At 46.2% G+C, this 60,886-nt stretch overlaps 1 protein-coding gene across 1 annotated transcript; it reads right to left on the bottom strand.

Annotated features, from left to right (window-relative positions):
* Positions 1-23,102: 23,102 nt before the first annotated feature.
* Positions 23,103-58,057, bottom strand: LOC146045058 (solute carrier family 22 member 6-B-like). Its single transcript, XM_083163751.1, has 10 exons — positions 57,683-58,057; positions 43,008-43,111; positions 36,160-36,314; positions 34,946-35,114; positions 33,368-33,491; positions 32,226-32,344; positions 31,036-31,250; positions 29,263-29,371; positions 28,989-29,189; positions 23,103-23,166 (listed from the first exon to the last, which is right to left on the bottom strand). Exons 1-10 carry the CDS (start codon positions 58,055-58,057, stop codon positions 23,103-23,105), a joined length of 1,635 nt encoding a protein of 544 aa, XP_083019877.1.
* Positions 58,058-60,886: the final 2,829 nt, after the last annotated feature.

The following is a 60,886-nucleotide window of genomic DNA, read 5'->3' as shown; positions in this document are numbered from 1 at the left end:
TCGTGTGACCATCTAACCTGCACAATAAAGTTTCACACTATATATGTGTCTAAGAATAAATACTTGAAGTGACTTTACAGTGCACACGTGGGTACAGTGGCAAATGTGAGCGAACGGCCCTTATAAAATACATCAACATCACGTAACTAAACTGATGTTCTATGATGTACACATGAGCAACCAGTGATCCTAATATACATATGCACACATGTGTAAAAATCCCTGTTTATTGACTCTCAGACATTCCTAACAAGGGAACACTGGGCTGAACGGCAGGCATTCCCCCTTTATTTATATCATGTTCTGAGATCAGTCACACCTCGGGAAAGTAGGCACATCTGAGCATTCAGAATAAGTGATCCACGACATATTGGTGAGAATACGTGACATACATCATAAGACAGAATAATCCCACCAAATAATTGTGTCAAAACCATATTGATACAAAATATACCGGGTGGTTACACAATAATAACAACTGTAACAATAAACACTAAACACAGCAGACCAAGAAATAAGTATCTTTATTATAATTGCAATGAACACAGATTCTATATAACAGCAATAAGCAAATTCTGCATAAGCTGCAAATAGGTCACAGAGATACGTTTTAAACTTCTATTTCTTTGTTTTTCTATATCTTTATTTGTTTTTAATATTTTCGCTATGTTTCATCCCTTGTAAAGGGAACTAATTATATAAAGGTTTCATACAACTAATACAGTTGAAAACCCGCAATATAAGTGATGGCCAGTTAGGCAAACGTGTTAAATACACATTAATAAAGTATACACCTAATATTAGGTACGTTTTTATGAAAAAGTCTAATAAAAGACATTGTGGGTAAGGAGTGCGCCCCATTTGAAACTGATTTCTTTTCTTTCCTCTTGTTTACATTGCTTAATTGATAAATCAGGGGGCTGCACCCTAGCAGACCAGGAACTGTATTGTGAAAAAAATTCCTGGTAGGCGAGCATCTCTCTACCCAGAAAGAAAACTATACATAAAAATACGAATATCTAACCTATGGTGCGGATCACCCAAACCCCTTCTACCTAAACACTACAATCCATAGGTCTTAAAGACACAGCCCTCTCTTGGTTCTCATCCTACCTCTCTAACCGCTCCTTTAGTGTTTGTTTCTCTGATTCTACCTCCTCTTCGCTACCTCTTTCAGTTTGACTACCTCAGGGTTCAGTTTTAGGTCCTCTGCTTTTCTCAATCTATACCTCATCTCTTGGATGTCATCTCGCCACCTCAAACTTAATATCTCAAAAACAGAATTAATTATATTTCTGCCAATAAATAGTAGTTACCAACCTGATATCTCTATCGCTGTTGAAAAGATGACAATCACTCCTACCTCTCAAGCTCGCTGCCTAGGTGTTATCCTTGACTCAGAACTTTCCTTTGTACCCCACATTCAATCTGTCTCAAAATCATGCCACGTGCACCTAAAAAACATATTTAAAATTCACCCTTGCCTTACACAAGACACTGCAAAAAACTCTAATCCATGCTCTCATCTTCTCACGCATTGATTATTGCAATAGTCTCCTTATTGGCCTTCCCCAATACAGACTCTCACCACTACAGTCCATTATGAATGCAGCTGCAAGGCTAATCTTCCTAGCCAGATGTTCATCGTCTGCAAAGCTACTCTGTCAGTCACTTCATTGGTTACCTGTATTCTACCGTATTCAATACAAAATTCTTTTACTTACACACAAAGCCATAAACCAAACTACACCAACATACATATCTTCTCTTATCTCAAAATATCATCCAACACGACCTCTACGCTCCTCCCAAGATCTGCGTCTCTCATCCACACTCATTACTCGCTCCCATTCCCGACTGCAGGACTTTCTTCGGGCTGCACCCACTCTGTGGAATGCCCTCCCAAGCACAATAAGACACTCCTCCAGTCTCCAAACCTATAAGCATTCCCTAAAAACTCATCTCTTCAGGCAAGCTTATCAAATTCCAGAACCAGTCATAGAACCTTGCGTTCTGGTGGAATCGATGCAATAAAGAATACAGTATCTATCCTTATGTATCAATGCCTATTTCCCTATAGATTGTAAGCTTGCGAGCAGGGCCCTCCTACATTTTGACTGTCTGTAAATACCCTGTTTTGTTGTATCACTGTCCCCTATGTAAAGTGCAATGGAATATGCTGCGCTATATAAGAAACTGTTAATAAATAAATAAAATACCTACTGCTTTGAGAACTGTGCAGTGGAAAGTTTGTTTTTTGATTGTACAGAAAAAATACAATGTAAAGGAGGGTACTTGTTTCCTAGCACGGCGCCTGCGATTTTGATTGTATCCATCAGGTCAAAAATTGTGTCGATTGCATTGCATGCAACCAAATCGCATGCAACCAAATCGATGCGATTTTTACATCGGAACCAATGTAAAATGGTCCCTGAGACCCGATTTTACATTGGGCCCAATGTTAAATGCCCCCCAGACCCCAATTTTCATTGTATACCCACCCTGATGGGTTAAATGCCCCCCCATTGTTAACGACACCCCACGATGAACGCCAACCCGAAGCGTGGCGAGCGCAGCGAGCCTGCGAGGGACGGCGGTACGCGTCCTCCGACCTTTTCATACCTTTTCATACCCCCACTATCCACGTCGGTGTGGAGTTGATTTTATATAGTGTGGCGAGCGCAGTGAGCCACCGATCCCCGTGATGGGATGCCCATTACTTCACAGGTATTACGCGTCCCCTCGCGGGGCTCGCTGCGCTCGCCACGCTTCCAGCTCGGTGGCTCGGTGCGCTCGCCACACTATTTAAATTCAACTCCATGCCGACGTGGATAGTGGGGGTATGAAAAGGTCGGAGGACGCGTACCGCCGCCCCACGCGGGCTATCTGCGCTCGCCACGCTTCGGGTTGGCGTTCATCGTGGGGTGGCGTTAACAATGGGAGGGGGGGGGAGCATTTCACATGTAAAATACCCATAAGGGTGGGTATACAATGAAAAATCTGGTCCATTGGCCCATTTAACATTGTTCCCTATGTAAAATCGCGTCCATCGCATCGGTCGCATCGCATGCCTTAACTTAAGGCATGCGATGGACGCGATAGACGTGATTTTGTAATTGTCGGGGAAAAGGCAAAAAATAGCCCTGAAATCGCGTCGGTTGCATCCTTAGCATACCTTAAGTTAAGGTATGCGATCACCTGTGACGTGCGCCATGCTAGGAAACAAGTACCTAAAGGAGAAACTGTACAGTACCCAAGCAACAAAATGCAACAGCAGAAAAAGATAAATAAACCAATAGGACTCAAATATGTATAAACAAACAATAATCTGCAGGATTAGGCACCATATCTTCTAATGTGTACCCAGAGGAATCACTGGGTGTACTGACACCGAAAAAGGGTATGTGACCTATTTAAAAGGGAATTTGTCCTCCCAGGGATACCTGTTTAGTGTCCAATATCCCTGGAGATGCTGGCTGCCCCTGGAGATGGAGCTTTCTGTAGTGATGGCTCTTCATCTGTGACAGGAGTCGAATGCTGCAGTCCCTGATTCCTGTCACTATTTTGGTGTCACCCCCTTTGAAGATGTGGATGTCGGTAGAGCACATTATATGATGTAGAAGGGAATTCCAGAGTAGTGGTACAGTACAAATGAAATCTTGGATGTGGGAGCGAGAAGAGATGACAAAAGTGAAGGTTGGACACCTGCAGTGGTGGAGATGAAGGAGTGTGGACAGAAATGAGGCTGAAAATGTAGGATGCATTGGAGTGTTTGAAGGTGAGAAGTTTCAACTGATTTCTTAATGTGGATGAGGATCCATGAATCTGTTGACAATGGGGTGAGGCATAACAGAGCAGTGGGAGAGGTAGATAAGTGGCTTTATTAGGGTAAAATTGGGGATAAGTGAGTAAGAATATATCAGGAGATGACAGTAGTTCAGACAGCTAATGAGTTTTAAGAGTGTCCATGATGAAAAAGGGTCTAATTCTAGAGATATTGTGATTGTCAGACTGGAGGTGGAGGAGCCAAAGAAGGTGGAGTTCAGGATGACTCCAAAGTAGCAGACTAATAAAGATTTATCTGTCCAATCTTTCTGGTGGGAACAAAAACCTGATAATGGCCCTTATTCAGATCGGTGCGGATATTCCCGCATTCTTACGGAGCGGTCCGCACGCCACGGTGATTTGCCGCATGCGGCCATCGTCCGTAGAAACGCCCACGTGTCCTCCGCATTCGGACGGACTCACTCTTTAAGAACAGGGCGTGTTTACGGACGACATACAAACCATGCGTGTGCGGGAGAAACACCCCCCGATTCTGCACGGTATTACAGAGTATTACAGAGTATGCTCAGGAATACCGCATCCGAACGGGAGCCAAGCGGTGCTACCGCACGTAAGCGGAGTATTTACGCCAAACAACCCACTATTATGTATCTTCTGCAATACATCACAAGACCCACTTATTCAATTACCTATCCTCATAAAAAACTTCTTATTTGGAATTGGAATCAATTAGATGCCAATATATCCTTACAAGCATGCCTAACACATGCATTGCACACATTAACCCTTACAGCAATTGAAGTGCAATGGTTTCAATTAAAGCACTGACAAGCGTCCTATTAGTGAGTAATGAGTAAAGGAGTCGATTCTATTGGGTTCAGGTGTTAATGGTTGTAGTCATTAGGCGTACGTTCGCCTACCGCATGAACGAGTGGTGTCCGCAAAGCAATAGTACACTTGTGGACACCGCACATTTCTTCCCTTTTTGATCGCGTGCATTCGGAGTGGTATCCGAATGTACGCCCCCCAACATAAGTGTACTCCCCCGTGTCCGCCCATGTTTCCGCCCCGTTTTGCCCACTTTGAAACTACGCCCATGTGTCATTCCGCATGACGCCCATAATACGCCCATATTTCCCGACTGATTGCGGGGAACAGTTTTGTACGGGATTTGGCCGAACTGGTACGGAGTCAAGGCGTGGCACATGCGCGTTGCGTTCTCCACGCATGCGCAGACGCCGTAAAGACGCGATCCGAAAGTATGCGGTAAAGTACGCGTCAATCAGAATAAGGGCCAATGTATGGGAGCAAATGACAAGCAACCATTCACTCCCAAATGCTGGAACATGTACAAAAATGATTGTTCAGAGGGAAAGTTAGTGTGTCCAGAATAGGGGGAACCAATTAGTTCTATTTTTTTTTAAATATCTCTTTATTTCAGTTTTTCAAGTTAAGATCATACAATACAAATATTGGAGCATGTTCTAACTCCATAAACCCAACACAAAAAAAAGATTTACAGTACATACATACATACATACATACATACATACATACTGTACATACATACATACATTTACAGTGCTATGTGTTTCTAAGTACATTCGACAAAGGGAAAACAAAAAGACAAAGCATTACATTGTTTTTATAGAGAGGAATAGGCAGTTATTTATAACTATAATCTATGTTTTCTCTGCAATTTTATTTGTCGGTTCCAATCAATGCCTCTCGATTTGGGACACTTCTCCGGCTTTATTTTTTTTTTTTTTTTTTTTTACCCTCACTTCTTCACATTTATATCTCCTCTTCCCCCAACTAAATTCGCCCCTGTATGTCCTCTCCCCAGCCATCCCACTTCCTCCTGATCTTGGCTGAGTGCCCCATACCGATCGTTTCCATTTTAAAGCTATAGTTAATTTTTTTATTTTTTTTTCATCAATAGATTTTTATTGATACAAATTTTATATATGGGATACAGAAAAGAAAAAAGGGAGGGAAACTGTGGGGAGGGAGGAGGGGGGGGGACTGCAGTCGGGGGAGAATACAGACAGTATAGGACAATAATAATTTACATACAGAGTTATACATGACCATAACATACATGTAGGAACGCTACGCAGAGCGAACTGAAAAACAGGCATACAAATACAAAATCGGTATAGCGTTAAAGTTAGTCTAGGGTGAATGGACCTCAGTTAGACCTAGATGAGGGGTGAGGGGGGACTCGAATCCGAGTCAGGGGGTTCATTCAGGCTGAAGAGGGTGGTTTGTTCCGACAGAGTTGAGGCGGAAAGTCTTGTGCTCTCTCTCGCAGACATATAAGTGAGCCAGGGGGCCCATTTGGAGTGAGGCGAGGAAGGGTTAGGGGAGTGGGCCTGGAAGCCTGTTTCCATAAGGAAATGGTGGTTTGTTTTTAGTATTAACCTGGATAAAAGGGGGGGCGCGGGCTGCTTCCAGTGTTGCGCTAGGTTTGCTCTAGCTGCTATGAGGATGTGTCCGAGGACATAGGTTTTCTCGCTCGGAAGTTCCTGCGGATATACATGGAATAGAGCTAGGAGTGGGTCAGGGACGAGAGTTAGTTGTATTACTACCGAAATGAGTTCAAAAACCTCACTCCAGTATGCCTTGAGTTTATGGCAGGACCAGAAAATGTGGTAGATGGAGCCTATATTTCCGCATTGTCACCAACACATATTGGAGCACGATGGCCAGAAGGTGTGTAGGCGATCCGGGGTTAGGTAGAGGCGATTTATCAGTTTGATATGCATCTCCGTGTGGTTGAGGCAGCGAGACATTGTATAAGAAGATAGGAATATCTTCCGCCATTGAGGGCCAGATAGCTGAATGCCTAAATCAGATTCCCATTTTTTATGGGCCGGGGATTTGGTGAGCTCTGTAGGGGTTATCAGTGAGTTATACCAGAAGGAAATGTCTCCTCTGGATAGTGTCTGGGAGGGGCGGGATAGGATCATCTGGTGGCGGGGGTCTGTAGTGGGAGAGTTAGCAAAGTGTGAATTCCACCAGTGTGCCACCTGGAGATAGTGGAGGTACTCATGGGGGGGGAGGGAGTATACTTCCTGAAGGTAGGGAAACGGTCGGATTGAGTTGGCGTTGACTATATCTCCTAGGGCCGTAATCCCCTTTTGTTTCCAAAGGGTAAGGTTAAGGTTGGGGACTAGTTTCGCCACAGTTGTGATGGGGAGGGTATTGATGAGAGAGGTGGAGGCACGCAAGGTGGACAGTAGTTGATCCCATGCGAACAGAGTAGCAGATGTTGTAGGGAGAAGGGAAGATAAAGGGGGCCTGATGTGTTTTGGGATCTTGAAGAGGTCACGAAGAGGGATATCAGGGGAATGGCGTTGTTCAATATCTACCCATGCCCTATGAGTAGGGCTTTCAGAATAGTGTTTGGAAGGGGCAAGAAGGCAGGCTAGTTGGTATTGGGATAGGTCTGGGAGGCCGAGCCCCCCATACGCTCTCGGGAGTGTCATTTTGGAGCGGGCCAAAGTGGGGGGCTCGGCTGCCCAGACATATTTTGTCAAGATGGAAGTCGCTTGTTGAAGGGGCTTTTTAGGGAAAACATAGGGGATAGTGCGAAATAGATACATTAGTTTGGGCAGGAGAGACATTTTAAATGCCGCCATCCTGCCCATCCAGGAGATTTTATAAGCCGACCAGGATTTGGATAATAATGTAATGGAGGCAAGGAGGGGGGTAAGGTTAACGTCGAATACTGATGACATATTGGGTGGGATGTGGATACCTAGGTACTTTATGGAGGTGGTTTGCCAGTTATAGGTGTAGGAGGATTTCAATTGGGGGAGCTGGTCTGTAAGGTTAATTGGCAATGCATCCGTCTTGGAAGTATTGAGTTTATAGTAGGATGCGGCGCTGTATGCAGTAAGTGTCTCGTGGACGTGTGGGAGCGTGTGAATGGGGTCTGTCACAAATAATAGCACGTCGTCCGCGAAGAGGCTTAATTTATGCTTGTTGGGGCCCACCTGGAGGCCGGGGATATTGGGGTTATTGCGGATGGCCGTGGCCAAAGGTTCAATAGAAAGGACAAATATTAGGGGTGAAAGTGGGCAACCCTGCCTTGTGCCATTGGTGATATGGAAGGGGGAGGAAAGAAAGCCATTACTGAACACCCGGGCCGAGGGGGAGCTATATAATGACATAATTGATGATAATATACGATCCTTGAAACCGAAGCGAGACAAGACTTCCTGCATATACCGCCAGTTAAGGCAGTCAAATGCCTTTTCGGCATCTAGTGAGACTAGAAGAAGATCCTGATTAGCTGACAGGGAGTCTATTAGATTAAAGACTCTCCGGGTATTGTCCGGGGCCTGGCGTCCCGGGACAAACCCCGTCTGGTCCGGGTGTATCAGCAAGGGTAGGTAGAGGTTGATTCGGGATGCCATTAATTTGGCGAAGATCTTGATGTCACTGTTCAGGAGGGCTATTGGGCGATAGTTTTGGCACAGGGCAGGGTTCTTACCGGGTTTTGGGATAGTTATAATTCTGGCTTCTAAGAGTTCAGGGGGGGCGCGTCCGAGCGTGGATAGTTCATTAAACAAATCAGTAAGATAGGGGGAGAGCAAATCGCTAAAAGTTTTATAGAATTCTGTAATGAACCCGTCCGGCCCTGGGGCTTTATTGCTCGGGAGTGTCTTTATAATTGACTGGACCTCTAAACGGGACCAGGGGGCATTTAAAGCGTCTAGTTGGTCCTGAGAGAGGGTGGGTAGGTGTAGGCTCTCTAGAAAACTGTGGATAGAGGCGGGGGTGGGCTGCGGCGTGGAGGGGTCGTTGGAAAGGTTGTAAAGGTTGGAATAGTAGTCTGCGAACTGGTTGGCTATGTCTTTGGGGTTTAGTATTTTCTCTTTGTTGGGGGCTGTGATATATTTAATGCGGTTTCTGGCATGCTGGGCACGCAGCTTCCGAGCTAACATTCTTCCCGATCTGTTGCTGGCTAGGTAGAACCTATGTCTTATTCTATTTAAGGCCGCTTGAGTACGGGTGAGGAGCAGTTTCTGTAGTTGGCTCCGTACTGAAGCCAACTCTATTTTCAGGGAGTTAGAAGGGGTAGCTTTGTTTTTGGCATCTAATTCCGCTAATTTATCTTCTAGGGCCTTTTGGGTTGAGGCAGCATTTCTCTTCAGGGTTGCCCCTGCCTGAATAGCAGCCCCTCTTGTGACCGCTTTAAAAGCGCACCAGTGGTTAATTACCGAGGTATCTGATATTTTATTGTTGGACATGTATAGATCCATAGATTTTTGGATAGTGCTTTTGGCTGCAGGGTTAGAAAGTAAGTGGGGGAACAGGCGCCAAGGTCTGGGGGGGATTCTAGAGGGGTGAAAGTTCCATTGCCATACTACTGGGGCGTGGTCAGACCACGTGATTGGGAGAATGTCAACTCCTACGGAGTGCTGGAGGGACCACTTGTCGCAGAGGATATAATCGATTCTCGAGTAGGTGTTGTGTACTTGGGAGTGGAAGGTATATTCACGTCCTGTGGGATATGTTATTCTCCATGTATCATATAAATCGAACTCAGAGAGAAGATTACGGAAGGCTGTCGATTGATTGTCTGTGTGGGATTGGTGACTAGATGGGAGTTGGGATTTATCCAGGCGAGGGTCTAATGTTAAATTGAAGTCCCCCAGTATTATTAAGGCGCCCTTTGTGATTTTTTGTAACAGGGTGAAAAGTTTACGGAGGAAGGCCACTTGGTTCGTATTGGGTGCATAGATACATACTATTGTCATAGGTCTATCCTCCAGAGAGCCGGTTAGGATCAGGTATCTACCGTTCTTATCGGCGGTCTGGGAGTTACAAATAAAGGGGGTATTTCTATTAATCAAAATAGCTACACCATTACGTTTAAAGGGTCCGTTGGCATAGAAGGCAGTCGGGTAGTTGGAATCCCTAAATGTGGGAGGTCGGGGGGAGGCGAAGTGGGTCTCCTGGAGGGCTACAATATCGGCCTTCTGTTTGTGAAAATATGACAATGCCATTCTGCGCTTGTGAGGGGAGTTCAGCCCCTTGACATTCAGTGACAGCAACTTAGGCATGACAGGGAGTTAAGTAATGCGGAGAGGTAGCTTCTGTATCTATACAGGGAGGACGCAGAGAGGGAGGGGGTAGGTGGGAATAGCGCAGTCCATGGGATGGGGGGAGGGGCTTGAGAGGAGTAGTATATTGACAGAGGGGGGGGAGCAGGGATAGGAAAAAACAAAAGGGTCCAATATCTAGGACCCGCACAACTACTGCAGGGGAAAAGAAAGACATTTTCATGCAGTAGTATATGGAGAGGTTGGGGGTGGTGGCCTGGCGACTCTGATTATAGAGCTAGGGGAGAGATTGGGGAGAGATTGGCCACCCCTCCAGAAACGACATAATTAACTAAGCAAACATTTGATATACATTTTAAGTCATAGCATATAAGTATAACATTCCACCTGAAAAAGAAAACAAAATTCAGGGGGGGAAACATACTATAACAGGGGTTGAATCCCGTCCAGGCTACTTAAAATAGTGGAGTAACGGGACCCCAGCCAGTGGGGCACAATGAACTATAAAGAAAAACGAAGTCTTGAACAGGCTAACAAACTAACATTGGGCTGCTACAGACTGTAAGCAGCAAAGTCCCAGTGCACGAGAACCTGCACCCTTAGTAAATAATGAAAAATAATACTTAGCAATGTAGCCTCGACCCGCAGTGGGGAGGTGGTGGAGGTCCGTTGGCATGGGAAGTCCATCTTTAGGAAAGGAAGTGATAAACGACAGCTACATCTCAAGTATCGGTCCAATCCTTGCGAAGAGGTTGTGGGCGCTTCTGCCCCTGCTGGGTAGTGATGGAGATATCCCATTCTAGTAGGAGTTTCACCCCCGCATCTAGGGATGATATGGTGTAGGTGGTGTCTTCATGCGTGATGATTAACTTCACCGGGAACCCCCACCTGTACCGGATCTCATGGTTTCGAAGTGCCGTAGTGATAGGGGCGAACGACCGTCTGCTGGCCAGAGTTGCGGGGGAGAGGTCTTGGAACACCTGGAGGCCCCCCAACGTGTCTGAGAGCTTTGCGTCACGTGCCGCCTTGAGTATACGTTCTTTGACTGTATAGAAGTGCACCCGGAGCAGGGTGTCCTTGGGTAGGTCGGTAGAGATCGTTTTGGGTCTAGGCAGGCGGTGTATACGATCAATGAGGAGGTCCTTGGGGTCGACTGAGGGGAGGAGCCTACGGAACAGTGCTAAGGCATAACCTTCAAGTTCAGCGTTGGTCACCGATTCAGGAATGCCTCTGATTTTAATATTGTTCCTTCTGGATCTGTCTTCCAGATCTGCTAGCTTAGCTTTGTACTGGTCCATCTCAAGTTGCTGATGGTCATAGGATGATACGAGAGCATTGTGGGAAGTAACCAGTTCCTCCATCTTCTTCTCTAGATGGTCTGTCCTGTCACCTATTGCCACCAATTCGGTTTTAACCTCTCGAATGGCCAGTTTGAGATCTCTGGCCAGTTCGGCCTGGAATGCTGAGAAGACTTGGCATAGTGACTTCACCATCACCGGTTCGTCTGATTCCGCGTCTATTCCAGCTAATCCAGGAGGGGGGCTGGGCTCTGATGGGGCACTTGGGTGATTATACACTTGTTTCAGAGGGCTTGGTTGGTGTTGGGGGGTTTGTGGGGATTTTCTAGCAGACATGTTGATCTTTGTGGGTGCCACTTCTCTAGGCCTCTTTGGAGGCATGGCGGTAGCTGGCACTGTTTAAATGTATGGAGAGGAAGTAGAGATCGGGCACTGTGGGGGTCCCTATGGCAGGTGTGCTTTCACATAGGAGTTGCCGTGCCGAGGTCGTCACGGAGGGGCCGCCATGCGGTCAGAGTGGTCACATTAAGCTCTGATGGGTGGCTTTGGCAGGGGGGGGGGGAGTCCGATGAGAGGGGATGGGAGCAAGCAGAGCTTTGTGGAGTCTGGTCCCAAGAGAGATCAAGTAGCTGTGGTATAGGGCAGGTCTAAAGCCCTTGGTGATGGCAGACCTGAATAGGTGAGTCAGTGGGCCCCCTGTCTGTGGGGGAAGCAGGGTGTGTTGGGGCACAGGGTGAGGCCTGTTTGCTTAGTCCCTGAGGAGGGAGAAGGTCTAAGTGCCCCCACCTGTGGGAATCCCAGGTTAATGATAGGGACCTGGGGGGGAAGATGGCGGGCACCACGTGGGCGCCTGTGCTGGTTGGGGCTGATAAATGGTGCCTCCGATTTGTCGTCTGGAGGGGAGAGTGACCCCTGGTATGTGTGCCCTTCAGGTGTGGGGGGTACAGCACTTTCGCCTGGGACTCGCCCGGGCAGCAGGGCGGATGGCGCGCTGATGGCGTCGCGTGGACAGCTTCCGTCCCTGGCTCCGTCGCCCAGGTAAGCTGTGTGTGGGGAGGATGCGGCTATCGGGGCTGGGCACAAGCGTGCCGCAGGCAGAGGTGTCGGTAGTCGGTGAGGGGGGAGAGCTGGGCTCACCTGTGGCCGCGTCTCCGTTCGCGCCAACGCGCCGCCTCCGGCTCCAAACTTGAGGCCCCGGCTTCAGTTCCCGGACCAGGCCGCAACCTGCGGCAGTCCTTAAAAGGACTGCCCGGCTCCGCTGCCGTGGACCGGGGGTTGCGGTGGGTGCCTCCCGCACACAAGAAGACGGAGGAAGGTTCAAGGGGGCTTTAGGGAGGCAGGGCAGGCTAGAAGGCTTCGGGTGCTCCAGGAGCTCACAATGGATGCGTCCTCTCAGCTTGCGTGCCAGGCCACGCCCCTATAGTTAATTTTTTTAATAGTTTGGGATATGTCTGGTGGTTTCTCTTGTTTCCATAATTGTGCAATAGTTGTTCTGGCTGCTATGAGTATCTGTGCTAATAGATATTTAAATGAACTAGGGATCTCTGGGGGGAAGACATGCAACAAGGCCCCCTGTGGGGTCAACGGGATTCTCTTTCCCAGGGTATGGAAGATAAGGTCTTCTATCTTCCTCCAGAACATCAATAGTTTTTTTCATGACCAAAATATACAGATGGAGCCAGCCTCCCTCTTGCTGGTGAATCGCCAGATTGTCGCGCGTCTCAGTCAAATGGAGCGCTTCACCGCTGGAGGATCGCCAGCGGCGAGGCGCTCCATCTGACTGAGACGCGGGTGCATCTCACACGCACGCGCATCTCAGTTTCCGGGTGGCGGGGCGACGGGAACCCTGTTTTGTCTCCGCTTCAGGGAGACGGACAGGGTTAGGTGGGAGAGCGGGGAGGTGGTGGGGACCCCAGGTGACTGCAAGCGGGGACCCAGGGGGAAGCGTCCCCTTTCGCAGATCAGATGGCGGCTGGCGGGGGATGGCGGCTGGTGATTCTTCTGCCATCCCCTGCAAAGCTGGGACCAGCTCCATCTGTATGTACTGTATCTCCAGCCTCCTCTCTACACCTCCAGCATAGGTCCGGCTGGGCTGGATTAAATTTATGTATCTTGGCAGGGGTCACATAGATATTATAAAATAGCTTCATGTATCTCTTGATATGGAGGTTCGACCTTGACATCCCCCAAACGTCTATAAATAATCTGGACCATTGTTCTTCCTCTAATGAGAATCCCAGTTCCCACTCCCATTTTTCTTGTTGTATGGTTTTATTTTTATGGTTTGCTTTTTTGGATTATTTTATACTATCTCGCGATTCCTCCCCTTTTCCTAGATAGACTTATTTGGGCTATTATTTCTTTATTTATTTCATCCGCTATTAGTAGATCATGAGAAAAGGCTTTTAACCAATATCTAATTTGCAAATATTTATAAAAGTCTGCTGTTTGCAGGCTAAACTTTTCTTTTATTTGGGTAAAAGACAGTAAGTCTCCATCTATGTATAGATCCTTTATAGTTTGAATCCCCCTGTCTTTCCAGTTATTTTAATTTATATTTGGGATTATTTTCATAACTGAATCCAGTGTTACATACACAATTGGAACTTGAGACAACACCTGTTTTTTAAAACAGATTTCCCATGCCTTTAGCGTATCTGTGATTGCCTTTAATGTTAAATCTGAGAGTCTCCTATATTGAATTGGTAACCAAATGGTATCCTTTAATGGAATATCACCTGATAGGGTTTCTTCCATTCTTACCCCAGGTTTTGGGTTGTCTACTTCATTCCAGTCGCTAATGTAATCCAACAGGAATGCAATTTGATATAATTCAAGGTCTGGGAGCTCCTTTGTTTTGGGGAGTATCAGATATTTTTTTGCTATTTTTGGTCTGGAATTGTTCCATACATACAGTAGCGATTAAGGTGAATCTCTGGGTGAGATTTAATAGGATGAGAGATTCAGAAAGTGAGAGATTTGGGGAGAAATCTCCAGTTTTTTTAAAGCGGCAATCATTTACACTGCAAAACCAGTTTGATTTGAAGTGTAAAAGATTGCCACTTTAAAAAAACTGGAGATTTCTCCCCAAATCTCTCAGTTTCTGAATCTCTCATCCTATTAAATCTCACCCTCTGTATCCAGTATTTGGGAGAAGTCTGTTCTATTTTGAATTTATTGAGTCTGGTAAACGATAAGATATCTAGGAAGATGAGAGAGATCTAAAGCAGAGATTTCACAGAGAAGAGTTAAATGTGGGTGTCATACATTGCCGCCCCTCGCCATGCCGCCGCAGCGATGCTAGCGCATATGTACTAACATATGCGACTAGCATCACAATGCAGTGATGGAGGCCCCCCGTGATACCTGTGATGAAGCTTCCCTGGCTTCAGCGGCTGTCCCTAGCGCCTCTTCCTCCCCCTGCAGCTGGAAGAACCTCTGGCTGTGACATGCTGCTAGGGGGAGGAGTTTGACAGAGGACAGGACAGTACTAGTGGGGTCGGCGTCTGCGGTGGGCGGCGATAGAAGCCCATAGGCTTCTATAGGGTATCGCCACCCAAAGGTGGTGATACCCTGCCTGGCAAAAACGGGTGTCTGGGTCTTACTAAATATGGGGGATTTAAGGCAATTTTTTTTTTAGTACATCCCGTCCCAAGTTAGAAGGTATAAATTAGAAGGGGCCAACAGACCGCTGGGTGACAGAGACAGGTGAAGGTTGATATAGAAGAGGAAATAAAAAGAGTGGAAAGCAGTAGTGGAAGTTGTGGGTGCCCCCCTCCTCCAACCCAAATTTTTAATATGCAACACAGCAGTGGGTGGCAGAGAGAGTCAGAGGGTGACGTGGAAAGCAAGAGCGTGATAGGGAAAAATTGTGGGAGACAGGAGGGGGTGACAGGGGCAGCAATGGGCCCCTTCGTCCCCAGAGGCCCCAGTGTGCACTGCTCCTGCTGCACAGATGGTAGCTCCACCTCTGCTGGTAAAAATGTACAAGGTAAATTATGAGTAGAAAGAGTCCAGTAGAATGGAGAATTTGAAGTAGTATATGATGTTTCACATTTTTAAAGGCAACTGACAGGTCAAGGAAGGACAAGTAGATAATGATACTTGGATTTGGCAGTAAAAATAACTTTAATGACCTTAGTATAGGCAGTTTACTTTGGCATGGATGGAGTAAAACCCAGGTTGAAGGAGAGTAAAATATTAAGATGGTAACAGATTAATTGCTCAAGAACCATGGCGCAAAAGGGGAGGTGAGAAATATGGCAGCCAACAAAATGAGTGTCTTGGTCAAATGATGCTTTTTTTTTAACATGTGTGAAATGAGGGCATGTGTGTAGGTGGAGTGTGCTAAACAGGGAAACAGTGAAAAGATGGGAAAAGCGGGAGCAGGAATCACAATGGAAAGTGGATATCACAGAATATTGTAAGAGGAAGTAAAACAAATGATTGAGGATCTAGGTAGATTAGAGAAATGGTCAAGAGAATGGCAACTACAGTTTAATGCCAAAAAATGCAAAATCATGCACTTGGGTCTCAGAAATACAAAGACTCAATAAATAAATGGCACTATAATGGAAACTACTGAGGAAGAGAGGGATCTAGGTGTCACTATTTCAGGGGACTTAAAAGCAGGTAGGCAATGTAACAAAGCAATGAAGAAGGAAAGTCAGATGCTTGGTTGCATAGGGAGAGGCATCAGCAGTAGAAAGAAAGAAGTAATAATGCCACTGTATAGGTCATTGGTACGACCTCACCTAGAGTATTGTGTTCAGTTCTGGAGGCCATATCGCCAGAAGGATATAAATACATTAGAGACTGTACAAAGAAGAGCAACTAAAATGGTGCATGGCCTACATCACAAAACGTACCAGGAAAGACTAAAATATCTTATTATGTATACTTTAGAGCAGAGAAGGGAAAGGGGGGACATGATAGAAAAACTTTCAAATATATCAAGGGTTTTAATAAGGTACAGGTGGGAGACATTCTTCACAGGAAGAGGAGCAACAGAACACGAGGACATGCACTGAAACTAGAGGGAGGAAGATTCAGGGGAAATGTGAGGAAGAATTACTTCACAGAAAGAGTAGTAGATAAGTGGAATAGCCTTCCATCAGAGGTGGTAGAGGCAAATACAGTAGAGCAATTTAAACATGCTTGGGATAGGCATATTGATATCCTTACAAAAAAATAAGGATCAAATGTGGTTTGAGGTAACATGTTTAAAAATGGGGCAGACTAGATGGGCCAAGTGGTTCTTATCTGCCGTCAAATTCTATGTTTCTATGTTTCTATGAAGTCAAATATGGACCCAATGTTTAGAGCTATCCAATACAATTTAAATGAGCAATGTGCTCATCTGTATGCAATGTTTCTTTTCTCCAAGAAGCTGGGCTACAATTTTTTCAGTTTAATGTAATTTTAATTGACGCAAGTGTAACAAATATGCACGCACGTGCCGGGATGCACACAACACGGCAAAGGAGTTGCACCTGCGCCTAGTTGCAGCAAGATGAACATGGCTATATTTGTGGACAGAGACCAATACACAATCCAGAGCAGAGTTAAGCAGGTACAGATCCAGGTGGCAAGCAAGTGCAATGCACTGATGTAGGTCAAAAGGACTAAAAGTTGCAATCCAGAAAGCAGGCAAGTTATATACAGGTATATGTTAACAGGACTTGTTTTCAGCAGGGGAGTACTTTGAACAAGGAGCAGGCAGTATGGTAACATGCACTAATCAATAAGGAACAAACTGTTATTATTATCTTAATTACAGTATATGATGGTGAGGACAGGCCTCAAGTCCAGACATGACCCACCAGTCTCTTGCTCCTCTCTCTCCCAGTGCTCCTGCAATATCAGCTGGTAATGGTGAGCCACTGATGCATAACACAGGCACAGCCTATGTAAAAAGAGACTCTGGACTATACAACCATCCCCATAAGACATACAGATGTTATAGTGCGTTATGGTATAGAAGATGTACAATGTCTAGGTCAACAATCAGTAGGCCGAGAGTGAGTAGGTCAACACCATATTGAGTGAGTCTGAAGGAGTCTTAAGGGAGGAGATGTACAGTACTGGTTTCTAAATTTTGGTTGTGAAATGAATGACAAGGTTGAGGATGCAGATAGAGGATGATGGTATATAAGAGGGTTGAAGGTTGCAATGAGGTAGTAGTGATTAAGGGCCAGATGCACTAAGCTTCAAAAGTGATAAAATGGAGAGTAATAAACAACCAACCAATCAGATCCTGCCTGACATTTTTCAAACACAGTCTGGGACATACAGGTAGCAGGTAGGAGCTGATTGGCTGGTTGTTTATCACTCTCCATTTTATCACTTTTGAAGCTTAGTGCATCTGGCCCTAAATGACTTGGAGGAAACCTCCCTAACTTTACCACTAACTCTAACCTTGCCAAGGACTGGGGTCTCTCTACACAGCTACATGCTGATACCTCTGTGATGAGCTCTTTGATAAGATTTGAATCTGCAACATGTTGGGAATGATTTGTGGGCAGGTGTTGTTATTTGCAGAGTTATATATGCACTCACCAGTAGATGTCTCAAACTATGTACAGCCTACTGGTGCAGCTGTACTCACTGTTGTATGCACATTGGTTCTCATGGATCTAGGCTTCATCATAGTGGGGTTCTATATAGCTCACTGGCCGGTGAGTCTATGCTGCTTGAAGGTATTGGAGCTTGATTGTTGGAACAGCATTATGCAGGTGATCACTGTGGTCTTTCTTGAGTGGAAAACTTGTGTCTCACTCATGTCACTTCTCACAGAGCCTCACTTTACTAATGAAGGATCTATTAGATGGCTGTAGCACATATACTGTATGCTCAGTAGCATAGATTGAAGGACACACATACCTGGGTCCTAGTGCCCAGCATGTATGCACAGTAAGGAGACTTTCTAACACAAGAGACAACAGGGAAACGTTTTCCCTTTGCCTCCTCTCTGTGAGATATTTTTCTCTTGACTTGTGTTTTATTGGACATTGTTTTTCAATGTTACCATAGGTAATATATTCTATCCTGAGATCTTTGACAACATATTTATTTCCTAGTCTGTTGTAAGTCACTGGAAATGTGTCTGTACGAACTGCTTATTAATATGCTGCTACAGCTAAGTAAAGCTATTGTAACTCAACGACTAACTACTAGGTGTAATGTAAATGCATGTCGAATTAACATAATTAATCCCAATTTATATGTCATTGTAACTGTTGTACATGGTCACAACCGGTTGTGTTTATTCCCCTTTATTTTTAAAAGATTGTTTTTCTTTATTTTTTTATTTTTATGTACAGTATGTGTTTGATGTGATTTTACAAATACTATGCCATTTATTGGATTCAATTGATAATAAATGCCTATTATTGATTAATTATCTCCCTGGTATTGTGCAGTTCTATTCTGTACATTTTTTTCTTTCCTGTTTTTTTTCTGGGGACTTTGAGCCATCCCCAATAGAACAGCTGCAATAGACAGGAAGGGATATATTGGTCTGGTCAAATTTTATTTTTTGGTTTATAATCATCCATTTTTTTCTACAGCGCAGGACTTTCTGTTTTGTTATAACACTGAAATTTACCAAATATTCAATTTCTGCTGCTCAGCAGGGGCTTTCCCATTCTCCCCAGCAGCCTAAGGCTGTAAGTTAAGTGTTAAAACGATAAGCATTTGTATGGGCTGATAATGGCCCTTATTCTGGTTCATTCACAAAGGCAAATTCCTTCTCTAATGGACAAAACTATGGGGGTTTTTCTGGTTGATTGCGAGTCCACCAAACCCCGCCCGGCGAACGACTGCCCCACCGCCCCCTCAAAGTGCGGCTTCGCCCGAACAGCTGCGAATGGATGTTTTGCATAAACATCCATTCGCATGGCTCGGGTAATCGCTCACATCTTTCGATGGTCACCGACCATCGAATGATGTTTAGCGTGCACGCCTATATAATTGACGCAGCCGGAAGGACGTCCGGCTGCGTTGATAGGGGGAGAAAGGGCCTACCTTCCAGGGTCCAGGAGGACCTGCAAGAAGGTAAGCCCAAAGGAGGGGGAGAGGGGGGGTCGGCGAGGCGGCGGGGTTGCAGCGACGCGGCGGGTGGCGAAAAGAAGCCCATAGGCAGTGGCGTAACTATAGAGGGTGCAGAGGATGCAACTGCTATGGGGCCCGGTGGCTTGGGGGGCCCCACAGCAATCCCCTGCACCCTCTTGAAGCTTATCAGGTTTTTTTTGTAACTATCCTCTCCAACCACGGACGTCACCTAAAATGTACTACTGCTGGCGCCAGTACACAGGGGGGAATAGGAGGTGCCGCCCGGCAGTGGAGTAGGAGGTGCGGCTGCCTCTTAGCAGGGAAGAAGAGCCGGGGGCCCTGCGGCGGCTGCCTGTGGGAGAACAGGAGGCACAATAGCGGTGGCGACCCCGCAGTTGATTAAAAGGTCTGGCGGCAGCTGCCAGCGGGAGAGCAGGAGGCTCGGCAGCAGCGACCAGCATAGAGCAGGCAGATGAGCGTCGGCAGTGCCCAATTGCCCAGCGGGAGACTAGGAGACCGAGGGAGTGGGACAGCAGTAGAAGGCCCGGAGCAGCTAACACAGGAGAGACCCGGCAGAAGAAGGCAATGGGGGAGCAGAGTCCCAGCTGCGGCGGACTGTAGGGGAGCAGGTCTCATAATAAGGTACAATTAAGGTTATATTGTAGAGGAGACAGAGCAAAGTACCCAGGGAGTGGGTTAATTAGGAAGTACAGTAGAAGAGGCCTGTCATAGCCTGGCTCTTCCCCTCATCCCTGTCTCCCCCATCTCTTTAACCCCCCCTTCTCTTCCTCTCTACCCCCTCCCCTTCTCTTCCTCTCTACCCCCCCTTCCCCTTCTCTTCCTCTCTATCTCCCCCCCCTCCCCTTCTCTTCTTCTCTATCTCACTCCCTGTCTCTTTCTCTCTCTCCCTCTCTCTCTCTCTATCTCACCCCAATCTCTCTTTTTTTCCCTCTTCTGCTCTCTCTACCTGTCCCCTCTTTCTCTCAACCCCCTCCATCTCTCACCTCTCTCTTATCTCTCTCTCTCTGCCCCATGTCTCTTTTTTCCCTCTGCCTCTCTGCACCCAAACTCTTTCCCCACACTTCCCCCTTACTTTTATTCTTTCTTACTTCCCTCTCTCCCTGACAAACTCTCTCACTGCCTGGGCGGAATGCAGCTTGCAATGCTTACCACCAGTCTCTGCATGCATACCGGCATTTAGTGACGTGGTTTGCATGAATGATTTGGTAAATGGCGGCTCTTACTGCAAGAGCCATCCTTTCCAATTATAGGATTCTGGGTTTTGGACCTTGAGTCCAATTTGCGCATGTATTCACTGACACAGATGCCGCCAGAGATGCTGGAAGGGATCCAGTTGGATGCCTCACAGCAAAAATCTGTGATAGAAGCCCATATACTTCAATGGGCAACTCCAATTTGATAATAGCATTGCCCACCGCATCCATGTCCCATAATGTATTGCATATCGGGCTTGGCGCATATGCAGACTGTGGCCAAACCTCTGAAAATGGCATTTTCTGAGGTTTGGCAGCGTGTTTCTTTAATGCATCTTGCCCCATGTCTCTTTTTTCTGTCACTCTCACTCTATGTTGATCCCCTCTTTATTTCTCTCTCCCTGACATTCTCTTTCACACCTTCATTCTCCCCACCCTGTCTCTCTCCTATTTTTCTCTCCCCTGTGCTCTTCTCAATCTATGTCTTTCTCCTCCTCACTCTTTCACTCTATTTCCACAAAGCATCACTCTCCTGACCACCCCTCCCTCCTTTTCTGTCTGTCGTTTCCCAACACTATATTTGACACTCACCCCCCCCCCCCTCCTCAGTAGGCTTTATAGTAACAATGTGGGGGGGGGGCCCTTTCAAGATTTTGCTATGGGGCCCACCAGCTTCTAGTTACGCCCCTGCCCATAGGCTTCTATAGGGTATCGCCACCCAAAGGTGGCAATACCCTGCCCTGCGATAACGGTGCGGCCGGGTAATAGTACATAGGAAAATGCAGTAAAACGGGGGTTTTACCGCATTTTCCCTTTAGTACATCTCGCCCTATGGGCCTAATTCAACTGGGATTGCTAATCAACGAATTTGCAAATCAAGCTATTGTTAAATGACTGTGCATGCATTTTGTACAAATCATACAAGTGCAATGGCGATTAGTGAAAGAAAATGCATATGGATCGTAAACGCCAAGCTGCCGGCTATTGACTGACAGGAAAATAGCATTTAAGGGGTGGTAACCTGCTGTTTTCTGGAAGTGTTAGAAAAAATGCAGGTGTATCCAGGAATTATAAGGGAGGGTGTGTGACATCAGCGCTGACCTCGATCAACCTGTCTCCGTCGCAGATTAGTGAAAGGGTCAGAGCTAAAGTACTCACAATTGCACAGACTGTAAAAAGCTTTTGATGGTTTGGCAATTTCGTATGGACTTGCTGTTAGCAAATCCAGTTAGCGTTCCATTCGGGTGGGTTTTCTTTCGGTTTGGGCAGTGGATAACATAAGCCCTGCACACACGGGGCGATTCTAGCCATAGTCGATGGGGATACGGTCGCCAAGCGACCATATCACCATGTGTTCGGGGTGACGGTCGCCAGGAGCTTTCTTGCAAGCTATGTCCCCATATGTGAAGATTTATCCATCCATGCAATATAATCAATTACTGCATTGTGGATTGAGCTGATTTTATCACATCCCAATCCTAACTCTATCTGACATTGCAGTTGGTGGTTAATCTGCCCCTTAAGCTTAAAATACAATGTTTAAAAAATATTGAGTAAATGTTGTGCATAGAAGATCTAACAACTCTAATAAGCGTGCGTATAACTAGCACACTCATTTATAGAATGGAAATAAATGTAGCATAACCAAACAATAACATGGACAGTATCGGTAAGAAATACAGAAACAGATATTTAAGGAAATTATTTTATTTCCCTCTCCTTTGGATCTTAAAACCAAACACATTCTGCTATACGCAGTTAGGCGATTCATCAGTTACTATATACAGGAATATCTAAACTGCACTGTTCCAGACTGCTGAGTTCCAGATTCGGTACTTGCCCATCGCATCGCAGACCATAAGGTATGCGATGGTATGTGATGCGATGAGATTTCCCCCGATGTCATACAATGTTAAAATTGTATAGCATTGTATATGGCATACAATGCCATACAATGCGATTTTAAAGTGTATAAGCACCCTAATGGGGGCTTACAATGTTAAATGGACCCCCACACCACCCCCACTATGAACGTGAACCCGAAGCGTGGCGAGCGCAGCAAGCCCGCGAGGGGCGGTGGTACGCGTCCTCCGACTTTTTCATACCCCCACTATCCACGTCGGCGTGGAGTTGACTTTATATAGTGTGGCGAGCGCAGCGAGCCACCGAGCCCGAAGCATGGCGAGCGCAGCGAGCCATGCGAGGGGACGCGGAATACATGTAAAGTAATATGCGTGCGCTCGCCACGCTTCGGGCTCGGTGGCTCACTTCGCTCGCCACACTAGATAAAATCAACTCCACACCAACGTGGATAGTGGGGGTATGAAAAGGTCGGAGGACGCGTACCGCCGCCCCTCGCGGGCTAGCTGCACTCGCCACGCTTTGGGTTGACGTTCATACTGGGGGTGGCGTGGGGGTGCATTTAACATTGTAATGTGCTTATACAATTTAAAATCGTATAGGGGGCTTATACAATTTTAAATCACATCGGTGTGCACCGGGTGTATGGCATGCAATGCGATTAAAAGTCGTGCGACTTAATATCGGGGGCGCCGTGATAATACACAAGTACCCCAGATTCTTGTGCATATACATTTTCCAAGCCAAATGGAATTGATGGTTGATGAAAAATGTACCAGTACAGTATATGTACTGTTAGTAGTGTTCATGAGATTTTATTTTGATTCTTTTAAAGACATCTGTTCGCTGTGTCTGGAGATCTCCTTCCCGCGTCTTGGTCTGTACGGATAGAAGAGGTATACATGGTCAGTCATCACTACAAAGCAGATAGGTGCAATACAGCAGGTGTACAGTATATCAACCTCACTGTGTCATCCCCTCTTTATGTACAGTATATGTGAGTGCATACGCCACTGCTGCTAATATATATTCAGTATGTACAATATACAGGTGTGTGCTCCCCTATAAGAATACACCTGCATTAACTCCAGCATGTTCCTTGCTGTATACTGTATATAAAATTGCAGTATTGTGTACCCCCTGTGATATCCCGCAACTCATTCTACCTGGTTAATAAACCACAACATGGTTAAGTTGTTCATTGTCTGGACTAACCTCCATTATACACCAATGGCACCTAGAGGATCTAAAAAATATATCCTTCTCCCTTTCAGTGACAGTGATTAGGTCAGATTTCCCCAAATCTAACCGCCTAGGTTTTATAGATAAGCATGCTTGGCTATAGAGGGTATAATCATACAGACTAATATCCTTCTACACACATGCCCCAGCAAATACCCGGCTTCAACCCAGGTCTCAGGTCACGGAGAGTGGTCTGTGAGTCAGTGCTGGGCAAGCAAGGTGCCCGGTGCAGAAAAGAACAGTTGGAGACAGTGGCGTAACTACAGAGGGTGCAGCTGCTATGGGGCACGGGGGCTGGGGGGGGGGGGGGGGGGGCAAGGACCAGCTTGCTATACCCCGCACCCTTCTGTAGTTCATTTCTTTTTATCTTTATTTTTCATGCTGCGCAGGGGCCAGTGGGTGCAGCGCGGTCGGAGCTTACCGCAGGTAAGAGTGTGGGGGAGGAGTAGCATACCAGGCATGGACAGATGTGGTGTGCCGGGTGGGGGGTTGGATGTGTAGCATGCAGGCAGGGGAGCTCAGGGCTGTCACCTGCAGCGGGAGCAGCGCCCGGAGATTACCGGAGGTCAGGGCCATCTTAACAGCATTATGGGCCCCCGGGCAAAGCAGTCCAGCGGGGCCCCTCCCTACACAACCTTGTGGGTGCCGCTGTACTGTATGTATATATATGTATATGTTCATACAGGGGCGGATCCAGGAGAAAATGACAGGGGGCACCATCAGGGCCGTCTTAACAGCAGTGTGGGCCCCTGGGTAAAGCAATGCACTGGGGCCCTTACCCATTCTCCCCTCCTAGGGGTGGGGGTGCTATCAGCAGAGGCGTAGGGAGGGCGGAGCCACCGGAGCTCCTGCTCCGGGCGCCGATTGGTTGGCTGGCGCCGCCGGCCCGCCCCCCCTCCGCAAATGATCCCTGCTACTTGTGGCGTACGCCCGGGCAGCGCCGGCGGCTGACCTGCCCGGCGCCTGCCTCCTTCCCAGCCTGCTCGCCCGGTCCCCGCCGCCAAGCGTCACGGGCGGTGAGGCCGGGCGGCGGGCTGACAGTCACGCCGTCGCCGAGTCCATTCATGTCCTCCTCCTGCGGGCCGCGGCTGCCTCTGATTTGCTGCTGCTGCTGCTGCTGCTCGGTCTGGCTTCCGGGCAGCGCAGGCAGCCAGCGTATGAGCGTAGCAGCACTAGTGACTGAGTGACAACACTAGTGCTGCTGTGGGTGTCACACTCCTCCCAGCGGCACTGCGGCAGCCAGAGAGTCACCTGTCTCTGACCCCCTCCCTCCTCCCTGGCTACAGCAGCGTCATCACCAGCCTTCCCAAGCGCTGGCTGTAGCCTGGAGGAGAAGGTGTGTTGCTGGCTGCCGCCCGTGCCTTATTCAGTTATCCAAGGTGATTTTTTTTTTTACAGCTAAAGAATGTACTTAAAATAAACATAGTTAGCTTGTTTTTTTTTGTTGGATTCGTGGAGCCCGAGGATGTGTGTGTGTGGGGGGGGGGGGGGGGGGGGGGGAGAGAGAGGGAGGAGAGGGAGGGAGAGTGAATCTCTGGCTTCTGCTGCTGCCCTGGCCTGCTGTGCTGTATATATCTTTATGCTGTATATATATCTATCTATCTTTATTTATCTTTATTTACAGCTGTCAGCATGTTATATATAGCGCAGCAGCTTCCGTTACAGCGTCTTATATAGTGCAGCAGCTTCCTTTACAGTGTCTTCTATAGCGCAGCAGATTCCTTTACAGTGTCTTATATAGCGCAGCAGATTCCGTTACAGTGTCTTATATAGTGCAGCATATTCCGTTACAGCGTCTTATATAGAGCAGCAGATTCCGTTACAGCGTCTTATATAGCGCAGCAGATTCCGTTACAGTGTGTTATATAGCACAGCAGAATCCATTACAGTGTCTTATATAGCGCAGCAGATTCCGTTAGTGTCTTATATAGCGCAGCAGATTCCGTTACAGTCTATTATATAGCGCAGCAGATTCCGTTACAGTGTCTTATATAGCGCAGCAGATTCCGTTACAGTGTCTTATATAGCGCAGCAGATTCCGTTACAGTGTCTTATATAGCGCAGCAGATTCCGTTACAGCGTCTTATATAGCGCAGCAGATTCCGTTACAGTGTGTTATATAGCACAGCAGAATCCATTACAGTGTCTTATATAGCGAAGCAGATTCCGTTACAGTGTCATATATAGTGCAGCAGATTCCGTTACAGCATCTTATATAGCGCTGCAGATTCCATTACAGCGTCTTATATAGCGCAGCAGATTCCGTTACAGTGTGTTATATAGCACAGCAGAATCCATTACAGTGTCTTATATAGCGAAGCAGATTCCGTTACAGTGTCATACATAGTGCAGCAGATTCCGTTACAGTGTCTTATATAGCGCAGCAGTTTTCGTTACAGTGTCTTATATAGCGCAGCTGATTCCGTTACAGTGTCTTATACAGCGCAGCAGATTCCGTTACAGCGTCTTATATAGCGCAGCAGATTCCGTTACAGTGTCTTATATAGCGCAGCAGATTCCGTTACAGTGTCTTATATAGCGCAGCAGATTCCGTTACAGCGTCTTATATAGCGCAGCAGATTCCATTACAGTGTCTTATATAGCGCAGCAGATTCCGTTACAGTGTCTTATATAGCGCAGCAGATTCCGTTACAGTGTCTTATATAGCGCAGCAGATTCCGTTACAGCGTCTTATATAGCGCAGCAAATTCCGTTACAGTGTCTTATATAGCGCAGCAGATTCCGTTACAGCGTCTTATATAGCGCAGCAGATTCCGTTACAGCGTCTTATATAGCGCAGCAGATTCCGTTACAGTGTCTTATATAGCGCAGCAGATTCCGTTACAGTGTCTTATATAGCGCAGCAGATTCCGTTACAGCATCTTATATAGCGCAGCAGATTCGTCTACAGTGTCTTATATATTTCAAATGTAACATGCCAACACATGTTAGCCACGCCCCCAATTCATTTCCGGGGGGGGGGGGGGGGGGGGCGAAATATGCCCTTGCTCCGGGCACCATGGCACCTAGCTACACCGCTGGCTATCAGCAGCAGCTTTGATGTCCCACGGGTGGCAGGGGGTGCTCTATATTCCATTCAACATGTAGGACCTGGAGCAGTAACTTCTGCTAATTACTCCTTTACTGCACAGGTGGTGGGAGGGTGAACACTAACGTGTGGAAGGGGCACTGAGCTGAATGACGGGTCCCTTGTAAATGATTTCCAGGGAGGTAGGGGGTGTTTTATACACAGGGGAGGGTTGGATAATGGAGTGGGCTTAATATTCGTCATTTTCCGGTGGAAGGGCAGCTTGTTTGACTGCAGATATCGGCAATTATCTGTAAATAGATTTCTTAGCCTTCAATAGTATAAAAACCTAGAGTCCCAACTTTCAGGAGGTGCTGGGGACTTGGGGATCAGGAGCCAGAGCAATCCATTGACAAAAATATAGAACTGTACACCAGACGTTTGGAGCTGGAGCAGGGACCGGCTGCTGGAAGGCTGATATCTCTGGTTCTGAGAAAGATAGAGACAAGCCGCTAGTGTTGACAGAAAGGGGAGAGTCACAGCTTTTGGACTATACTCTCAGAAAAACCAAGTCAGAGAGAACCTGATAAATATGACTGGGAAGTAAATTAGTAATTAGCAGAAGTTAATGTGGACTGCTGCTTTGAAGTTGGATATCTCCAGTTCCCCAGGGCCGATTTTCAAAATTCTGGTATCTCTGGAAAAAGGGGATCCTCAGCTTTCAGAAAAGGGCCCTTATACACCTGGGGCCCCTGGGCAAGTGCCCATTAAGCCCATACGAAAAGACGGCCCTGCCGGAGGTAGCAGGGCTGGAGTAGGGTTCAGGGGAGGTGGCCAGGCACTAGACGTGGAGCTCCCCGGTGGTGAGAAGCACTGAAGAAGCAACAGCAGCAGCAGCGAGATATGGAAGTTAAGTTCTGCTGTGCAGGTTAGAGAGTGGATGCAGCTCCACTCATTCTAGGTGTGATCCAGGTCTAAAAACACAGATCGCACTATTCACACATGAGCTGGGGCATGGACCCAATTTGCAAGTCCTGGGAATATTCCTGATTGATTGCAAGGTCGCAGACCAGGAACCCAGTCAGACCCTTTTAGACATTAGCAGGACCCTGGGGAGACTCGCTGTTCCCTGGACAAATTCTGAGTTTTCTGAAAGGGGTATAAATAAACATACTTGCCTACTATCCCAGAATGGCTGGGAGGCTACTGAAAATCCCAGAAAAGAAGGCAAGTCTCCCTAAGTGGCCTTGACTTGTCTGCACCCCCCCCCCCTCTCAGCTGTACACATGCCCCCGCAGCCGCCCGCTCACATAGTAGAGGTGGGCTGGATCAGATGATAACAGGATTTACTCTAAATTGCATCATCTCGTAGCCCTGCCCCTCAGTTTACAAGACAGATAATCTGAGTATCGCATAGTGGGAACAGAGCCGAAATAATGTGATCATTTTGTACCTGGTGGAATGAGTCATGTTGGAGGGTTTGTTACTATGCACTGGGCTGAGCAGCTAGGCACACCAATACAAAACTAAGGGGCAGATTTATTAAGCTCGGTGAAGTGATAAAGTGTCTGGTTTTTATCACCGGCCAATCAGCTCCTAACTGTGAAGTTACAGGCTTGGTTTGAAAAATGACAGGTAGGAGCTGATTGGCCGGTGATAAAAACCAGACACTTTATCACTTCACCGAGCTTAATAAATCTACCCCTAAATGACATCACAGTGCAAGTATATAGGCAGCAGTCTGATCTTTGCTACTTCCAAGGATGTTCAAAAACCAAGTTCTTTTGTGTGGAGAAGAAGGTAACTGTCAATATCGTATCCACAAAACAATACATATTTTTGCTGTTAGGCGGAATAATGGGGGCATGGGTGCAGCTATCTTCTCCCATCAGAAGATGCAACTGTCGGTGATGCAGAGGTGGATGCTATCAGCGACAAAGCATTGACCACACCAACAGACTTTGGACATAGCCTACAGCATGCGTAGACTGTCCGACTAAACATGGCTGCCATTGTCAGTGTAACTGCATCTTTAGATAGAATCGCTGACACAGACATGCTCACACCTAGTAGCCACACCCCTGTTACCACCTATCTAAATGACATGGAGTTGCATGCATTTGTTCATGATGGCTTCCCTGCATCCACCTCGGAATCACCCCCTTTGACTGTACCAATAACGGCTTTGCAGTGTTGCATAGCAGTGACCATACATACTGTACTTCACAGGTAGATGTTGCTATTAGTCAAAACAGATTTCCAATAGTGTAATTAAAATCTAAATTTCATTTGATTTTAATATGACCTGGACCATCCATGAAATACACTTTTCATTTACTGAATTAACTGATTCACTTTTACAGAACACTAAGAGCAGATGTGTAGCTACAAAACTCATTGTATAATGATGTATAGTATAAATTACACCAACCTCTCCACGTCTTGTATGGTCTCAGGGAGCGGAATACCAAGCGTCTCCGGAAGGAAGCAGGCTGCAACGCCAGAAATGATTGGGCAGCAGCTATAGATAATGAGGGGAAGATGGATGTAATACTCTGCAGTGATCTGAATCAGTGGAGCTATTATTCCTCCAAGCCGTGCCATCATAGTACCCAGCCCCATGCCAGACTGCCTGCAGTAGAAACGATAAGTCATTGGTCATCAGTCTCTGGTATCTTCTGCACAACACACTGAGTGTTCCTCACCTGATCACAGTTGGGTAAAGTTCGCCAGTGTACAGGTACACACAATTGAATGATGCTGCCAGACACCCCTTCCCGAATACTGTTACTGCCGTACGTGCAATATGAAGATCTATGAAACACAAATTCACTTTCCATTGATTTTTTGGAAATTCAGGAACTGATATACACCTACAGGTAGGACCTAGTCATTGTGTCCAACTTATACAGTGTACTGTTAATAAGGCATAGGATTTAGATAGACAGCCATCATAATCTTTTGTTATATGATTCTATATTTTCAGCATATTCACATAAATCTAGTACATGTCTGGTATATAAATTCTGGCATATAATTGGTTTCAGTGAATTACTAAAATAAAACTTCCCTTCCAGTAATTAACAGCTTCCTAGACTTTGGTCTATTAGAGGAATAGTTATTTATTATCAAGTTATAGACCCTGAAATGTATCATTTATTATTGCCGCTGTTATTCAGACAAATGTAGGAACAAACCCAGGGCCAGACTGGCCTTCTGGCAAATGCAAAAGGGGTCGATGGCCAGGTGGGCCAATTTGTCACTCCAATGTGCAAGCACTGCCTTCCGATCGGTGCACAGAAAGAGCCGCCTGACTCGCTACGGGTCCGGCGGCTCTCTCTGTGTGCCGCATGTGCACAAATGCCGGGGCCGATTTGGCGGCCCATTCCGTCCCTGAACAAACCCATACAAAGACACAGGCTCTGAGAGGTCCCGGTCATTGCAATGTAGTATAAGTGAAGCATTTACTGCTGAGGGGTCATCCTATGCATGGGTAACAATGGGCAATATAGACAAAGTCCTTTGTGGTGCAGGTTCCCCAATGGAAGAATCTATAGTATATAATTTGTAACTAAAGATTATTCGGTACTTGTTTAGTTTCATGGCCGCCGTAAACTTCCGGGTACAGCGCTCACCAAACTATCTAATATAAATGAAATTAACTGTATGCCAACGTAGATAGTTCATATCCCTACTATCCACGTTGGCATAGAGTTGATTTTAGATAGAGCGGCGAGCGCAGCGTGGGCGAGCGAAGCGAGCCCTGCAAGGGGACTCAGACGCACGGCCGCTGCCGCCGTGAAACTAAACAAGTACCGATTATTCAGAACTGATGTACTGTATGCTGTATCAGATTGTCACCTTTTAAGATACCCACAAACTTTCCACCCCATCCCCAGTCCCTATCTGCTCCTACCTCCAGTTCCTTCTCTCCAGTGGCGTAACTACCTATTTTGCGCCCGCCCCGCCGCTAATTTTTTTGCCGCCCCCCCCCCTCCCACTTCCCCTCCACCTCCCCTCGGCACCCACCCCATGCCCATACCTGCTCAGCCGCATCTGCGGTCCCGGTCCCGTCTCTCCCAGCGCTGGCTCCTGCTTCTATAATGAAAACTGTCTGCAGTATGGGGGAAGCCATTTTCTAAGTGTCCGTTTTCATTATAGAAGCAGGAGCCAGCGCTGGGAGAGACGGGACTGTGACAGCGCAGCAGGCAGGTACCGGCAGACAGCAGTGGGTAACTATAGCCCCGCAGACCCCCGGCGCCAAAGAATTCTCTGCACCTCCCCGCTTCCACGGGGGCTGCGGAGCTTTAGTTACGCCACTGCTTCTCTCCATATCCCAAAAAATGTTGTGAAATCTTTTAGAACACAAAGAAGTAATTTGGTTTGTTGAGTGGCCTCTAGTGGTCAGTGGTGGTATCTATGATATCTTCCCATGTACACATCTAACCAACAGGGAGTATTAAAAAAAATCTTTTTACCTTCAGGAACAAAGATATTTACTAAGATGGCAGCACCAGCTAAGAACAAACTACCAGCTTGCAGAACACGACGTCCCAAATAAGACAACACGAAGAAGGATATAAACTTAGCTGGGATATCAACTGTCCCAAAAATGATCTGAATGATATAGATGCTGATCCCAAATTTCTGAAGGTCCATGGCCAGACCGTAGTAGGCAAAACTGGTGGAGAACCTGAGAGAGCAAAGCCAAAGAGAAGAGACAGTGAGAGATCTGAGGACAAGAATCAATCACCAAGGTACATTACTGTATATTATGGTTTGTATCTGCACTACTAGTATGAAAACTTTTATAGGGTTTGGTGTCAAGCAGGGGCGTAACTATAATTTGTGGGCCCCATAGCAAAACATAGAGACAGTGGGCCCATTTTCAATAGTATGTTTGTGACTATTTCCCTGAAAACACAAATTTTTTGGGAATAGCTGCAAATGGAAAGAACCCATACCTCCCAACAGTCCCGAAAACCGCGGGAATGTCCCGGTTTTCAGGGACATTCCCACGTCCCTCCCACTGCTGGCAGTGTCCCACGGTGAGGGGGGGGGGCTGTTGGTAGTCCCCCTTGTCGGCTGCTGAGCAGCTGTGAATAAACGCTGTGCTTCTATTCCCGCAGCCAGGGGACTGGGGGAATGGCTAGAGGCTCACAGAGCCTCTGGGTCATGCCCCCATAGTGTCAAAATGGGGGCGTGGCCTCGCGGGAGAGCTGCAAGTATAGACCACGCCCTTTAATTAGGCCACACCCCGAAATTTTCAATGCCCCTACGCCGCGGATTCATCTGCCCCTCTTCCGTATCCAGAGAAGTTGGAAGGTATGAGAACCCCCATATGTATGAAGCAGGGACCACAGTGCACTGCCAGTGGCCATTGTGCCTAGGCAATGAAGTGGGGTGTGGGGGCTTTGGAGTAGGCAGGACTTGGTGTAGGGGGAGCTTCTGGCCCTAGAAACAGGTCAGGCCCCATAGCAGCTGAATCCTCAGTAGTAACGCCAGTGGTGACAAGCCTATAAAGGTTTGGCACTATAACGGTGCATTGTATTTGTCTCTAAAAACACATTCTCCTGTACAAATGGAAATGGAGAACTGGAATAACATATTTTCTTCCTCTTTTAATTTACAAGTAACAATGAAATGAACATATTTATGTTATACTTACCATGAACAACATATACAAAAGGATATGCGACGAATCACAGGTGTCCTAACCAGATCTAAGACGGAATAATTAGTCTTACGAGCTGCATTTATATCCTTTTGCATTTCATATTTAATTGACTGCAGGGAGAGAGGATACAAATGATAATGCAATGGTATAAAGTCTTAGGGTGACATTTAATAGGATGCGAATTTGGTCACTTTCCAAAATCGCACCTCATTGCACTTTTCAAAATCGCTATTTTTTTCCAGAATATCTGTGCATGGTTCTGGCAATTATCTGTGCATGGTTCTGGCAAATTCGCCTGTCAGAACCTGGTCTGAATATTTGGCGATTTTTAGTAACATTTTTCCGCTTTCACATCTCATTAAATATGCGATTTGTAGACTTTAGAATGGGAAAACATCTGGATGCGAGTTCCGGCGTTACTAAAAATCACACCTTCAGAATTTGCTAATTCGCCGCAAAATCCGCATTTTTTGGCGCTTTTCGCATTTCATTAAATATGCAATTTCGGAAAAACATGCGATTTCAGCAGTTTAAGCCGAAAAAATCACACAAATCAAATTTTTGCATCTCATTAAATGTCACCCTTAATTTTACGAACAAATGTTATAGTATATGACTATATATTGGCAGGACAGTGGTGATGGGACTAATTTTGCATTGGATTAATGCCCATTTTTGGACACGTAAAACCTATTTACATATAACCTGACCCCACTGCATGTACTGAACTCTGGTACATTTAGAAAGGATATTCAATCCTGGGTCACGACTATTGGGCTGGTCCAACAGCCATGACCCTGTCCCGTTCTTGGCTGGCTCGACGAAGAATAGGCAGGTGGGATACAATGTCCCCCCTGCCGAATGGTGAAAAGGGGGCATAGCCACGAGATATGGCTGTGGATCGTCTGGGAGTTCGACAATCCTCGGCCTTTCTAGGCAGAACGGGCCCGACTGCTTCTAAAGTTAGGCCCGTTTTGCCGTGATCCATGTTCAATGCTGTCGGGAAAGACAGCATTGACTAGGGCCCCGCCGCTATTTCCCCCGTCGGTAATAGTGGCGGGAGATTGAATACCCCCCTTATTCTGTACAAACAGAACATCAGTAATAATGTACGCCTTAGACAAGCTACTGACCTCCACAGTAAGTTTTTCCACCTCCTCGGCCTTCCCATTAATCCTGGCCACTTTCTTCAGGTCTTTTAGTGCTTGCTCATATTTACCAGTAAGAACAAGCCAGCGGCTGGACTCAGGGAGGAACCTGGGAGACACAATCACAAACCTCATCACTGTCAGTTCCAAAGAATCGTCCATGGATACCATGGATGCTCAGGATTAGCTGATGGCAAATAAAAGATCAATATCAGAAAGCAGGTGGTGAGGGGCGTCTGCGAGTCAAGTAGAATAAGGGCCATAGTGCAGGCAGTCCCATTTGGGGATTGAATTTCTGTTTCCTAAAAGAATCTAAAAGGTCAATTTAAAATAAAATATTTTATACTATTACTAAATAAAATGTGTTTTACGTTTTCTATCCAACATAAATGTGTTTTACTTATTATTATAATTTTTTTATTTTATTTATAAAGTGTCGCATGTGGTCCGCAGCGCTGTACAAATGGCACACATTACAACAATACAAGGTACACAACACATTAAAGTAACTGTTACAGAGCACAGGTGACAATTAGCAGCACAATTCTCAGCTTATACGGTCCGATTCTGACGCGTCCGGAGGAAATTCGCAGCAAACCAGAACAGCAATAGGCCGCAAATGCGCTCAATATGCTGTGCACATGAGCAGGGTCTCCTTGCATACAAACTGTGCAAAGGTAGACTTCTCTGGCCGTATGTTGGGTGACTTACAGGCAGGGGGAGTTTTGTGGTGGACCCCTGGTGCTTCATGGCGGGCCCACAAAAAAGATTGGCGTGCCCATGGGAAGGCTTGGCGGGCCCCAGTGAATGCAGGCATACCCCTACCTGATCAGGGCGGGTGCATGGCGTTAGCATCCTCCCTGAATTTGCATCAATACAAGCAGACACCACGTGACTCCTGGGTCCTGAGAAATCCTTCAATAGTAGGTAACCATCAAAGGATTTTGTTGTGTACACATCCCTGCACAGGAGGAGGGCTTGCGTTTGCTGGGGGCGGCATTAACCTGCTCTGAAAACACGCAGCCTAGCGAGCAGGTCTGAATCGGACCTTTAATGCAGTTGAGATATTAGGAAACAGAGGAGTACTTGGCATATTACTATGGGGAAGTTTTGCCATTGGACAGAGATGAATGAGCACAATTGAGAAGAGCGGCGAGTGAGATGCGCACGTTCGGATTTACCCGGATTTAACCGGATCTTAAAATTGGATCTTATTGGATATATGCTGTCACATGTTTTTGCTCCAAAACATGTGACAGCTGGATAGCCAAAAAGATCCAGTTTTCAGATGCGGGTAAAGCTGGGTAAATCTAAAACTGCACATCCCTCTGCTGCCATGGTCGCTGAGTAGGAAAGAGCTGACGTGAGAGGAAAGAGGGGCTGTGAGAACAGGAGGTAAGAGGGCATGGTTCCAAGGAGCTTACAATCTATTAACTTTCCAGCCGTATATAGTCTTATTAATGAATGCTTTAATAATGTACAGATTACCATCTCATACACTGATGTGCATTGTTAGAGTGAAGCTGTGATTGGCAAATTGTGAGTAATACAGATATACAGTACCATGTATATACAAAGTAGATGAAGAAGGGAATCGCTGAAGCCAGCTGAAGCATGCGCCAGTCCTGGATCAGATAAGCCAGTCCCACCAATACCAGCTGACCAATCGTGTAACAGTAGCCAGTGCCTGTAAGGATGAAGGCCCGATTTTGTGTGGGGATCCATTCCACAACTGCAAACAAACCATACGGTTAAGAAGAAAGTACAGACACTATAAGACATAAACATTTATAATGCTACACAAATGTGTGTGCAATTTCACTTAACAATCCCTTTCTCATAAAGGGCCTGATTCCTGTTGGCTCAGAAGGGGCCAAATTTGGTAAGTATCACACTCGCTGAGGCGTTCGTATGCTTCATATTTAGGGGGGAAGGCAGGGGGCGTATGGAGGGGAACGCCATGCGTTTTATGGGAGTTCCCCTGGGTAAGCAGGCATGGCGCTCCCAGCTCGGGGCAGGCGGCTGATTTCACATGAAATCACCGCCCGCCACGTCTTCGGCGGAAGAAGGAAATAAAGGTCAGTTTAGAATGACTTTTATTTCCGAAAGGGGTGAGAAATCATTCGATGTTCTGTCTCCAATGGTCACATGGTACCGAGGGGATTAGGCGGCAGGGGCTGGCGTTCGGCCAGGCAGCATTAAGCCACTTGCTAAGCAGCGAATTACTGCTGCTTAGCGAGCAGTACAGAATGACCCCTATTGTCTGTTCCGGCCCTTAGGAGGAAACCAATTTTCAAAAACAGGTACAGTGGTATTGCTTAATCTTCATTTAATTGGATAAACCATTCAAAACCAGTGTAATTCACACGTGATGTTGCTATAGGCAACCAACCAGAATCTACTTCTTAGTTATTTAGCACCCTCACAGGCATGTCCAAACTATGGCCCTCCAGCTGTTGTGAAACTACACATCCCAGCATGCCTTGCCGCAGTTTATCTATTAGGTAGTGCTAAAACTATGGCAAGGCATGCTGGGATGTGTACTTTCACAACAGCTGGAGGGCCACAGTTTGGACATGCTGGAGGGCCACAGATAGTAGACAGGATCTGATTGGTTGCCCATAGCAACATCACATGTAAAGTAGAATTCACATGTTAGTAAATTTACCCCATACAGTATTCAAACTTCAGTTTGGTGAGCTCATCCTTAAGGCCAATAAAACTATCCATACAACATCCATTTGCCTTAATACAATAGGAGGGGATTTTATACTTACTTAGGGAGTAGGAATTGAGTACAATGCCAGAAAGAGCGACCCCGGTCAGGAAACGGAACACGCAGTACACAATGTAGTTAGGAGCAAATGCTGCACATAGTCCAGAGACGGCCATCTGAAGGTTCGACCAGATATTCAACGGTTTGCGTCCAAATCTATGGGAAAAAAAATCTTTGTTAGACTGCTGGCATCCAAACTGATCATATGTTATTGTGTAGGAGGGTTCATGATTTGCGATGATAAACCTCTTGCTTTTACTGTTAACAGGGATTTAATAATTACATATTAAGACTACCTGGCGTTAGAGCTGTGCATCACAAGGTGTATAGCTCATAGCAGAGAATTGCTGTGATTGGATGACGGAAGGTGAAGGTAATGTACAAAGCATACCTCCCAACTGTCCCAATTACAGCAGGACAGTCCCGCTATTTGGAGAAAAGCAGCGGTGATCGCTGAAGAGATGCCATGCGTCTGCCCAGGGCATCTGTGCATTGCAGGAAGGAGAAAGGGAGGGAGCAGGGGGCTGCCCAGCTGAAAATGATGAAGACAGGGGTTGTGGTGCTAGGCCACGCCTCTCTACCCAGAGTTACTCCTGACCACACGGTAGCCCCGCACCTTTTCGAAAACTGCAGTTTATCCAGGGAAACGCATCAGTGCCTACACTCTATTGAATCCAGCCTTGTACAGTGGCGATCCATTGTGACTGGACCAGCCCTGGATGGTAAGTAAAGCAAGGTCTGTTGGTGGGAGAGGTGCGCGGCGATCAGCGGTCCAGATGGGGCCACGCACATCAAACACGAAGACTGCAAGCAGCACATGTGGTACCTCAGAACTCAGGCATTACACCCGGGGTTTGTTCCGGACCGACACAGCTTCACATTACATTCCCCTCCCCCCGCAGTCCTACCAGGGCAGCTAGGATACAACATCACATTCAAACGCAAGGGGGGTTCTGGTTACCCGGAAACCTCTCTCCTCTTGGAAAGTGCCTTGAATGATGATAACAATAGCACTGGTACATACCCTCCAACATGACCCACTCCATTAGGTACAAAATGCTCTGTTTCTGGACTTCCCTGCCAGTGGCATTTACAGATGTGAGCCTGCAGCACAGTCCAATATTCAAAAAGGGGAGCCACGCCTACTGCCACTCCAAGCATCACTGTCCTGGACTCACTGACAGTTGATGTGACCACCCCTCTTTGAATATTGGACTGTGCTGCAGCCCCACCTCTGTAACTGCCACTGGCAGGGAAGTCCAGGAACAGAGCATTTTGTACCTAATGGAATGGGTCATGTTGGAGGGTATGCTGGTATATAATATGATTATTAGAGGGGAGCTGCAGCACATGCCCAGTGTGCCTGCTTTTTCTACCACATTTACTGTATGTGTGGCTCTGAACCCTCAAACATTGCACTGAGAGCAGCTGCCAGGAGGAAGAGACAGGAGCCTTGCGATGAATTGGGAGATTGTGAGTTTAGAAAGTGCAGTACTGTTTCAATTATGTTTGTGTATTTATTTATTTATTTATTTATTATGTTTAACCTTTTCCTGACCACTTATTTAAATGTTTGAAACAGCCTATACTATAGACCATCTGTACGGTTAAATATTAATACTGTATTTCATACAGTATCCAGTGTATAAAAAGACAAATATCCACGTCAAATCTGACTGACCAATTGACATAATCTGGATGCAATCAACTAATGATTAATATCTGGATGCAACTGACTGGACACCGTAGTCTGCACCAGAAACCAACAACAGCCATTAACTTATTAAAATACTTTGATGGACACATAAACTTTCAAACTGTTATACTTTTTCAAAGAGTTAAGGTGAGTACACACGGGGGCGATTTTGTGTAATATCGCGGGAAATATGGTCGCTAAGCGACCATATTGCCCACGATGGGAGTCTGCACCGGCGATATATCGCCGGGCGCACGCTCCCGTTTTTACCCCTGTAGTGATCGCTGGTCGCAGGAACATGCTCCTGTGACCAGCTGATTTCCACTGCCGGGCTCCCCCCGGCAGTTTCTTTTTCATCAGCGACCATCTCTGGTCGCTGATGAAAAGGAGAAACTGAGCGATATATTGCTCAGCCATATATTGCTCAGCAATATATGGCTGAGCAATATATATCCCCCGTGTGTACGGGGCTTAAGATGGATAGCTAGTCGTTATCAATACTAAGGAGCCACTACCTGCATGTTTGATCATTAGCCTTTTTGACAAATCCTCAACTCCATTTGTTTATATATCTTTTTATTATTTTAGTTTTATAATTGAGCTCTCTAATCTTGCCTCAATACTGTTTTTAATACATGTTTCATTGTATTGCATTGTATATCTGTACTGTTTTCAGATACAGACCATTTAAAAAAAAAAGTCAATATTCTTTCAACCAGCAATCAATCTGTAGTGCTAAACATTTGTCATACCCTCCTAATCACAACAATCAGGACTTTTCACATACGAGCAAGATTCACGGAATGTGACAATACACTGTTTCATTCTGAAAGTTATAGAAACAAGTGACAGATTGTATTTAAATTGTATCTATTAATAACACACTGCTATATTACTAGGTTTCACTCCACACCACTACAGCACATTAGAGATAGGGTATATTGAGCGCTGTTTCCCACAACAAACCCTTTCTCTTTAACAAATCAAGGCGAACAGCCCTGAGAAACCAGCAGCACTACCCGAAGCATCTGGGTGAGATTTAATAGGATGAGAGATTCAGAAGTGATAGATTTGGTAACAAATCTCCATTTTTTTTTAAAGCGGCAATCATTTACACTGCAAAACCAGTTTGATTTTGCAGTGTAAATGATTGCCGCTTTAAAAAACTGGAGATTTCTTATTAAACCTCTCAATTTCTCAAAGCTCCCAATAAATATGTATTTGTGTGTTTTTTATTTAAAAAATCAAATAAAAATTAAAATCTAAAAAAAAAAACCTCTCAATTTCTGGATCTCATCCTATTAAATTTCACCCGGTGTCTCTGAAGGAAGAAATAATGGAATTTTATGTTACTTATTCCCCTGAGTACTTTGTGATTTTAATATATCCTTGATAACGCAGTCACAGCTCATTTTCTGACTGGTCAGTAGAAGAAATTACCAGATATTGAGAAAATTGCTCCAGATATTGCATTCAATTATACCTTGAAGTAGTGAATGTATCGGTGTATAGACACGTGGTAGTCAAACTTTTGGAAATATGCGGTAACAGGCTTGAGGATGCAGCAAGTTTTCTGTACAGACCAGCAGATGCCATGCACCTACAAATAGCCCAGTTACATACAGTAACCAGTAAAGATATTTTATTGAAACTAAAGGTGCCCATACACGTTACAATTATTGTATACAATATTGTATACAATATCGCATCTCATCGCATCTCGGTTTTGCGATAAGATGAGATGAGATCTAGTACAAAAAGTGTGTGCAGCACATACCTTTTGTACTAGATCTCATCTGTTCTCATTGCAAAACCGATATGTGATGAGATGCGATATTGTATACAATATTGTATACAATATTTGTAACGTGTATGGGCACCTTAAAGCAGGTGCAATTGCAGGGCTGGATTTGTCACTAGGCCCGTGAGGCACGGGCCTAGGGGCGGCACCTGACAAGGGCGGCAGCCGCCAGGCACCTGCTGTCATTCAGTTTGTCAGTCTGACACTGATTTTTTCAGAGCGCCACTCCTTAATGCAGGGAGGAGCTCTCTATCCTCTCTGCATCCCCACAGCTATGCCTGTGTGCTCAGCTCTGCTGCCGCTGTACCTGGAACTATTCTCCCTGCAGTGCACTCAGGTTAGGATCCTTCCTCCTCTCATCATGCTGCTGCCTGCTTCAGGACCGGAATGTGTCTGGACTCTGGAGCACTTTAACTGTTTGCATCCCTTCTATTAAACAGTAAGTGCTAAAAAATTGTCATGTGCCTCCAAGTGTGTACCAAAGCTAATTATTGTGTGTACTGTGAGTACTGGTGTTATTATTACGGGTGCACATATACATGCATAAGGGGGGGGGGGGGGGGGGGGAGAAATTGACCCCAAAATTCGCCCCTGTGCAATTGTACTCACCGTTATACTCCCTAGTAGATGGAGTGGAGATGTGTAGGCAAGAGTTAGTGGGGCAGGATGCTGGAACAGTGGTCTAAAACAGCAGGTAATTGGAGGTATCTCTAGAGCTAAATGGAAGACCATTGTGACCCTCTTTCCTAGTCCCAAGATGGCTCTGCACATGCTTAGTAGTATTATCTGTGGCCATCTTGGTACAAAAAGAAGAAATATCCCTGAAGAGCAGCAACATGGTGTCTGCGCACTGCACTTGAAACCAGGGATAGAAACAGGGGGGGGGGGGGGGGGGGAATAGCCTAGATCATCCGCCCCTGGCTAGCGGTGCTGCTAGCGGCGGTCCGGCGATGTGAGTGAGCTTGTTGCGTCTCCCGATCAGCCAGCCTAGGAGAACAGCAACAAGTTTTGCATTTCAGCCATGTGAGCGCATGGAGGGGGCACGCGGATCTGTTAAATTGGCCCTGCCACATTACAGCAATCACACACCTAGACAGATCTGCTGCCATTTATCTCCAGCCTGTAACAATGTCCTAGCTCTCTCCTGTTGCCTGTGTCCAGAGAAGTCTGTCCAGATGCTGGCAGCTGGGAGAACGGTGCTACCTGGCCATCGGGACACTGTATGCTTTTGTTGCCGGCTTCCTCCTGGCTAGCACTGCAGGCAAAGCGCTGTCATGGAGGGCAATGTGCTGGGTTAGAGAGGGGTTAGTAGTGCAATGGCTTAGCTTACATCGTGCATGGGGATAAATGTCCTGAATGCAATTGCTGAAGTTGCCCTATTGGCTCATCATCTGATGCCAAGCATATATCATTTATATCTGGTCAATGCAGTAGTTCCAATATTGGGGAATAATCCTTTCTCAGTGGCAAACGCAGGATTTTTAGAGGGGGGGGGGGGTTCCAGATGTAATCCAAACTCTCCCACTCTGCAGCACATTGGAGTAAGTACCAAAGTCTTGGTGAGTGGTAACAGCCCTGAAAAGTAAACTTTTTATACTGCATGGAATACAGTATTAATATTTTTCAGTACAGATGGTCTGTAGTATAGGCTGTTTCAAACATTTAAATAAGATAAGTGGTCAGGACCATAAAATATATACACAAACATAATAGAACCAGTACTGCACTAAGCTCACATTCTCCCAAATCATGGTAAAGCTCCTGTCTCTTCCTCCTGGCAGCTGCTCTCTGGTCCATACAGTAAGTGTGGTAGAAGAAGCTGGTACACTAGGCATGTGCAACAGCTCTGCTCTGTCCCTTACACTGCATGATGTGATGGCAGCCAGTGGCATAACTATAGCCCCGCAGCCCCCACCATGGCGGGCAGGCGCTGAGTAACTGTGGGCGCCGGTCTCCGCTGCGGGGCTATGTTACGCTGTGTGTGGCTGGCCGGGACGTGTGGGCAGACAGCGCGGCCCCCTCCCCTCCCCCTCGCCCTCCCATCCGCCCGCCCTCGTACAGTTAATCACCCCCCTTACCCCTCCTCGTGCCGCCGCCGCCACATTCTCGCAGCTCAGATCTCCAGTCCTTCAGGCTCCAGTCCTTCAGGCTCCGGACCGTCTCCTCCTGAAGTACAGTGCTATTGAAAACCGCCCCTCAGAATATGGCTGCCCCCTAACAGCAGACAGTTTTTGTAGGGATGCTAGAGGAGGTGGCAGCCTCCTCTAGCATCCTTAAAATCTGTCTGCTATTAGGGGGCAGTCATTTTGTGATGGTATTATTTCATTCGCACTGTACGTCAGGAGGAGACGGTCCAGAGCCTGGAGGAGATCTGCGCTGCGGGAATGCGGAGGCGGCAGCAGAGGGGTAAGGGGGGGGTGTTTAACTCTACGTGGGTGGTTGGAAGACCTAGGGGGGGGGGGGGGGCGGCGCCTCCTATAACAGCGGGGGGGGGGGGGCGTAAAAATCCTAGCTACGCCGCTGATGGCAGCTCTATTGATCATATTATATACCAGTGCTATTGTCATAATTTAAGGCACTTGCCAAGAGGAGGGGGTTTCTGTGCAAGAGAAACCCCCCTGTGTTTGCCTATGCTTATCCTTTGTGTGCATTAATTAAAGCTCCCACGAGTCTGTCAGAAAAATACCCTACTAACCTGGATGTGCTAGAGTGTATTTTCTTATGTAATATGCTCTATATGCTGCCATTTCCAGATGTGTATAGCTATAGACTATAGGGATGAAATTTACTGATGTGAAATACACTTCACAGGTCATGTTGCTATGGACAACCAATCAGAAGCTACTTCTTATTTATTTATCACCCTCTAGACGATAGTAGACAGGATGTGATTGGTTGCCCATAGCAACATGACCTGTAAAGTGTACTGTATTTCACATCTTAGTAAATTTCACCATTGGTGTTTTGTGCACTGGGTATCAGTAAGTGGGACTATGTCTGGGCTGGCACATGCCTCTGAGGAGGAGGGCAGCAGCAACCCAGCTGCAGATGTGAATAGAAAGCCGCCCACTGGGGTCGGTAAGGGAATAGCAGAGGTGGGCTTTATCAGGTGGGCAGGAGTGCAACATCTATATTTATATGTGTGATGGAGGAGTCAGGACTGGGAAGGGGAGGAGTTGGGACTGGAAATAGGAGGAGTCAGGACTGTAAAGGGGGAGGAGACATAAATGGAGGGTGGGAGGGTCAAGAATAAACAGTACCGCCCTCGCCCCCAGAAGAAAAGTCTAGATCTGCCCCTGCTTGAATCTCTATTGGTCAGAACTAGCAATGATTTATCAAAAGCTTGTCTTACTTGTCTGAGAGCCCTCCACACAAAATGGACCCAACCAGCACACCGGACATGAAAATGGACTGAGCCAACTGCCTCATTCTGCGACGAGTACAGACCAGATCCCACTGCATGAAATTATAGAAGGATGAGAAGAGCATTCAAAACAATAAAAAAAACGAATAGAATGGAATGCAGCGAAGTATGAAACTACAAGTATAACATTAAACAGTAAACAACATAAATTAAGATGGAGCCAGGTTTATCTATCCAGATGGCACGTCGGAGCTCTCTATCTCAACACGCCATTTGCCAAGAAACGCGATCATCTCACACGCATCCCATTCTCAGTAAATGGCACACCATTAAAAAAATTGGTGTGTGTGGTGCACATTGTACCCATTATAAATACGCCATCGGTGTACACTCACACCCCTCCTATTCCACAACTCCTGCATCAACCTAAATTACCTTTTTTTATTTTTATTCATTAGTTATTGGTAATATCCAACTACAGTGAATGTTTTATATGAAAAAACGATAGGTAACAGTAACCAAAATCTATTTGAATGAGTTTATGGACGTGATCTAGCTTTGTTAGCAAAGCAAAAAATAACACAAATTGGCAAGACCATGTATGCATGGGTATGGATCATAGGATAGACAGACATTAGGTTTACAAGCATTAGGTCAACCACTGAAGGTCGACATGACTGAAGGTCGACATGCATAAAGGTCGACATGGCAGAAGGTTGACATGGGTTAGGTTGACAGGGTAATTAGGTTGACACAAGCATTATGTCGACATTGGGGAAGGTCAAAAGGTCAGCATGGAGTTCTTCCCTTTTGTACCTGAATGTCGACACAGTCGACATGGACAATAAAAAAGTGTGCCGCAACCCTTCGCATGGCCCGCTGCGCTCATGCTTCGGGCACACTATTTTATTCTCCCACCATGTTCTAGAGGATGGTAGAGCATGAAATACTGCCTGTTGGCACATGTCGGCTCAAAAACCCCATGTCAACCTTTTGACTGTTGACCTTCCACATGTCGACCTAATGCTTGTGTCGACCTAATGTCCCTGTTGACTTAACCCATGTCGACCTTCAGTCATATCAACCTTCATTTATGTCAATCTTCAATCATGTCGACCTTCATGCATGTCGACCTTCAGTCGTCAACCTAATACTCTGTGTGTGTGTGTGTGTGTGTGTCCCCTGAGGCTCATTTCAATATTTTGCCCCATAACACAATATACAAGTGCAATTTGATGATCTTTGCTGTATCTAAAGTACAACTGGAAAGGAACTCAAGGTCACATGGACGCACCAGCAGTTTGTACCTGAGGACTTTACCGTATCAAGCCATCTGCGGTGGTGCCACCGCAGACCTTCGTTTGAAGTTTAGCCCACCGCAACCAAAATATATGGTGAGATAAAGTCTTCATGTTATCTTGTGCAGAACTTATGAAACATTAAGCAGTCCATTCACCATCTTGTTGGAAGGATTTCATTTGTTGTTATATTTGCTTGTCACAATAAATCAATTTTCAATATATTGATTATTTATTGAACATCTATTTAAGAGGGTTACGCTCAACTCAAACATTTGTTTGCACTGCTGAGATTTTAGAAGGTGGCGTACCTTCTTTTTATGTTTGGGTAAGGTGCACCCTGCTTAACTCATTGCGCTGATCTGTTCCACAAACATTTGTTTCAAAGTATGCCCACTGGTGGCAGTGTTACAGATGCCTCTGTCATCAGAAGAAGAAGATTAATCGCACTCCCTCCGCTACCTCCAAATGGCGGGCAGTCCATGAAGAACAGTGTGGCGGAGTAATACGCAAAGTGAGAGGGCTCCCCTCAGGTAAGGAAAATAATGCTTCTTCTGCCTACTCGCATGTGCAAACCCCCTGTGCGAATGCCTTTGACTGAGGTGTTCACACAGACAGGGGCGGGCAGGAGGCGGAAGCAGCTGAATGGCCAGCGTTTTATGGGGATCACCATAAAAACGTTGGACGGTCCCCTGGTAATGTAGGTTTGTCGATGACTTTGTGGGGCGGGCTGCTGATGTCACATGACGTCAGTGCCTGCCCTCAATTCGGCTGAAAAGTAAGTACTGCCTTATTTTACAGACCTAAGGCTGCAGAAATTATTCGATGGTAGCCACACACCCGCTTGCATGCAAATGCCTGGATTCAAGCAGGGTGGCAACCATGTAGCGTTTACCTGTTTGCTAAGTTGCAAACATACCCAGCCTTGTGAACAGGTCTGAATCAGGCCCACAGTACACTTGCTTAGACTCCTCTCGGGTCCCTCTTTGCAATCCAACCATTGGATTGGATTGCTAAGAGGGACCCGAGAGGAGACGCTGACACCCGCTCCCGCTAGACGCTGACAGAAGGCAGAAGCCGGAGAATTAGGTGACGTAACCACAAGCCACCCGCCACATGCAGAAGCTGCTGATCGGCAACACGGCACCATATCCAGCCACCTGAGGTTACAAACATCGGAACTCAGGTAGCCGTTAGGGTTAGCTAGACAGCCTCCAACCCCACAAAAGAGTTGTATACATTTTTGCACATTTTGGGGGAAATTTACTAAAAAAAAAATTTTTTTTTGGTGTATACGTATTTTTGGCATTTACTATGCCAAAAAAACCGCATTTTCGTATTCTTAATGATGGGACATTCGTATTTGTATTTACAAATACGAATGAGTACACCATCGAAAGAATATGGCAGAAATCACCATTCAAAAGAATGGCGGTTCCTGATTTACTAAGCAGCCGTATTGATAATACGGCCGCTAATTAGTATAAAACGGCCACGAATATACAGCAAATATAGGGGTTCCCCAATTTTTAACAACCAGCACCAGGCTCCAGGTCCGGGCTGGTTCCCAAAATATGGGGGACAAAATGAGTAGGGGTCCCTGGTTAAGAACCAGCCCCAGGCCAAACCAGCCAGCAGGGTAATGCCACAGCTGGGGGGGGGGGGGAGACTTTTTATACAAAGCGTTAACCCCCTGACCGGTCAGCCTGGCTAGGGGCCCTGGGGGAGTGGGGAGCCCCCCCCCAATAAGCGCGGCTTCTGATTGGCTGCTGAGCGGCCAATAGAATCATTCTGATGAGAGGCGCGGAGGATGAAAGATCTCTCAGTCCGACGCGGGGAGCTCCAGGAATCGCCGGCAGCTTGAAGAAGCTGGAAGAAGTCCAGGACTACGTCGGATCAAGACTTCAGATCTTTCATGGAGAACCTGGGTCAGTAGGATTTCCTTCCACAGGTCCCCCATGGATTTCTTCGGACCCCGGACCGCACGACGACACGGACGACGCCGACATGGACATCGACATGGAGAAGGCCGACATAGATCTGGACTAGGACAAGGCACCGGATCAAGACCCTGGGACCTACCTACGGGATCAAGATAGGTAAGTATCAGTATGTGTGTAATGTATGTATTAAAGTTTTATTTTTCTTATGTGTCAGTGTGTGTTTATTTAATGCCTCGCAGGCTGGGACTTGTGGTTCTCCAAGTCCCTGCTTGCGGGGGAGGCTTGCTGGGACTCACAGTTCCACAGTTTTAAACAATAGTTTTTAAATCTATTTTTTTACACTCAATCAGCCCGGTGGCCACCGCACAGGGCCACCGGGGACAGCACCAGGCTTCAGCCTGGTCAGGTAAGTCCTGGAGGGGGGGCAGGGCCGGCGCCACCACCAGGCAGGACTAGGCATTTGCCTAGGGCGCCGGCCACTGGAGGGCGGTACTGAGCCGCCAAGGTACCATAGAGAGGTACCAGAAAGCAGGGAGCGGGGAGCAGATAAGACTGTCATCCTCCCTCTCCCCTCCCCGACCCCATCCCGCCCGTTAATCAACGCTGCCCGCTCCCTGCTTGGGGGATTTCAGCGCGGCAGTATCGCCCGCACCTCCCCCCCGTGCCACATCACAGTGTTATCGCACCCTCCCCCCGTGCCACATCACAGTATTATAGCAACCCCCCATCCCCGTGCCGCACCCGGACCTGGAGCCTGGGGCTGGTTGTTAAAAATCGGGGAACCCCTATTTGTCGGGTTCCCTGATTTTTAATTACTGGCCCCGGCGCTGGTTACAGCAGTGGGGGGGACCCCACGCCGATTTTTTATTTATTTATTTAATTTTCTCTTTTTTTTTACACCTTGCAGCCTGCACGGATCTGACTGATCCGTGCAGACTGGCTCCGCAAATTTGTATTAACGGCCGTATATACGGCCGTTAATATGAATTTATACGCCATCGGAGGGTTACAAAGTAGTCATATTTGACTGCTTTGTAAATCCCCCTCTGGAACACGACTTGGCATACGACTTTTGCAGTCGTAGCCATTCGTATTAAGAATACGAATGCAACTTTTTGCATTCGTATTCTTAGTAAATCTCCCCCTTTATATTTATTTTTATTTCATTTTTATTTCTTTTTTATTTTATTTTTCATTTCTATTATTATTATTATTTTTATCCATATTTATTTTATTCTTATTTCTCATCTGGTAAAATTTCTCTTCACCCTTTGTTTTGTCCAAACAAGCACCGAGTATTCTTTTGCTATTTGCAAATCTCCAACATATTCCTATATTTACTGGGCAGCTCCACCAGCAAGTGCAAATTCGTTTCTGGGATACAGTACAACTCCCTACCTATCTGATGTTATTATCTTGGTTTATAAAGAGGAGCTTTGCTCTGATTGGTCAAAGCATGAGAATAGCTCTAATTGGTTAGAATTCCATGAGGACTGGTAACTTCTCAACAATCATTGTGGGGCAGATGTATTAACCAGTGTTAAGTGTATGATGCTGGTTAACTGGTGGGATTACGGTTTTCCCAATGTATGTGCAGTGCACCTAACATGAGCTAGAGATGTTGCTCTGCGGGGATGTCCCCTGTAATCCCCCCAGTATTTAGCGGCTGGGGCGATGTATTAACAGCCACCTAGGCGTTAAATCGCCCTGGCCGCAAGGCCAGCTCAGGGCTAGCGTTGTTCTATTCCCACTGCTGGGACACCGCTAGCCCTGCTGCTGGCTCTGGGCTGCGCTGCAGATCTCACGGTAATAGCGAGATGTTGCCCACACTTCTCTGCATTATTCAGGAAAAGCGGGACCCATTTTTTTAAAAACATTAGGGGCACACTAGTACATCTGCCCCAATGTATGAAGCTTGGAGAAGTGGCATCTATCCCCATAAAAAACGTTTTGTGCAAGGTGACAATGCACCAGCCAATCAGCTCCAATATGTAAATTAACAGGAGCTGATAGGCTGGAGCATAATCACCTTGCACATAATGGGGGTTATTCTGTTTGGTACGGTGAAACGTACGTACGATCCGTCACGTTTTCCGTATGCTCACGGTGAGCGTAAGTCCGCCCACAGAACAGCTGCACATGGACGGTCACAAACACCGACAATGGGGAGTGGCGTTCACTTGAGCGTACACCACAGTGCACGGACGGATCTCGTCCGTTTTCCCACCGTCACCTTCCGTATATCTGAGCGTACGCCACATGCAAACATGTTCTAATATTGTTCAAAATAAGACTTTAGAGTGTGATAGGCAGATGTTGGGATCCTTTGTTAAGCACCCGTACACACGGGGGAGATATATTGCTCAGCAATATATTGCTAGCAATATATTGCTGAGCAATATATTGCCCAGTGTCTCCTTTGCATCAGTGACCTGAGATGGTCGCTGATGAAAAGGAACCTCTGCTGGGGGAGCCGCAGAGGTAATCAGCAGGTCGCAGGAGCAAGCTCCTGCGACCAGCGATTACAATGGGGCAGAAAACGGGAGCGCGCACCCGGCGATTTATAGCTGGTGCGCACTCCAATTACTGGCAATATGGTCGCCTGCGACCATATTCCCAGCGATTATAGCCCCTATCGCCCCCGTGTGTACACAGCATAAGAGATATGTGATTGCAATATTGTGCTTGGTGGCATCTTACATACAGAGTGTGCTACATAAAGTTCATAGCAGATATGAAAGTGCATAATGTATGTTCTTGGGAAAAAAAATACAGATTGTGTGCAAAATAGTGGCCATGGCCTTAGGACATTGCTCCGCCATTGCAAGTAGAAATTGAGTCCAAAAAAAACATCATTGTTGCTCTTAGATGTGGTTTATGTGTATTTTTCATAATAAAAAACTGGTATGTTTGTGTTACAGTGAAAAAGAAAAAACACTTTCTGAATGGGTGTAGATGGTTATAAAATAACTACCTGGACATATATAACCAAGTATTAGAATGAATATTACCTAAAATTAAACCAACCTTTACATGTAGAGAAGTGTAGAAAGATATGCTTCCAATGTGTTTGAGGGCTGTGTGTGGCTTGCAGGTAGTGAAATAATGGTTTTCACTTAATAGCCTGCAGCATTGCTTATTACATTCAGGTGTGTGTGTTTGAGTAGTAATCAGCGTTAATTAGCAAACCCAGGCGTCCGCTCTCATGCGGTATCTCTAGGGGTGGTCAGGAGCAATCTTTGGCGTCCGCCTGTTTTTGGGCCAAAATGCACGGTGCGTTCGCCGATCGAGGCGGTTGTGGCACCGTGCATTTTGTGTGCACACCCCCGTGTATGCCCATGTTTACGCCCAGTGTTCCTCATTATTCTGGCCGCTCCCATAAAAACGCCCACATGCCGCCCACAATGACCGCGTTCTTGTGGACAGGTTTTTTTCGCAAGGAGAGACCCGTCCGTTAGAGGTGTGAGGTCGCCGCACATGCGCATTGCGAAAGATATGCATGCGCAGATGAAAAAAAAGCCTGATCCGCCTGTATACGGTCCCACCGTACCAAACAGAATAACCCCCAATGTTCTTTATGGGGATAGATACCACTTCTCCAAGCTTCATACATTTACCCCACTGTGATGAATCGGAATGAAGCCACTCTGATAGGAATGACAGACAATAAGCTCAGCAGAGAGTAAGGGGGAACTTTACTAAGATGGGAGTTTATTTCACAATGGATGTTGCTATGGGCAACCAATTAGAATGTACTTCCTATTTATTTTTGTACCTTCTAGAACATAAGAAATAGTGTCTGATTGGTTGTCTTAGCAACATCCCATCTGAAATAGTTCTCCCATCTTAGTAAATTTCCTCCTGGGTTTATTGTTTTTGCAAGAGTTTTTATTTATTCAAGCCATGGATCAGGGATGCTACATAAAACAAAAATGACTAATAAAAAAAAAAATAGGAACAGCACTAAACAGAGTGGCTTCACTCTGGTTTATCAGTGCATGAGAAAAGCCAGTGATTGGTTAGAGGTAACTAAAGGTGCGTACACACGGGGGGAGATATATTGCTAGCAATATATTGCTTGCAATATATTGCTGAGCAATATATTGCTCAGTGTCTCCTTTTCATCAGCGACCAGAGATGGTCGCTGATGAAAGGGAACCTCTGCTGGGGGAGCCGCAGAGGTAATTAGCTGGTCGCAGGAGCAAGCTCCTGCGACCAGCGATTACAATGGGGCAGAAAACAGGAGCGCGCACCTGGCGATTGATGGGACACACTTCCCATAACTGCTGTTTCCTGAGGTGTCCCCGTGTATAATAATAATAATAATAATGCCATGACACCACAGGCTGCTCCTCCTGTATAATCATTTATGTGTCATGGCATTACTTTTATTATATTATACAGGGGGAGCAGTCTGTGGTGTCATGGCATTATTATTATACAGGGGAAGCAGCCTGTGGTGTCATGGCATTCATTTTATATTATACAGGGGGAGCAGCCTGTGGTGTCATGGCATTATAATTATACAGGGGGACCTACAGATACAACCGGCCCTTTGAGGGTGACCAAACTGCTGATGCGGCCCCCGATGAATTTAAGTTTGACACCCCTGAGCTAATCAGTGTTTTTTCTCATGCTCTGCTCTGAAAAAATGGATTCTTTGGCATTCTGGCATTTGTGGTTCTCCTAGAGCCAGCTTGCCCTTTAATTTAATGGCATGAAGGGATATGTGGTTCTTCAACAATAACAATATTTTGATTCAAATATTTACTAATATTTAATACTTTAGCTCTAGTTCCGGTTGATAGATCTACAGTGTCTAGATACATAGGGCCTTATTCTGGTTATTGCGGTCCGTTCCGGACATTCTAAGAATACACGCCCACAGGTCGTCCGCATTCCTTCGGACGGACTCACTAAGAAGAGGGAGTGTCTTCGGACTACATCCAAACGTGCGTGTGCGGTGGGAACACAAAGATTCTGCACGGTCTTACAGCGTCCGAACGGACGGGAAGCTGGCCGTACGCACCGAGTTGGTGTATTTCCGCACACCTCACTACTCTATTCGGAACTCATGCTTTTGCAACATGACACACTTATCCAATTAGCCAACCTCATAACAAATTGATTATTTTTAAATGTAATCAATTAATTCCTAATTGATACTTAAACACATTCCTAGCACTTTAGATTAACCTTTACATCATGTAAAGTGGTATTACTTCATTGTTGCCCCTTTACCTGTCTTAGTGGTTCCAATTGAACCTGTGAAAAGAGTGTTAATTAATCACTATGAGTAGAGTAGAGGAGTGGATTGTATTGTGGTCAGCTGAAAGTGCTTCAGGTGCGGGCATACTAATTGGGCGAACCGAATGCCTAGCGCATGAACAAGTGCTCTCCGCAAACTGAAACTTGCTTATGGACACCGCATATTTCATGCGTGTTGGTTCGCTTGCAGTCGGTGTCCTGTCCGAATGCACGCCTACCACAGTTCGTGCACTCCCATGTGTACGCCCAGATTTACGCCCAGTTTTGCCCACTTTGAAACCGCACCCTTGTGTATGCCCACATGACGCCCATATTACGCCCATATTTCCCGAGCCAATTCAGTGCAAATTTCTGGTAGGTATTGGCGAGAACGAGTGCGGAGACACTACGTTGCACATGCGCATTGCGTTGCCTACGCATGCGCAGATGGCTAAAATGCGCCCTCTGAAAGAATTCGGAACGGACCGCACCATGCAGAATAAGGCCCATAGTCTACAGCAGTGGTTCCCAACCTGTGGTACGCGTACCCCTGGGGGTACGCATCCACCCGCTCGGGGTTACGCGGCAGCCCGGCCTGTAATGGCGGCCGCGGCAGTCAGACAGGTTGCTGGAGGGGAGGAGAGTGCGTTGCGCATCTCTTCTACCCCTCAGTGTGCTTCCCTGTGACTGGCCGCCTGTCCGCCAATCAGAGCTTGCGGGCCGGCAGCCAATCAGGATCCGGCCCGCGAAATTTGATTGGCGGGCAGCCCAGTCACAGTGAAGGGAAGGAGAGATACGCAGTGTGCTGTACTCTCCTTCCCTGACAGAAGCAGCAGCGGCAGCTACACGGCAGGGGGACACTGGACTGTCCTCTCCCTAGCAGCAGCATCAATGGTGAGTGTGCTGCTGCTGGGAAATACTATGGGGGCATTGCTGGCACTGTGTGGGCATACCATATTGCTGGCACTGAGGGGGCATATTTATTGCTGGCACTGTGGGGGTATTGCTGGCACTGTGGGGCATACTTGTTGCTGGCACTGTGGGGCATTGCTGGCACTGTGGGGCATACTTGTTGCTGGCACTATGGGGGCATACTTGTTGCTGGCACTGTAGGGGCATTGTTGGCACTGTGGGCGCATACCCAGTACCATGGGGTCATACCTGGCACCGTGGTGGCATTTCCGTTTCTGCCACTGTGGGGGCATACCTGGCACCATTGGAGCATATGTGTATCTGGCACTTTTGGGGGCATATGTGTATCTGGCACTATTGGAAGGCTAACGTGATCCGTTGGAATGTCTGTTGCTTCAGTAATAGAGATTTGACAGTGTTCTGTTATTTTATATGCTGTCCGCAGAATGGGCTGAGCTTATATTATGGTCATGTGGTTGCACTTTTTTTTTTTCCTCGTCATTGCCAGTATGACTTGCCCCTGTTAAGCCACACCCTTCAAATGAGGCCAAACCCCTTTTTAGGCCACGCCCCCTAAAATTTCACGAGGAGGTACTCATAAATGAAAAGCCTAATCAAGGGGTACGGGAGACAAAAAAGGTTGGGAACCACTGGTCTACAGTATCGATCTTCCCCAAAAAGGTTGACATGCAATATATCAAAAGGGTCACAAGATAGATAGGGTCAAAATGTCGACATGAAAAAGGTAGAGACATGACTAAGTCAACATGAGTTTTTCATGAGTTTTTTAACTAACCAACTGGGTACTCTTTACCTAGAACGGCGCCCGCGATCAGAATCGCGGGCGTCGGGGGTAAAAAATCGCGGTCATCGCGGGCATCGCGGGTAAATCGCGGGTACATCAAAATCGTGTACCCGCGATGACCGCGATTTTCCCATAGGGAACAATGTTAAAAAGCCTAATTGACCGCGATTTTAATGTAAAATGCCTCAATGCCCGCGATTTTCCCATAGGAATCAATGTTAAATGGGCTACAGAGCCCAAATAGACCCAATTAACCCTTAAATGTCACCCCGATTTTTTTACGCCACCCCACGATCCACGCCAACCCGAAGCGTGGCGAGCGCAGCGAGCCCGCGAGGGGCGGCGGTACGCGTCCTCCGACCTTTTCATGCCCTACTATCCACGTCGGCGTGGAGTTGAGAATAGAATAGTGTGGCGAGCGCAGCGAGCCACCGAGCCCGAAGCGTGGCGAGCGCAGCGAGCCCCGCGAGGGGACGCGGATACCTTCACAGGTAAACGCGTCCCTTCGCGGGCTTCACAGATGTCGGCGTCGCCACGGACACCTGTGAAGTCCGCGAGGGGACGCGTATAACTGTGAAGGTATCCGCGTCCCCTCGCGGGGCTCGCTGCGCTCGCCACGCTTCGGGCTCGGTGGCTCGCTGCGCTCGCCACACTATTCTATTCTCAACTCCACGCCGACGTGGATAGTAGGGCATGAAAAGGTCGGAGGACGCGTACCGCCGCCCCTCGCGGGCTCGCTGCGCTCGCCACGCTTCGGGTTGGCGTGGATCGTGGGGTGGCGTCAAAAAATTGGGGTGACATTTAAGGGTTAATTGAGCCTATTTGGGCTCTGTAGCCCATTTAACATTGATTCCTATGGTAAAATCGCGGGCATTGAGGCATTGAATGCAAAATCGCGGTCAATCTGGCTTTTTAACATTGTTCCCTATGGGAAAATCGCGGTGATCGCGGGCATCGCGTCGCGGACGTTTATGTACTGCCCGCGATCCCGCGATCACCCCGATGGGCGCCGTTCTAGGTAAAGAGTACCACCAACTGCACCATCCATGCTAGCATAGAGTGAGAATATAATAGTGTGCCGAGTGTAGCGAGGCACTGAAGCTGAAGCATGGCGGGGGGAAGGGAGCCATGCGAGGGTACGCGTTTCACTAATTGTGGGTCCATGTCATCTACCTTTTTTAGTTCAAAGTTTTGACCTTGTTGACCTTTGCCACGTCAAATTTTTGACCCGGTGGACCTATTACATGTTGACCTTTTGGGGTTGACCTATTGAAGGTCTATCAGTCAATAGTTTCACCCCACACCCACCCTGCTCCCACCACTAACAAGAGTGGATTGAGAGCATCTGGACAGTTTTATTTTCGGCAACTTCAGGGAGTGGGTTGGGGAGACTGCATATTATATTTTAGCTGGACCCCCTTAGGGAATACAGGCTTGTGCATACCAGCATATGGTTTATTTATTAACATGGCAGGGTGACCACGTCAATGCAGCAGTAACTTACAATGCCTTGCACTGTTTGCTGATTTTCTAAAAAATGTGTTAATTTTGGTATTGTAATTCTCATGTGTGGTACTGTAAATCTCATGTGTGGTACTGTAATTCTCATGTGTGGTACTGTAAATCTCATGTGTGGTACTGTAAATCTCATGTGTGGTACTGTAATTCTCATGTGTGGTACTGTAAATCTCATGTGTGGTACTGTAATTCTCATGTGTGGTACTGTAATTCTCATGTGTGGTACTGTAATTCTCATGTGTGGTACTGTAATTCTCATGTTTGGCTCTGCAAATAAATTGAGGTACTGTTAATATGTAGTATTACTTTAGTAATATACCTCATTATCAGGGAGCTGCTTGGACCCCCCTTCTATGTGCTGACTTGTGCCGGATTGTAGCCTGAACCAACCCCTGGAATCAATAAAGTGAATTTCTCACCAAAGGATCGTGCATCACCTCCAAGGGCCTTTATCATCCTAGCCCCAGCCATACCATTCCACTAAACATCATTGGATTGGATTTGCCATCTCTACCTGCGTTTGTCAGTAATTTGTGCCAACTTGGGCCGATCGCACGGAAGATCGGTGGAGGACGCACATACCCTACTAAGGGTGGTAACTATTGATTCATCAAACTTTCCATTCATTCGGGGCTATAATATGAACAGACTCCCTGGCAACCAGCCCTATCATAGAAGTGTCCATGAATTGATTTTATCAGATTTTTATTGTGTTATATATGTGCTATATAAAAAATGTTATATGTTAATCACGTTATTACAATTTTCTGTAAACAGATTATCCAATCTACTTTAATTTTTCCATCCTCAAAACTGTGCGCTGCTTTAATTTATTTCTTTTTTTCTGCAGACCTCATTATAAGTAAACTTGAGGGAATGAAATAAAGGCATTATGATAGCATAGTGAAGTAAGAAATTGTAAGTAAGAATTGTGAGGTGCGCGAATAACAGCACTTGGTACGAGGGTATGAGGGAGGCTAATGAAGCAACTATGCTGAGAGGATGATTCATTTGCCTCCCTCATACCCATTATTGTTGTCCTATCAGACATTCCAACCAAGGGTGTGTGTCATGCACCACCACAACTGTTATCTCCTCCATTTTTGGTAGCGTTAAGTACATACTGTACTACCTACCTGCATTTTGTTTTGCTGTGTTTTGTCATTTAGAATTTATTGAAAAACAATCTGTATTTTGTACCAGGAGTAACAGTAATTTATAAAAATTTCCGCTCACTCCGCCAAGTAGCAACAATCAGACCCAGTCACCTGTACGACGACCATAGTGACACCCCAGTGCATACTTACCTGCAGTGACTTCTTCTAGCAAGTACTTATTATTGTTTAGTGCCAGTCTGAGCCAATCCGTACTTACCTGTTATCTCCTTGCTCATCTTCCTCTTCAGAGACTTCATCGTCCCCCTGTGTGGGGTTCCTCCATACACTTTCATTATCCCACATGCAGTCTAAGTTTATTAAAGAACCCAGCTTCCGGTATACTCCAGCTCCAGACCAGAGTCACCCTTCAGACGTGACATTCCTCACGGTACTCTACTTGATCCAACCCTGTCGTTCTTTTAGGAACAGAGCTGTAGCCCCAGACGGGTCACACAAGATGATTATCTGAGTCCCAGAAGGTTGTCTTTGAGGTATATTGTCCCAATAATGGTGATGTTCAAGTGTCCCAGTGGTCAATAACATCTCAATATGTTTCTCTGGTTATATTTGGATTCCAGCTTCTTTAGGAACAAGTCCTTGAACACACGTTCATTAAAATAACCAGTGGTCATTTCATCCCTTGATATTGAGCTTAATTGATTTTTTTTATTGTTTCATTTAATTGATATGGATACATTTATTTGTTGATAATAAATAATTTAAATTAAGAAAAACCGTCCTTTATTTTACTTTTTTTCTGGTTAGCATTTTTTAGCACCAAGGTCTTGCTTTAAGATTTTAATTCCCAACCAATACCACATCTTTGCATGTTCTCTTTTCTAACCATAGGATGGGAGTTCTATTGAAGATTGGATTTTGCCCATAGCATCCAATCAGATTGCACTTATTTATTTTGCACCGTCTACAAATTAATATCTAGAATCTGATTGGATGGTATGAGCAACATATCATTTGCAATAGAACTCTCATCTTAGTAAAGTTACCCCATAATGTGTGTTTAGTAGAAATATAGGTGGATCTGAATAATATGTCTATGCTACATGAACAGCATTATAATAAAACGGTACTTGTTTCCTAGCAGGGCGCCCACTAAGCTATTTGCTTAGTGGGCTATTCTGCGTAGTGAAATCACATTGCACATCGCAGCGCATGGCCCTTTTTTGTGGCGTGAGATGCGATCTCAGTAGTTCATATGGTAAAACACCTAAAATACCAACCCTCTCCACGTCACCCCGAAGCGTGGCGAGCGCAGCTAGCCCCGCAAGGGGTGTCAGAATGCGTCCTCTGACCTTTTCATACCCCCACTATCCATGTCAGCGTTTATTTTCTATAGTGTGGCAAGTGCAGCGAGCCACCGAGCCTGAAGCGTGGCGAGCGTAGCGAGGGTACGCGGATTACTTTACATGTAAAGGAATGTAATGTATTCTGCGTACCCTTGCGGGGCTCGCTGCGCTCGCCACACTATATAAAATCAGCTCAACGCCGGCGTGGATAGTGGGGGTATGAAAAGGTCGGATGACGCGTTCCGCCGCCCCCTCGCGGGCTCGATGTGCTCGCCTTGCTTCGGGGTGACGTGGACAGCGGTGGTGTTTTACCATATTAACTACTGAGATCGCATCTCACATCTCACTCCACAAAAAGCCATGCGATGCGACGTGCGATGCGATTTCACTATGTTAGTGTAAGTAGGAAATCTGGGCGCCCTGCTAGGAAACAAGTACCAAGTAATAGATAAAGAATAATATATTTAAAAAATTCTCACCTGGTTTATGATAGTTGCAGAATACTCGCTGTCATCATAGATCCAGCCGCCTTCACACATCTCTGTCTCTATGTTGCTGGTGTTGCCTGTAGAATTGTCATTGAGCAAATGAAATTGAGCGTTCGTATACCTCAGGCAGCTGGAGAGATTCCCATTAGGGCCCACTGGAATAAAGGCACGTAGCCAATTTGTCGTAAAATTGCCGTCCTCCCAGGAGTCGTTGAGTCGGCAGCGATGTTTGGGGATAGCTGCTGTGAAGTTCTGCAGGAGGTTGTGGCTGGCCATCATGAACACCGGCAGGGACAGCAGGATGACATGTATGATCTGAAAACGTCCCATGCCCCCTATTCTCTCCAGGATCTCCTGAAACGCCATACTGCTGCTGAGCACCTCCACACACTAGGATCATTGGACTCTTGTTATTAAACCCACCTTTTGCACTGGAGTGGCACTCAGAGGCAGTGTGCTGTAACTTTATACAAGGGTAATGTCTATGAGGGTTTGGCTAAGTGCAGACGCATCAGGAGCTGAGATTGTGTTAAACTTTTACTGGTATACTGAAGCATTAACTTTTAAAACTAAAAAATAGTTACATTGAATTAAGGTAAAGGGCAATGTATGTGGATGTTGCGCAAGTTACAATACATAACATTAAAGTAGCATCCAGACTTATCCGATGTGTTTCTCCCACCTGCAACCGTGTAATTAGATAATAGTAAATAAAGATATAGGATTGATTTTTTTTTCTTGATCTTCCATGTACTGTATTGTGTGATATATCCTAGTTAATTAAACTATAATATGCAAATTAATTGGGATGAAGCTTGTTTTCTGCTATCTTTTCTGATCTATTTAAAATACATAGAAATATTTACATATTATTAATAATTAATATGACTGCGCTTATCTGCAATAACATATTTTTTGAATATACGTCTTGTTTCACCATCACAAAACCACATTATTGCAGAAATTAACTGATTGTATCATTTTACTTTCTCTTTACCACATAGCTTCCGTATAGCGCGTACTGTTAAGGTGCCCATACACGGCACAATTTTAATGGACAATCTGATCTGTCACTCAATTTCCCTTGAAATCCGTCACTCCCGGCCAAACAATATTATTCACACACACAATGAACGATTGTGTAAACGATCAGAGGATTTTAACACCTCACCAAATTGTTTTAGTCTCACAATTCATCTTAAAAACTGGCAAATTTGAATAAAGGGACTGGCAAATTTGAATAAAGTGCGGCCCTACCTACAGGATATATAAAGCAGCCTCGATTTTGCCTATATGCAGCTCAGCTCAGTTCTTGTACATTGCTCAACTGCATTGCTTGTTTGGCCTGGCTTTACATAGTGTGTTGTTCCTGCTTTATAGCTTGCATTCTATCTTGGATTGCGTGGAAATGGATTCCAATCAGCATCAACTGCTGCTTGCCTGTGGCTATCTGAAGATGAGTGGGATCACGAAAGGAGTAAGATGAGTTCCTAATGGATGAAGGAATGGCAACTGAGGAGAGACACACCCTGAGGACTATCACAAATTCTGCCTATATCTGGAGGCAGAATACTAATATGCAGAGGGCCACCCCAGGTGCGGAGAGGCTAGTGGCTACCATGAGGTTCCTTGCTGCAGGATGGTCACTGGAAGACCTGAAGTGTGGGACCCTCATCTCCAGGGCTATTTTTCAGTAGGCTCCAGCAGGAACTGAGGCCCTTATTCTAGTTCACTCTTTCTGACAAAATATTTCTTAGATGGACAAAACCATGTGCACTGCTGGAGCCTGCTGAAAAATAGCCCTGCTCATCTCCATACAGGCTTTGGTTGTCATAATACCAGAGAACTGCAATCAGTATTGTAAGTTAAGAAAAATCACTAGTTATGGAAATGGAAAAATATATAACTAATATTTCTGTATTTTTAAAATAGTAGTTATGTCAACCAACGTGGCACTATTTTTAATACAATGGCAATACAATGGCAACCAACACGGCTGCATACCTATATAAAATGATCAATTTTTGGAATGGAATGAGGTACAGTAACAACAAAAACATAAAACCGTTTTATCTATCAATAAAATAGTTGGGATGCTGTAAGATAAATGGTAGGTCTGACACCGATTTTAATAGGCCAAGAAACACATGGCACATGTCCAGATTTAAGCCCCGGCATCCAAGAATCTGTCCTTGTTTATTGACCGTGGTCATAATTTTCACCATATACTGTACCATGGAGTAAGTAGTTATTGAGAGAAATAAAACTTGGTAAAGCTTGCTTGCTAAAATCACATTTTTGCATAGCAAATCAAATATGGTAAAATTGAGATGGCTCCTCATCTGTCTACCACATTTCTCTGCATCTGTGGATGTGGACAGGTATGTGGGTTGGGAAGTAGGGCAGTTGGCTCTAAGAGTAGAACAAGTGTGTTGGGAAGTATGGCAAATGGGTTGGGTAATTGGGTTGCGGAGTAGAGCAAGTGGATTGGGGGGTAGGGCAAGTGGGTTTCGGTGTGGAGCAAGTGGGTTGCGGAGTAGGTCAAGTAGGTCAAGTGGGTTGGGGAGTTGGGTAAGGGAGTCTGGTAATAGGGTAAGTGGATTGATGAGTAGGGTGGGGTGGGGTTGGACCCATATATGTACTGGGCTGGTAGCTGGATGGTAAGATGAACCAATGCCTTGGAAGGGCTGCACAGTTGTCTGGGGCAGAGTCTCCTCAGTAAGCTGTGTGCTCTTGAACAGCTGATCCCCATATCACCATGTCATATATACGAGCCGCTTAATGTGGATCATCTGATCTGGCTGCATGATACGTATAGAGCTAACTATGGGCCTGATTCTGGTTCACTTGCAAAAAGCTAATTCTCTCTATAATGGACAAAACCATGTGCACTGCAGGTGGGGCAGATGTAACATGTGCAAAGAGAGTTAGATTTGAGATTTCATTTGATGGTCCCCGAAGACGGTGTGTTTTCATGGAGACACCCATAAAATACTGAGCGTTCCCCTCTAGACGCCCCCTGGTCCCCCCCTACCCATATGAACGCCTCATCGAGTGTGATACTCGCCAATGCCTGGAGGTCTGCACATGTGCACAAATGCACCTGTGCATGCGCAGATCCCCCCCACCATCGGAACGGGGTCATATTTGGCCCCTTCCAAGCCAACAGGAATCAGGCCCTATATGAGAAAGGGA

The sequence above is a fragment of the Crinia signifera genome, chromosome 11, assembly GCF_055691185.1.
Source record: "Crinia signifera chromosome 11, ASM5569118v1, whole genome shotgun sequence".
NCBI lineage: Eukaryota > Metazoa > Chordata > Amphibia > Anura > Myobatrachidae > Crinia > Crinia signifera.
This window is presented reverse-complemented; position numbering and strand designations above follow the sequence as displayed.

Excerpts from the sequence above, each read along its gene's own strand:
- LOC146045058 (XM_083163751.1), bottom strand. The coding sequence starts at position 58,057 with ATGGCGTTTCAGGAGATCCTGGAGAGAATAGGGGGCATGGGACGTTTT. Across the intron at positions 36,315-43,007 it reads TGTGGAGGGCTCTCAGACAA|ATTTGGACGCAAACCGTTGA; the intron begins GTAAGACAAGCT and ends TTTTTCCCATAG. Across the intron at positions 29,190-29,262 it reads CTTTACCCAACTGTGATCAG|GCAGTCTGGCATGGGGCTGG; the intron begins GTGAGGAACACT and ends TTTCTACTGCAG.